Source organism: Vulpes lagopus, chromosome 23, assembly GCF_018345385.1.
Source record: "Vulpes lagopus strain Blue_001 chromosome 23, ASM1834538v1, whole genome shotgun sequence".
Taxonomy (NCBI): Eukaryota; Metazoa; Chordata; class Mammalia; order Carnivora; family Canidae; genus Vulpes; species Vulpes lagopus.
In genome coordinates, this window is record NC_054846.1 from 3,070,150 (window position 1) to 3,141,863 (window position 71,714).

The window sequence follows — 71,714 nt, forward strand, 5'->3', positions numbered from 1 at the left end:
GAAGCCCAACCAACTGAGCCACCCAAGCGCCCCACAGTGAACCCATTTCATATTGCTTTGCATTCAGTTTAAAATCCTCAACCAGGGATCCCTGGGTGGCGCAGCGGTTTAGCGCCTGTCTTTGGCCCAGGGCGCGATCCTGGAGACCCGGGATCGAATCCCACATCGGGCTCCCGGTGCATGGAGCCTGCTTCTCCCTCTGCCTGTGTCTCTGCCTCTCTCTCTCTCTCTCTCTCTCTGTGTGTGACTATCATAAATAAATAAATAAAAAAATAAAAAAAAAAAAAGTTTAAAATCCTCAACCAAAAAAAAAAAAAAATCCTCAACCATCTAAGATTTAGATAAAGGCAGCAGTGAAGAAAATGGTCTTAAAAAAAAAAAAAAGGAATCAGTGTGCGACATTGATTTCTAGACAACACAGCAACCTTATTATTACTTCCTAAAATGGCAATTTTAAAATAATTTCAGGAAACTGAAAACCTTGTCTCTCCTTGGAAACACCTGCCTTCCCTCTGGCGCCGCTGTGGGTGTCTGGGTAGCGTGTTTATCCTGAAAACCAAGACTTTGATGCTGCATATACTTTTTTTTATTGGTGTTCAATTTGCAACATACACCGTAACCCCCAGGGCTCATCCCATCAAGGGCCCCCCTCAGGGCCCATCACCCAGTCCCCCCCACCCCTGCCCTCCTCCCTTTCCATCACCCCTAGTTGGTTTCCCAGAGTTGGAGTCTCTCATGGTCTGTCCCCCTCCCTGATGTTTCCCACCCATTTTCTCTCCTTTCCCCTTTATTCCCTGTCACTATTATTTATATTCCCCAAATGATGAGGCCACCTAATGTGTGTCCTTCCCCCCCTGACCTACTTCACTCAGCACCATCCCTCCAGGTCCCTCCACGTGGAAGCACATGGTGGGTGCTCGTCGTTCCAGGGGCTGAGGGATGTCCCACCTCCCCGCCCATCACCTGCCCCTGGACCCCGCGGCTCCCCCCCCCCCCCCGGGGGCGGCTGCTGCGACATCGCTGCGTGAGCATCCTCGGGCGCGGGCCCCGGCGCCGCCCTGCCTCCGTGTCTTCGGGGTACCCCCCTCCCCCCCAGGACGCCGCAGACCCTGCACACCCCGGTGCAGCCGCGCGACTTGGGCGAGGCCCCGCTCACCTGGGCCTCGGTTTCCCTTCCCGTGAAGTGCGGGCACTTAGGGTTTAAGGAGACATTTGCAGAACAGCCACGTACAGCCTCTTCTGCAGGGGACATTTAACAGACGTGTCTCTCCTTTCTCCGCTTTCCTTCTTTTTTTATATAAGATTTTATTTGCTCAGATTTATTCATTCATTCGCCAGAAAGAGAGCGAGCCGGAGGCCCCAAGCCGGGCTCCATCCCGGCCCCGGCGCCGTCCCCACCAGGCGGAGGAGCGCGTTACCCACGGGCCAGCGCCGCCCAGCGGCCTGCGGGAGCACCGCGCCCCTAAGCGCAGGCGGGGAGAGCCGCGCCGTCGTCCGGCCGCGGCGGAGCCAGGCGGTTCCTGGAGTTTCTGGGGAGCAGCCCCGAGCCGCCCCGAGCAGACCCGAGGAGACCCGAGCCCCCGAGCAGCCCCGAGCAGCCCCGAGGAGCCCCGAGCAGCCCCGAGGAGACCCGAGCCCCGAGCAGCCCCGAGCAGCCCCGAGGAGACCCGAAGAGCCCCGAGGAGACCCGAGCCGCCCCGAGCCGCCCCGAGGAGACCCGAGCCCCGAGCAGCCCCGAGGAGACCCGAGCCCCGAGCAGCCCCGAGCACCCCGAGGAGCCCCGAGGAGCCCCGAGCCCCGAGGAGCCCCGAGGAGACCCGAGCAGCCCCGAGCGGTCCCGAGCAGCCCCGAGCCGCCCCGAGGAGCCCCGAGGAGCCCCGAGGAGACCCGAGCAGCCCCGAGCGGTCCCGAGCAGCCCCGAGCCGCCCCGAGGAGCCCCGAGCCGCCCCGAGGAGACCCGAGGAGACCCGAGCAGCCCCGAGCGGTCCCGAGCAGCCCCGAGCCTCCCCGAGGAGTCCCGAGCAGCCCCGAGCAGCCCCGAGCAGCCCCGAGCCCCGAGCAGCCCCGAACAGCCCCGAGCAGCCCCGAGCAGTCCCGAACAGCCCCGAGCAGCCCAGAGCAGCCCAGAGCCCCGAGCAGTCCCGAGCAGCCCCGAGCAGCCCCGAGCAGCCCCGAGGAGTCCCGAGCAGCCCAGAGCAGCCCCGAGCAGCCCCGAGCGGCCCCGAACAGCCCCGAGCAGCCCAGAGCAGTCCCGAGCAGCCCCGAGGAGTCCCGAGCAGCCCCGAGCAGCCCAGAGCAGCCCCGAGGAGTCCCGAGCAGCCCCGAACAGCCCAGAGCAGCCCCGAGCAGCCCCGAACAGCCCCGAGCAGCCCCGAGCAGCCCCGAGCAGCCCCGAGCAGCCCCGAGCAGCCCCGAGCAGCGTGGGGCGCTGGGCGGGCACCGCGCGGACACCGCTGGGGTTGGCGGCCCAGAGGCGGCCCGGCCGCGGCGCTAAGCTGGTCGGGGAGGGCCTGCGTGATGGGTGCGGGGCGGAGGGCCGGGCACCCACGTCCTGCTCGGCCCCAGCCACGAAGCTAAGCGGAAATGCACGACGCAAGACGCGGGCTTGTTGGTGCTCCTGCAGGAGGAGGCAGCGCGGAAGGGGCCGGGAGGACGGCTCAGCCCGACGCCCTCGCTCCCGCGCATCCTCGGCCTCCAGGGGGCTCCGTGGGCACCTGCCCCGAGGTGGGGCCCTGCGGACCCCGGGAGGCCAGAGGCCGGGGAGACCCCGGGGGCGCCGTCTTCCTTCTGGGAGCCGCACCTCTGACCCCAAGGGTGGGGGCGGTGACCGCGGCCGCCCCCGTGGGGGAGGGGGCCCTGGCAGGACGCCGGGACACCGCTGTGGGAACGCCGCCCCCCCCCCCCGCGACCTCGGTGCCTCGGGGCTCCCGCCAAGGTCACAGGGCCTCACCCGCCCTAACGCGGCGGGACGGACTCAGGGCGTGGGTGAGGCACTGCTTGCTGCGGCGCTGGGCTGGGTGCGCACCCCGGGGGGCATCTCAGGGGTTCCCGTGCGCCCGACCCCGGCACCTCGGGGCGTGAGATCCCCGGTCCTGGAGGCCGCAGGGGACCCGCCCCGCGCAAGGCCCCGCCGCCGCCGCCGCCCCTCCCCACCGCTTCTCCCCCTGCCTTCTCCCATCCCCCCTCTCTCCCACCCCCTCCCCCACTCACTACCCCCTTCCCCCACCCTCACCACCCCCCATTACCCTATGCCCCTCCCATTCCCCTCTCTCACCCCTCCCATCCCCCTCTCCCACCGCCTTCTCCCCCACCTCCCCACCCCCTCCCCCACCCCACCCCCACCCCCACCCCCCAGCGGGCCATTTAAGAGGTTCGGACCAGGCCCGAGGGGTTAAGGTTGCACCGCGCTGGTGACTGCCCGGGGCCGAGGTCGCACCCCGCGCCCCGCCCCGGCCGGGCGCCCCCCGGAGCCTGGCCCGCGATGTCCGAGCCGTGTTGGGGCGCATCCTGCTGGGCCTGCCGGGGGGGGGGGGGGGCCCCAACAGCCCACTGCGTGCTTCGCCCACGCGGGCGTCCAGATGTTCGCCTGAGCAGTGCAGAGCGCGGGGGACCCCGGCTGGGCCCCTCCCTGCAGCCCGTGCCTCCCCCTCCCTGCACCCCTGCACATCTTAGTCTTACCCCCCCCCCATGCCTGTTATCAGTCCCGCCTAGAGTCAGCCCCGACTGTGTGCGCGAGCAGGAGAAAGGGGGGGGCTTTCCTGAGCCCCCTAAGCTCTGAAGACCCGGCTGACCCTGCTCCATTTCTCACTCACTAAAGGATAGAGGTCCATTAAAAATGTGGAAAGAAGGAAAATGATTTTTTTCTTTTAAAAAATTCAGGGTTAGGGTTACCTGGGGGGCCCAGCGGTTGAGCGTCTCCCTTTGCTCAGGCCTTGACCCCGGGTCCTGGGATCGAGTCCCGCCCCCGGCCCCCTGCTCAGCAGGAACCTGCCTGTCCCTCCGCCTGTGGCTCTGCGTCTCTCATGGATAAATAAAATCTTTAAAAAAAATAAAATAAAATAAAAATTCAGAGTTATTATTTTCAAGTGGCTGGAGAAAGGTCGCATTAGGGAAAGAAGAGGGAGCGCCGTGTCCCCGCGTCTAGGGACTGTGATGAGTGGATGGGCGTCATGTCTGAGGAACAGGTGCAACCTGGAGGGAGCAGCCTCCCCGGTGGGGCCAGACCCGGACTCAGCCTCCCCTGGCCTGCAGTCCTGGGGCGCTCCTCCCCACATTTCTGTTCGCTTATTTCTTTCTTTCTCTTTCTTCTTCCTTCTTCCCTTCCCTCCCCTCCCCTCCCCTCCCCTCCCCTCCCTCCCCTCCCCTTCCCTTCCCTTCCCTTCCCCTTTTATATCCTTTATTTCTTCTGTTCCAATTCCCTGTTCCAATTCCCTATAATTCAAGGTGTGCCTGGGTGGCTCAGTCAGTTCGGCTCTCTGAGTTTGGGCTTCAGCTCAGGTCATGATCTCATGGGTCTCGAGACCCAGGCCCAGCCCCTTCACTGGGTCCCTGTGCTCAGCAGGGAGTCTGCCGGAAGATTCTCTGCCCCTGCCCCTCCCCCCACTGACATGCCCTGCACGCTCTCTCAAATAAATCAATCTTAAAATATATATATATAATTAAAAATATATATATTATATATATAAATATATATAATATATACAATTAAATATATATGAAATTAAAATATAAAATAAATTAAAATAAATTAAAATATTAAATATATATATAAAATTTAAAAACCAACACCGTTACATACAGCCTATGCAGGGTTTTTTTTTTTTTTAAATTTTTATTTATTTATGATAGTCACACAGAGAGAGAGAGAGAGAGAGAGAGGCAGAGACATAGGCAGAGGGAGAAGCAGGCTCCATGCACCAGGAGCCCGATGTGGGATTCGATCCCGGGTCTCCAGGATCGCGCCCTGGGTCAAAGGCAGGCGCCAAACCGCTGCGCCACCCAGGGATCCCTATGCAGGGGGTTTGTAAGTCATTTTTCTCCCATTTTATTTCTCTTGGCTATTTTCCAATGACACATAAAGATACACCTTCATCTTTTGAATATAAATTCTGTTTCTATTCCTGGATATTTTTGCCTAAAAGAATTTTTTTCTACTAATTTTCTGAAGCATGGTCCTTTTCTAAGCTATTTTTAATTGTAAAAATATCATACCGGTTTTAGAAAAATATTTCTACGTATGTACCAAGAGGCACAGGTATACTTAAAAAAAGAAGTAGAAGAATGTTCATTTACAGCATTGTTTGAAATAACAAATAACTAAAAGCAAACTAAATATCCACCATTTAAGGACTGGTTAATAGACTATGGTTTTTATAATGAAAACACTTCAGTGATTCCGGGATCCCTGGGTGGCGCAGCGGTTTGGCGCCTGCCTTTGGCCCAGGGCGCGATCCTGGAGACCCGGGATCGAATCCCACGTCGGGCTCCCGGTGCATGGAGCCTGCTTCTCCCTCTGCCTGTGTCTCTGCCTCTCTTTCTCTCTCTGACTATCATAAGTAAATAAAAAATTAAAAAAAAAAAAAAAGAAAACACTTCAGTGATTCTAAAAAATGAAATAGATCTGTATATGTTATAAAGACAATCACAACAACCCTGTTCTACAATGTAGGGAAAAAATAGTCAAAATACTATTTTATTCATGGAAAAATGTTTGTGGACTAGAAAAACCAAATGTGTTTTCTGTGAGTGTGTATGCGGTCTCATTATTGTTGTTGTTTTGTTTTAAGTAGGCTCCACGCCCAGCGTGGAGTCCAACACCAGGCTTGAATTCATAACCCTGAGATTAAGACTTGAGGTGAGATCAAGAGTCAGATGCTTAACCAACTAAGCCACCCAGGCGCCCCAAAAAACAAATGTTTTAATAAGCAAATATATGCTGTAAGAGTATACAGAAAAACATCTGGAGAAATACACACACAAAGATGCTCATGCGTAGTCATGAATGACCTGTTTAATTAAAGATTTAAAAATTAAGTTTTTAAAAGGTTGTATGGAGTAAACGTTTCAGAGCACAGACAAATTTAAAGTGGAAAAAACATTTCTCTACAACCTCCGTCCTCCTCAATAAAGGTAACCACGAATGATTCTTGTATATTCTTAAGGAACGTTTTCATTAGTATACAAAAGCAAATATATGAATAGCTATTTTGCCTCCAGTGGAAATATGTGTATATAATTGTAAATCGAATCTTTTTTACCTAGTATATCATTCTGCAGTATATATTTATGAATGCATACGGATCTACGCCTATGCTTTTTAATGTCGAGTTTCATCAGCACAGTGTTTTATTTAGTCCTCTATTGATGGATCTTTAGATTGTCAGTTTTTAATAGAGAATATTTCAGAAATAATGTTGCAACAAATGTCCATAAACAAATATCTTTCTTACTTTTTCTAGTGTGACTGCAGGAAAAGTTTAATTACAGTCAACGGATAAATGTTTATTTTAGTTTTAATCATTTCTAAGATAAATATTTAAACTTGGATAAATATTTAGAACTTGGGTAAGTGTTGATTTGGTTAGTTCAACAGACTTGGCCAAATTGTCCTCAAAATGTTGCAGTAATTCACACAGTTTCTAACAACAGTGTGCAAATGTTTCCCACATTGTCACCAATACTTTTCATCATTGTCGATCTGATAAATAAGGTGGCATTTTTGTTTTCTGTTGTTTTAATATGCATTTTTAAAATTATGAGTGGAGTTGGACATACTTTTGCTGTTTGCATTTTTTTAAAGATTTTATTTATTTATTCATGAGAGACAGAGAGAGAGGCAGAGACACAGGCAGAGGGAGAGGTAGGCTCCATGCAGGGAGCCCGAGGTGGGACTTGATCCCTGGTCTCCAGGATCACGCCCTGGGCTGAAGGTGGCGCTCAACCGCTGGGCCATCTGGGCTGCCCGCTGTTTGCATTTTCATTTCTGTGCACGTCTTGTTCTAATAATCATTTGTCATTTTTTTTAAACCTTTTTGTTTGACATAAACTTGAAGTGCTTTTTGTATGACAAAAAATTAGCTCTTTATCATGTGAGTTACAGTTAGGATCATGCACTGATTCGTAATCATACAGTAAGTAATTTTGTGTGTATCTTCTAGGCTTTTAAAAAACTATTATTTTTGTTGTGGTAAAATATTTATAAGATACCATATGCCATGTTAACCATTTTCAAGTGTACAATTCAGTGGCATTAATTACATTTATAATGTTATGGCGCCATCACCACTATTTCCAAAAATTTTCATCACCCCAAACAGAAATCTTTACCCATTACAGAACAATTCCCATTCCCTCCTTTCCCCAGCTCCTGGTAACCTCTAATCTACCTTCTGCTTCTTCTGCATATTTCATAGAAGTGGAATCATATAATATTTGTCCTTTGGGATCTCACTTATTTCACTTAGCATAATCTCTTCAAGGTTCACCCACATTGTAACAAGTATCAGAACTTCATTCCTCTTTATGGCTAGATAATATTTCATTGTGTGTATAATACTTCATTTTTGTTTATCCATTCATCTGTTGATGGACACTCAGGTTATTCCCACCTTCTGGCTATTGTGAACGATGCTGTAATGCACACTGATGTACAAGTACCTGTGGGAGTGCCTGCTTTCAATTTTTTTGGCTTTACACCTAGGACTGACATTCTTTTTTTGTTTTGTTTTTTAATTTATTTATTCATGACAGACACAGAGAGAGAGAGAGAGAGAGAGAGAGAGAGAGGCAGAGACACAGGCAGAGGGAGAAGCAGGCCCCATGCAGGGAGCCCGATGCCTGACTCAATCCCGGATCCTGGGATCACACCCTGAGCCAAAGGTAGACACTCAACCTCTGAGCCACCCAGGCATCCCAGGAGTGACATTCTTTTATGGTAACTTTATGGTTAGCATTTGAAGAACTGCCAAACTGTTTTGGCTGCATCACTTAATTCCCACCAGCAATGTCCAAGAGTTCCAATTTTTCTGCATCATTGCCGACGTTTGATATCTTCCATTTTTCTAAGTATAGTCACATTCTAGTAGGTATGAAGGATTATTTCACTGTAGTTTGATTTGCATTTCCCTAATAACCAAAGAGTTGAGATTCTTTTCATGTACTTATTGGCCATTTAGATATCTTACTTGGAAAAAGGCCTCTTCAAGCTCTTTGCTCATTTTTTACTTGGGTAGTTTGGTCTTTGTTATTATTATTGGTGGTACTTTTGTTGTTACTGTTTTTGAGTTGTAAGAGTTCTTTCTATATTTTGGATATTAAACCCTTCTCAGATATATGATTCCCAAATATTTTCTTATCCTGTGGATGGTCTTTTCACTTTCTTGATAGTATTTTTCAATACACAGAAGTTTTAAATTTCAATAGAGTGCAATTTATTTTAATTTTTGGTGTAATTTTTTTAAAAAATTGCCAAATCCAACTGAGGTCATGCAAAATTGCCTTTATATTTTAAAAGTTTTAGACTTTTAGGTCTTAAATTTATACCTTTAATCCATTTTGTATAATTTTTGTATATGGTGTGGATAATCAGTTTTTCCAGCACACTGTATTGAAGAGACCATTTTCTCCATGAATGATCTGGGCATCCTTGTTTAAAATCAATTGACCACATATGTATGGGTTTATTTATAGGATATCGGTTCTACTCCACTGGTCTAGGTATCTAACTTTATGCTAGTACCAGACTGTTTTGATTACTACAGCTCTGTAGGACATTTTGAAATCAGGAAGTATTAGTCTTCCAATTTCTCTTCTTTTTCAATATTATTTTGGTTATGCTGGGTCCCTTGAAATTCCATGTGATTTTTAAAAGGGATTCCATTTCTGAAAAAATATTGTTAAGACTTTCCTAGCAATTACATTGAATCCATATACCACCTTGGATAGTATTGTGATCTTAACAATATTAATTCTTGTAATCCACAAACACAGAATGTCTTTCCATTTATTTAGGTCTTTAATTTTTTTAGTAATATTTCTTAGTTTTCAGCGTACAAGTCTTGGACCTCCTTTGTTGAATTTATTCTTAAGTGCTTATTCTTTCTGATGTTATTATAAATGGATTTATTTTCTTGACTTCTTATTTTTGTAGTGTTTGTTGCTAGTGTATAGAAATGCAACTCATTTTTTTGAGTTGATTCTGTATCCTGAAAGTTTGGTGAATTTGCTTATTAATTCTAATACTATTTTTGTGGATTCTTTAAAGTTTTCAAGATATAACATCATGTCTTCTATGAATATAGTTTTAATTTTTTTCCAGTTTAAATGCCTTTTATTTCTTTTTCTTGCCTAATTTCTCTACGTCTATACGCTTTCATAGCATGTATTTGCATATCAAAATATTTATTTTTTTGCATTATATGTGTATACTTTTTTCATTAAAAAATAAAGATGGCATGACTATTATTTTGCAACCTACCTTTATGACACATTTCTAGAGCCTCTTTTGGCCAACATATATAGATCTATCTCATTTTAAAAATTGTTGGATAATATTCTAAGTATGGATACATAATTTTCTTAACTATTCCACAAGCAATAAATATTTGGGTTGTTTCCAATTACTTGGCTTTTAGCATTTATATATTAAGTTGTCTTCTTCTTTCCCATAGAGAAGTTTAAAACTTTTTATGTAGTCAAATTTATTGCACTCTTCCCTTTAGTGCTTCTGGATTTGGGGTCATGCATGAAAAGTCTTTCTTTTCTCTTAGACTATGTTACAATGTGTTTTTCTCTAGAACTTTTGTTAATTTATTTTATGCTTAAAGCTTTGAACTATTAGGAATTTATTTTGGCTTAAGAAATATGGGGGTGATCCAGCTTTATTTTCTTCCAAATGGCTAGCTGCCTTCTCCAATATCATTCACTAAATAATCCATCAACTGGGGAGTACTCATAAAAGAAGTATAAAGTTTGGGGCGCCTACATGGCTCAGTCAGTTAAGTGTCTGCCTTAGGCTCAGGTCATGATCCCAGGGTCCTGGGCTTGAGCACCAAGTCAGGCTCCTTGCTCATTGCGGAGTCTGCTTCTCCCTCTCTCTCTGCCTCCCATCCCCGGCTGTGGTCTCTCTCTCTCTCTCTCTCTCTCAAATAAATAAAATCTTAAAATTAAAAAAAAAAAAAGAAAAGAAATGTAAAGTTCAAGTTGAAAAAGGAGAAGGACTTTTTTACTCCCACGAAGGGTTATACAGGCAAAGACAGACACTGAGAGTAAGTCTCCTGAAAGAGTGAAGACTACTTATCTTTCAGAACTGAAGAAAAGCTAAATTAGGGAGCTCCCGCTCAGCTCAGTGTGCAGGATTATAGCTTCTAATCTGGGTTCTTTACTTATGCCCTTTAGCCCAAGTATCCCTCCTTTCCTATTTTTCTCTGTGAAACTCAATTCAGTTGCCACTTCATCTATAACGAAATTATTTCCTCATTCTCCAAAAGTTTGTTTTTACTCCTGCTCCACTTCAAACACACATCAGAATGTCCAAGTATCCTTTTCAACTATTGGCTCTAAGAATAGAAAGATGAAAATGGCAAAGTGTTGACAGGAGATACCAGAGAATGGGGCTGATGCTGGACCCCAGAACATAGTAATAGAGCATGATTAGGAGAAAGCTAAGGCCCGATGGGAGTTTGTGAGTGTAGTTTACTCAGTCCATGCAGAGGCTCATTCTAAAGACAAGAGTCTAGGCAAATCAGAGATCAGCATTTACAAAGACCAGCCAGGAAGCAAGGAACAGACAAAGGAAACATAGGACCTATTGATTTTTTTAGTTTCCTATGGGGCCTCCAATGTCTCATATTGGAGGACTTTAGTAAGTGTTTATTGATTGAACGAATAAATGAATATGGAACATACAATCAAACTCCAATTTTCTCTACTATTAACAAGTGACCCTGGGCAAGTCATTTAAATTCTTTTACCAATTTTCTCAACTGTAAAATGCAAGTAATAATATTACACAACTGCGTTCTGAGGACTGTTATAAGGATGAAAATAGTATGTTGTTTTCAAATGTAAATTTGAAAATTTTTGTAGGATTTTGTAAATTGTCACGCCCACATAAACACCGCACCTAGGATCCTTTTTAAAGAAAGGCAGGGTATACATACACCCATGTACAAATTTACATATTATTTGTTTTTGTCTTTTGTTTTGTCTCCTTTTTAACATTCTAAGTAACTTAATTTTCATTTACTTTAAAGAATAAATCCATGTCCTACGTTAACAAAAGTGATGTAAACAACAAATCGTTGCATCTCCTAGCTTATTTCACCTTGGTTCAAACAACTCAGAGACTTGGAAGTTATAAGGTTTTCTAAATATTGGAAAATCAATATAATTATTTTATAAGCTATTGGGGGACATTTTCAAATGTGCTTCAAATTTCAGCATGCAGAATTATGAATTGTATTTTAAAACAAAAATTTTACTTCTTACATGTCTAGAACATAATTAAATGAGACATCACTGCCAAAAGCTTAATGCTCCATCTTCTGATTATTTTGAAATAAGGAAATCCTCCTATGAAAACACTGAAAATGCATTTGGCTGGATTATAGAGCCTGGCACCTAGCATTAGAGTAGAATCAGAAGGGACCAGAGATCAAATGAGATTAGCTCTAGAATTACTAAGTAGTAGCCTTGATTTTCAAGAAGGTTACAAAACTCATTTTCATCCTAAGTTTCTATAAATGTTTTTCTAGAACCTTATTTTTTAAAAAGATTTTATTTATTTATTTATTTATTTATTTATTTATTTATTTATTTGAAAGATCAAAAGAGTGCATGTGGGAGAGAAGGGCAGAGGGAGGGGGAGAAGCAGACTCTCCGCTGAGCACGGAGCCCCACGTGGGGCTTGATCCCAAGATCCCGGGATCACGACCTGAGCCAAAGGCAGATGCTTAACTGACTAGCCACCTGGGTGCCCCTGTTTTCCTAGAACTTTAAAAGAAAACAATTTTTTTTTTTGGTCTAAACCTTCATATATTTGATATCTATCCGGAGATAAATTATTTTTGGAAGTTTTAGCAAATTTGTTCTCCCACTCCCGAATTAGTCAGTGAAACTAAAATAAATTTTTCTGCCTTCAGAAACAAATGTGTTTTTAAATGTCAGCACAAGAACTTTAGGAGAATACAAACCAATAATACGGGAGGAGGTGCTGGATAACAAGTCTGAAATTTCATAGGTTTTGAGGACCTCTAATACACTTTTTTCATCCAAATTTGCAGTGTTTGGTTACAATTGGATTCTATTTGTGGGACCTGGTGCTTTCAAAGGCCCAAATATTTATGGAAAAAATAAATGGAAACTGCAGAATATTTCCGATTGCTCACAATATCCTTAAATGTCTTTCTAGAAAAAGATTTCTAGAAGTATATAAGCCAAAAATAATTTGATACACTAAAATAACTGTTGACTGGGATCCCTGGGTGGCGCAGCGGTTTAGCGCCTGCCTTTGGCCCAGGGCGCGATCCTGGAGACCCAGGATCGAATCCCACGTCGGGCTCCCGGTGCATGGAGCCTGCTTCTCCCTCTGCCTATGTCTCTGCCTCTCTCTCTCTCTCTCTCTCTCTGTGTGACTATAATAAATAAATAAAAATTAAAAAAATAAAAAAATAAAAAAAATAAAATAAAATAACTGTTGACTTACTTTTCTGTGTGTTCATTGAAAGGGAAATTGTCAGCAGCATCTCTCTGGGTATCTAAGACAGACTTAGCTACAAAGCATTACTCAAAGCCAGGGTTTGGAATAAGGGCATTCCTGACAGGCACAGGGAAACTTAAGAGAATTGTAGAAAAGTCTAGCGAGGATTGACTCTATCTAAAATTTGGTTAATAAGCCAGGTTAAAATCAGTATTTGTAGCTAATGAGATCCTACTTCAAAATCAATAATAAATATTAATAAGAAACTATTGTTTACATGACACTATGGAGGATGAATAACAGAAGTTGTATTAGTAACATTATAAAGTGAATTAAGGATACATTTTATATCGATGTTTAAAAAATGAGTCATTATTAATACTTGAATATCTGTGATGACACTAAGCACTGTGCTCAAAATAATGTTGATGGTGACAACTTATAGGAAAGATGGAGCTTCAGACCCAAATCTAAAGGTGAACTGTTTGGCAGTAAAGCAGTATTCTTATTCCTCAAGGTAAACAAATGCAAGAATTTTCACTAAAAATGTTTCAATCATGGAACAATGGAAATCTCACATACCTTTATAAATATAATTTCTTTATAGGGTTTTGCTTGTTTAAATTGCTTTAATCAACACTAGAACATTATATGGACATAAGATTTTAATAATCTTTCCTGATGATGATGAAGTTTCAATTCCTTATACATATCATCTGTGCCTGAGTTCTATAAAAATTCCTTTCTGAATTTTTGGAGAGAGTTCCAAAGAACTGTATTCCTGCACCTAACCCATCATTTCTGTTTATAGTCCCTGATTATGAATATCGATGACTTTTAGTAGCAAGTACATATTTTTCTTTGCTTCTAATTTTTGACCTGGACATAGTAAATATAACTATGCTTACATGGCTAGGCCTAAAGAAAACGGTTAAATATAAATCTTCTTCTTCCTTCTAAATATTCACCCTTGCCTTTCCACAGAGCATCCTTTTCTCCCACTCTTTCTAATCCCTGGAAGTCACAGCCTCCTACTGCAGCACAGCTCCTAGCCTGACAACCTCACTCCTCCACCAACCTGCTCCTATAAAATCTTGCAAAATTCAGAATTCTATTTCCTAACACCATTGCTCCCTTCTGGTTTATACAGGGTAATCACAGATCATTCCTACCCTAAAGACTCTTAGCCTACCAAGTGCACCATCATCTTTTTTCCCCCCAAGTGTTTTTATTTTGAAAACTTTCAACCTCCAGAAAAAAAGACTTACTGAACTATTTGAATACTGTAACATCTTAATGTATTACTAAAACAGTGACCATATATGCTAATAATGCTTCCATAAACCTGACTTAGAAAAAAAAGCAACTAACATTTTGAGTGCTTAGAGACAACACTGCCAAGAGCATTACATACATTATTTCATTTAATAAAAAATTTCTCCAAAATTGGATCTAGTAACATTTCTATTTTTACAGGTGAGGAAACTGACTCCTAGAGAATTTAGCTAACGTGCCCAAGATCATACCCATAGTAAGACGCAGAATTCAAACCTTCATGACTAATTCCAGAGCCTTGGTCTTACTTAACCAGCATAATGTGCTTATGAGAGTACACCTCCTGACATAATAACTAAATTCAATGCGTGATCCTTGATTGGATTTTGGATGATGAAGAAAAAACAACTGAAAAAGATATTTTGAGGAGCACCTGGGTGGCTCAGTTGGTTGAGCTTCCCATTCTTGGTTTCAGGGGAAGATGTGATCTTGGCCTCCTAATTTTGAGCCACAGGAGGGGAGGCGAGGGGAATCTCCTTGAGATTCTCTCTCTCTCTCTCCCCCTCTCTTTCTGCCCCTCCTCCTACTGTACTCATGCATTCTCTAAAATAAATAAGTCTTTACAAAAGATTGAAAAGTTAGGGATGCCTGGGTGGCTCAGCAGTTGAGCATCTGCCTCCGGCTCAGGGTATGATCCCAGGGTGCTGGAACCTAGTCCTGCATCAGGCTCCCCACAGGGAGCCTGCTTCTCCCTCTGCCTATGTCTCTGACTCTATCACGAATAAATAAATAAAAGCTTTAACAAAAAGATTAAAAAATTAAAGTGGTAAAGTGGGAAATTTTGAAAAATTTTTGCCCTGGATTGGTTATTAGAAAACACAGAACTATTGGTTTTCTTAGTTGTGATAATGATACTGTGTTAAATAGAAAAATGTCCTTATTTTCAGTCAATGAAGTATTTGAAATGAAGTTTCATCACGTCCTGTACTTACTTTCAAATGGCTCACTTAAAAAAAAAGTGTGTGAACACTTGCGTGCACGTGCAGATGCACAGACAGCAAGTGCAGCATAATAGGAACAACTGATGAATCCATGTGGGAGACACATGGATGTTCACTGTACTAGTCTTTCATCTCCCTAGGTTTAAAAATTCTCAAAACAAAACACGAAAGGAAAATGAATGCCAAAAGAAGGCTCTCGAAAAATAATTAGGGACACCTGGGGGGGCTCAGCAGTTGAGCATCCGCCTTAGGCCCAGGGCATGATCCCAGGGCTCCCAGGATGGAGCCTGCTTCTCCCTCTGCCTGTGTCTCTGCCTCTCTCTGTGTCTCTCATGAATAAAAAAAATAAAATAATAAAATAAAATAAAATAAAATAAAATAAAATAAAATAAAATAAAATAAATAAAATAGTTCATAGACTCTCAGGAAACCTTATAATTTCCTGAGATTTTAAAGATCAGGTGTAGTCTTATATCATCTTTCCGTTGGCTGATATTTGAATAATTTTATTTCACCAGTGGCATAAACAGGATGACTCCGTACACAATGCACAGATAAGCTCTAGAAAGTGTGCAAGTGTGTGTAGCCTCCCTAGTGGGGTTACATCGGGGAAGTGATATTAGCAAAACATTTTTTACTTTCTTTACATTTTTACAACTAAAATAGATTTTCGGAAAAGTTGTTTTATTTACTTATTCTGGTGTTTTGTTTTTTTTAAGATTTATTTATTCCTAAGAGACGGAGAGAGGAGGAGGCCCCGGGCCGAGGGCAGCGCTAACGCACTGAGCCACTCGGGTGCCCCGCTTTAACTTATTCCTTTAAAAAAGAAACAAAAGCCCTAAAACCTCGGAACGGCCTCGTGTCGCGTTGGTGCGATCCAGGGTGAGCTGCGAGGGCAGCGGCGGGATTCCGCAGCGGGTTCTCCCTCGGCGGGGAGCCGTGCCCGCGGGCAGGAGCTAAGGAAGACGGAAGGAGTTAATGTTTTAAAGAGAAGCAAGTGGCGGCGAGAAGAGCTGACTTCTCGGATTCGGGGCGCGACCCTTCCCGCGCGAGCCTCGGCCGGGAGCGGGGCGGGGACTGCGGGAGCCCCGGGAGCCTGAGGTCGGCGCGGCCGCGGCCCCCGCGGGTGTTTCAAGGTGGGACACGCCCCCTGCATCTCGGCCAATCGGGGGCTGGGGGCGGGGCTCGGGCTGGGAGAGGGGCGGGGCTGGCGGGGAGGGGGCGGGGCTGGCGGGGAGGGGGTGGGGCTGGGGCTCGGGGCTGGACTGGGGGCTGGGAGGGCTCGGGACTGGACTGGGGGCGGGGCTGGAAGCGGGGGGCTGGAAGCGGGGCTGGGGGGCTGGGGGCTCTGGGCTGGACTGGGGGTGGGGCTGGAAGCGGGGCTGGGGGCGGGGCTGGACCGGGGGGCGGGGCGGGGCTGGAGTCGGGGTGGGGGCGGGGGGCTCGGGGTGGGGCTGGAGGGGGGCTCGGGACTGGACTGGGGGCGGGGCTAGGGGGGCGGGGACTGGACTGGGGGCGGGGCTGGGGGCGGGGCTGGAGGTGGGGGCTGGGGGGCTCGGGACTGGATTGGGGGCGGGGCTGGAAGCGGGGGGGCTGGAGGCGGGGCGAGGGGCAAGGGGCGGGGCTGGGGGCGGGGCTGGACTGGGGGCTCGGGGCGGGGCTGGGGGGCTCGGGACTGGACTGGGGGCGGGGCTGGAAGCGGGGGGCTGGAGGCGGGGCAAGGGGCGGGGCTGGGGGCGGGGCGGGGCTGGGGCGGGGCTGGGGCGGGGCTGGGGCGGGGCCCGGGCAGGAGCAGGCGGGGCGTGTCCGCAGCGAGGCGCGGAGGCCCGGGAGGTGGCGCTGTGCCCCGCGGAGGGCGCGCGCGCAGGTGGAGAGGCCAGGCCGGGCCCGGCTTGGGCCGCGGGCTTCGGGAATGGCTACGCGGGGCAGGATGGAGGACGTGAGTGCGCGGAAGTGGAGGGAGGCTGGCCCGGGCCCCCTTTCTTCCCCGGCTGGGTGCGCGGGGCGGGGACTGCGGGCGAAGCCGCGCTTGGAGGCGGCGCTTCCCACGCAGGGCGGGCCCGGGGCGCGGGGCCCTGCGACGGGTCGCCGGGGAGGCCGGTGGTGCACGGGGCGCGCAGCTCCCGGGCGGAGGCCGGTGGTGCACGGGGCGGGGGTGCGCGGACGTGGGTCCCCGGGGCGCCCAGCGCGGAGGCCGCGCGCCTTCGGCCCGGAACTGGGAGCCCCACGCTGCGGGCCCGGCCCTCCGCCCTCCGCCCTCCGGGGCGCTGCGGGGTGGGGGGGTCCTGCGGGGCCTCCGGCGCGCGTCCCGGCCTGCGGCCCCCCCCCCCCGCCCAGAAACCCGCGCTGGAGGCCACAGGGCGGTGACTTGAACGCCAGCGTGACAGGCGTGAGTGGAGTGTTAAGTCGCCCCACCTGGTGGGTCCAGCCGGAGCGCTGACAAAACCGAGGCCCGGTGTACAGTCTGCATAGTACGGAGCGAAATCTTGGCCCAAGTATATTAAGACATTTTTAGAGGAGACATGGCGTTGTACCCGGCATTAACTGGTTGCCTCATTGACAGGTAAGGTAATAAAACTGTTGCCCTTGAGAAACGCAAAGTTGACATTACCTTAAGGCACTGATTCGGGTTAATACATTAATAGGAATATTACTGTGATCCTGTCACTGATTTAGGGGTGTCAGGCAGGACACCTAACAGCTGCAGCCCTATAAGAGCTTAGATCCTCATGTAAATAGCGACCACAGTTCAAGTATCTTAACCAGGGGCGCCTGGGTGGCCCCGTGGGTTTGGCTCCTGCCTTAGCTCAGGTCATGATCCCAGGGTCTTGGGGGTCAAGACCCCCATGGGGCTCCCTGCTCAGCGGGGACCCTTCCTTTGCCCCTGCTCCTACTCTCCCCTTGCAGGGGCACGTGCTCTCTCTCTTAAATAGATAAATCTTTTTTAAAAAGTCTCTTAACTAGGAATCAAAACAATATTTTATTTTTTTATTTTTGTTTTTAAAAGATTCTATTTATCCTTTCATGAGACACAGAGAGAGAGAGAGAGAGGCACAGAAGCACAGGCAGAGGGAGAAGCAGGCTCCACCCAGGAGCCCGACGTGGGACTCCATCCCGGGTCTCCAGGATCACGCCCTGGGCTGCAGGCGGCACTAAACCGCTGAGCCACCCCCCAGGCTGCCCCAAACAATTTTTAATGATAAAACTAAAACTGAATTTTTCTTTTCAGTTGAGAAAATGGAAAACTAACTGTAAGACACGAAAGTACATTTGACATTCATCTATATTTAAAGAAAAAAAATCATTGTTTCTGAATTTTTAAGGGTGGGATTCATAAGCTGACAATGTATGGGAGAAAATCTGAGGAAAATGAGAGACCCTTAGAAAAATGTGTGCAGTAGATGGTTCTTGGTTGATGCTAAGTTACCCCAGGTCCTTGGATCTGTAGCTTTTAGCTGTAGGATGAGTACAATCCTAGAAATCTGTTTCACCAAACGGTTACACACCTAAATCACTGCAGATCCGAGCAGGTTGCCTGTTTTGGGAACTTTGTGGATATGATTCCTACCATTCAGTAAAAAGCTAAAACTATGGTGTGTGCGGTAGGCCTAGACCCTTAAAAGAGTTAACAGAGGCAAAGGCTTTTCAGTTAAGGTTCATTGTTTGTTTGCAAGCTGTGAAACCAACCCTGGCCACTTTAAAGAAGAAAGGAATTTCTTTGAAATGATCCAGGGGGGAATGAGCAGTGCTGACTCCAAACAGGGGTGGCTGCGGGATCTAAGACTCCTTCAGAATCTGCCATGGAATGAACCTGCCCCACCGTGCTCTCCCTTTGATACGTTGCTCACAGAAACAACGGATGGCCCAGCGCTCTTAGGTTCCACCAGGAGCCAGAGGCTCCACCTGGGCCGAGGAGGGTGAAAAGTAATGAAGGATGTTCCCACTGAGACTTAATGCAGAGGTAGACAGTGGATCCCCCGAGGAAATCGAGTTATGGTCACAAAAGAAGAGGAAAGAGATCCACGTGGGCAAAACAGATATTTTGTACAGCTCAAGATGTAGTTATTAAAAGTGTAAGTGAAGACATTATTTGGTTTCAGGAACTGTCTTCGCTTTACCTTCCACATGGAGATGGTGGGTTGCCGTCTGAGAGTGATGAGGTGTTTTTGGTCCGGTTACAACATTTCCTGTAGAATCCACAGAGTGTTGGGTATAGCCACCAAATACAGGGTGTTTACTGAACATCTAATAAGTGACATAGAGAAGAAACTATATCATAGTCTCCAACCTCCTCGGTGTAGGCCGGTGAGACAAAAGCTACATACGTTAAAAAGGATGTAATACAAGACAGCGTAAGAAACACTCCAAATTATTATTATGAGCAGTACATTTTATAACAGTTTTATAGTGGAAAGGAAACATTTGGCAGGACAGGTTGGTTTTGGTTTTGGTTTTGAGGGAGAGGAGAATCTTAAGCAGGCCCAGCACTCACACGGAGCCCAGCGTGGGGCTTGATCTCGACCTTGAGATCATGACCTGAGTGGAAACCAAGAGTCAGACGCTTAACCAGCTGAGTCACTGAGGCGCCCCAGCAGGACAGGTTTTATGGAGAAGTCTTGAAAGATGAGCTGGATTCTGAAAAAATAAGAGACGTTATTTGTGGGGTGCTCCAGAAAGCTCATTTATGCTAGGGGAGGAGGTGCGTGAAAGGGAGGGCAGTGGGAGATACGTGGGCGCTAGTCTAACCGTTAGTCTCCAGGCTAGCTGTGTGTAAGTTCTCAGGCCCCAAGGGTTCGAGAAGTTGGGCAGCCTCTCGTTGGCCGCACACACGTATTGAGCACCTACCGTGGTGGGTGCTAAAGGTACGGAGAATGTGCAGTACAGAGCCTCTGCCCTGGTGAAACACACTCTTCCAACAACTTTAATGCCTTGTAGTTGGTGGTGTAAGTGTGTGAGCGTGTGCAGGCGTGCAGCAGGGACTTCTGTTCCTAGGCGCCACACGGTAGCGGGGATTGGATTCATCCTTCTGCCTGAAATGACCAAAAAAACTATGTGGTATGTGAAACAACACTTTTCGAGATGGTGAGCGTCAGGCAGTGAGGGACAGTGCTGTCCGGGAGGAGGGCCCCAGCTGGCCACCGTGGGAGGGTGCAGGCCGGGAAGGGCGCGGGCGCCCGGCAGGGGTTGGCTGGCTCTCTGAGCTGTGGAGATGGGGCCGACAGTCTGGGGACACTGAGGCAGCCAGAGTTCACGTGGTGGTAGGAGAGAGGTGCACAGGGGGGAACTGAAATGCGTAGAGTCCCCCCCAGGGGGCCCGCAGAGGCCTGCTTGGTACGTGCCCGTGAGGATGCCCCTGTGGCCTGGAAAAGAGCCGCCGGGATGACTGGGGAGAGTGGCGCTTGGTGCCCACCCAGGGCCGGCATCGGGCGAGGCCTCGGTCAGACCGAAAGCCCGAGCGCTCGGGGCATCGGGGGCTCACGCGGGGCTCCCTCGCGGGCGGAGCCCTGGCAAAGGCCTCGCCTCATCACAAATCGTAAAAGCAAGACCGAGAACGTGTTTCCCAGTCACTGAGCTGCGCTCCAGGGGAGGGAAAGCTCGACCACTGAGAGGGACAAAGCGGCCCCCCCAGACCAGTCGGGGAGCCCCGCGTGCTCCTGGCGCCCTGGGCCGCAGGCAGCGCCTGACCGCTGAGCCTCCCAGGGATCCCCAGCGTCGACTCTGTTCCAGTCCAGTTGGAAAAAGTCGTCAAGCGTTGCAAAAGGCAGGGAAGTCTGACCTGGAGGTCCGTTGAAACTGATTGGGAAAGAACGTGCTAGAAGCAGCAAGCAGGAGCGTTAACACGCTCTTAGGACCCTTCCACCTGTTCAGAAGGGCAAAACCTGTGCGGCAGATCCGAGGTGGCCCAGTGCACCCTGGGGACGGGAAAGGCACCTGCTGGGCGAAACGGGCAGTAGGAAGCGCGGGGACGCGGGGAGAAGCGGGGGTTTTGCTAAGACGGACTGACGGGGGGCCAAGGAAGGCAGGCCCGGCCCTCGGGGGCCTGTGGGGCCTGGGAACCCAGGGGGGGAGATGGGGGGTGGGGTGGGAGGGGGTCCCGGCAGGAGCTGGGAAGGGCTGTGAGAGCCAGACTGGCAGTCCCCCTCGGGTCTGAGGGTGACCGGGAGGGACTCCGGTTTGGGGGAGAGAGACGTGAATGTTGGTTTTAGGAGACGTGAGCGCAGCTAGAGCTGGCTCGGGTCTGGAGGCTGGGGGGGGGCAAGGCCAGGGGGATGAAAGGCCTGGCCAGTGCGGGGGCCACGGGCCGGGGGCTGGGCAGCCTGCAGAGGCCTTACCGCCGGGCACACCATCTCCTGTCCTCTCCCTGCCAAAGTGGGGGTGCAGGTGCCCTTAGAGCTCTGTTTTCCGAGGGGGGAGACCCGCAGAGAGAGGTGAAGGGACCGGGCTCAGCGCGAGGAGAGGAGAAGCGGTAGGGCCTGGCGGTTAGAGCCCTGGGAGCAGTTAGAGCCCTGGGAGTGTGCCTTAAGCATGCACTTCCTGCCCGGGCCCTGGTCCCCCCCAGGCTCCCCAGAACTCCTCCTGCAGAGCCTCCCCACTGCGTCCCTAACTGGGTTCCTAACTGGGTCAGGAACGCGGTGCAGATGGGTTTGAAACAGTCTCTCCTCAGATGCTCCCTGGGTGCCAGCCCCCCTCGCCGTTGGGGGGTGACGAGGACAGGCCGGGGCTGTGGGTCTGGTGGCGTCGGCCGGGGCGGCAGGTGGGCAGGCAGCCGGCCGGGACAGCGTGGGGGGAGTGAGCGCGAGTGCGGGAGGACCCGAATGCGGCCACCCAGGAGCTCCCCGCCACCCAGGGCGCTGTGAGGTGGCCCGGGGCGCGAGGAGGAGGCCCAGACGTCAGCCGAGGGAGCCCGGTGCACGCAGGGCGCCTGCTGGCTGAGCAGGAGCTGGAGGCGGAGGCCTCTTGAAAAGAGCACAAATAATCCGAATCGTGCCGCAGGTGGGGCAGACCAAGCAGGAAGCTGTGTAGCCACGGAATGAAAAATACATTGCAGCGTTAGATGCCTGAGTTTGGACATGGAGACGCCCACCTCAGCCCTGAGTTAGGATCCGGATTATTTTTTTTAAGATTTTATTTATTTGAGAGAGAGAGAGTGAGAGCGAGTGCATGAGCCAGAGGAGGGGCAGAGGCAGAGGGAGGAGCAGACTCTCCCCTGAGCAGGGAGCCCGATGCGGGACTCGATCTCAGGACCCCGGGGTCATGACCTGAGCCCAAGGCAGCCGCTTAATGGACTGGGCCACCCAGGTGCCCCAGGCTCCAGATGATTATTTTCATCTTTGAACTGTGGTGTCCAGAAGCCAACCACAGAACGTGTGTCTCATTCTACCCTTTCCAAGGAGCCGTATCCTCTGTTTGCACATGCTCTTCTCAGGCTTCCCTTCTTCCGATGAAATCTCTATTTCCACCTTATTTCAGCCCAATTAGCTCACGTACATTATTTCATCCTGTATGCCTTTATCCGTAGCCTCCCCAATGAAAATGTAATCTTTTGGACAAGGATTCGGTTTTATATTATTTTTTTTATCTTATGGTACCTTATATATAATAGTTTTCAGCAAGGCTCTGAGATTAAGAGATTGTTATATGCACCAGAGACCTGTTAGTACTATTCTTGCCTGGACATTACCTTTAAATGAGACAAACTGAATTTTTGGGTTGCAGCTCAACCCATCAGCTACCTCCGTGACTTTGCAGCTAGTTGTTTTTTTTGTTTGTTTGTTTGTTTGTTTGTTTGTTTTTTGCAGCTAGTTGTTTTCATTGAGAATCTGCTATCTATAAACTGAAGGCTCCCAAGGATCTAGGAGGGCGATCTGTTTCCTTCTCTAAGGTATTTCTCTAGGGCGCCCGGGTGGCTCAGTCCGTGAGGCGTCTGCCTTCGGCTCAGGTCATGATCCCAGGATCCTGGGATTAGCCCCATGTTGGGCACCCTCCTCCAGGAGGAACCTGCTTCTCCCAACCCCTCTGCCTGCCACTCCGCCCGCTCATGTGACTCTCTTTCTCTCTCTCTTTCTCCATTAAATAACCAAATAAAATCTTTTCTAAAACTAAAATAAATAAAATATTTCTATCATAACTGAAAGTCCAATAAAGCCTCCACCAACTTTTCAAAATTTTGTGGAACATAAAGATGTAGTTTAAGAATTGCAACCACAGGTAATTGTTTCATCAATAATGTAAGTACTGTTGGATAAATCAACATCTAAGTTTTCAGGACTTAAAGAAAAATGGTTTGATCTCGTGACGTATTAGCTCATTTGAAGATATTGAAGTAAGATTTCCTCTACCCATTGGAATACTTGTTTTTACCAATTTACATTTAGTAGTTATCTATAAGTTTATGATATTTTTAAATTGGGCTTTAAATAGGGAGCATATTTTTCTTGCCTCTAACTTGTGTAATGGTTTTTAAAGCTTTATAGTTTAGTAGATTTGTCTTGGAAACGTAATCTAGAAAGTGGTGATTATATTTTGCTTCTGTTTTTCTGTACCGCAGGGTTCCTTGGATCTTACCCAGAGTATTGAAGATGACCCCCTTCTGGACACCCACCATCTCCCACATCTTTCATTACATGCTCATTTTAGACCCAGATTCCATCCTCTTCCTACGGTCATCATAGCAAATCTTCTCTTATTAATACATGTAAGTTGACTGGGATGAAGTAATCCATACAGAGGTGATGTTCTTAAATATATATGTATATACGCTCTTCAGAGGGCAGCTTGGCTACATCTGCAACATTTAAAGTGTGCATCCTTTTTTACTTATCTTTCTACTTCAAAGAATTTATAGATATATTTGCATATGTGTAAGAATATTTTAATCATGTTGTCTGTAATATCAAGATATTGCAACTATCACCATTCAGAGGACACTTTGTATGACCCATCCTTATGAAGGAGCGCTCTGCAACATTTGAAAAAGAAACAGGGTAGACGTGTATATGTTAATTAGACTAGCCTTCACACTTACATTGTTGAGTGTCTACAAACACAGATTTACGGCGGTATGCACAGAGCGTTCCTATTTGCACGTTTTAAAAGATAATTGAGAGGGCTGGTGTGCACGTATATTCCATATATAAACAGAAAATTTCTAGAACCATTTGCAAGATCCTTTTTTTTTTTTAACTTATTTTTATTTATTTATGATAGACATAGAGAGAGAGAGAGGCAGAGACACAGGTAGAGGAGAGGGAGAAGCAGGCTCCATGCCAGGAGCCCGACGCAGGACTCCATCCTGGGACTCCAGGATCGCGCCCTGGGCCAAAGGCAGGCGCGAAACCGCTGAGTCACCCAGGGATCCCCCGCAAGATCCTTTTAACACTAGTTGCTACTGAGGTGGAGGACTGAGGGCCTTGTAGAAGGCACCTGATATATTTTAGTATTTTCATTTTGTACTATTTGAAGGTTTTTTTTTTTTAACCATATGCATATATTACTTTTTCAGTTATTAAAAAAAGATGTAGATAAATCTATGTTGACACAGAAATTTATCAATTTATCTACACTTAGGAAATAATGTTAAGCAGGGATATCAGGTTGCAGCAGAACAATAAGTAGTGTTGCCCCATATTTTAAGCAGTGATAAAATTACAAATGTCTGAGGTTTTTGTTTTTGTTTTTTTCCTTGGGAAGAGAGCATGAATGGTGGGGAGGCAGGCAGCGAGAGAGGGAAAGAGAGACTCCTAAGCAGACTCCATGCTCAGCATGTAGCCCAAAACGGGGCTTGACCCCACAACCCTGAGACCATGACCTGAGCTGAAATCAAGAGTCGGATGCCCGAGTAAGCCACCCTGGTGCCCCAAATATCTGGGGATTTTTAAAAACACATGTATTGCAACTAGTAGGTAACTAGTAGGTAATCACATAGACACAAAAAGAAACCCCTAGAGAGTAAAACAAACAAAAAACCCTGTATGTGCAAATGGTCTTGTAGGCTTATTGATGGCTCTGCATCTAGTCTGTTAATTATCTCCATTTTGGTTGTTGAGATCTGAAGCACTAGAGGATGTGTTCTTTGCTACAATGTGAAAAATCAAGAGGGCAAATTCTTAGCAATCCCAAGTGTTTATGAGGAGAATGAATGTGGTTCATTGACTTGTTCAGATGCTGGTCCAGTGACACACACTGTGTAGACTTGTACTCAGAGCTGAATACCCCGAGGAGAGAGGTGCATCCTTCTTCCCTGTGCAGATCTATTAAGTGTGGTGTGCTTCTGCTATGGCTTCCTGATCCCCAGATTAGCAACTGAAGCACTTCCTTCCTGGTGCCACCACGTGCAGATGTGGCCTCCTGGTCCCTGGATTGTGGCCTGTTTTTCTTCTTCCTTTTTTTTATAACATACTCTTTAACTTGTGCAACACGCTCTTTGTATATATATTCCCCGAACATACACACACACAAACATACACACATATCACTTTGAAAAACCTTTTTATATTAAACTGTCTATGATACTATGGGATTAATTTTCCTAATTTTAGGACTAAGAAAATCTTGTGTTAAAAAAAAAAACCAAGAAAAATACCAGCATTACCCAGACACCAAAAGCAGATAAAGACACCACCAAAAAAGAGAGCTACAGGCCAATACCTCTGATGAACGTAGATGCAAAAATCCTCAAAAAAATACTAGCAAACCAAATCCAACAATACATTATATCATTCACCACAATTGAGGGATTTATTCCTGGGTTGCAAGGATGGTCCAATATTTGCAAATCATGATACATCACATTAATTTTTTTAAAAGGATGAGAACCACATAATCATTTCAATAGATACAGAAAAAAACATTGGACAAAGTACAACATCCATTCATGATAAAAATCCTCAACAAAATCAGTTTAGAAGGAACATACCTCAATATAGTAGAGTCCATCTATGAAAAACCCACAGCTAACATCCTAAATGGGGAAAAAAACTAAGCTTCTTTACAATCAAAAACAAGACAGGGATGTCCACTCTCACCACTTCTATTTAATGTAACACTAGCTAATACTAATGAAGTCTTAGCCTCAGCTGTCAGACAACAAAAAGAAAGAAGAGGCATCCAGATTGGCAAGGAAGAAGTCAAACTTTTATTATTTGCACACGACATGATACTATATATAGAAAACCTGAAAGACTCCACCAGAAAACTGCTAAAAGTGATAAACGAATTCAGTCGTCACAGGATACAAAATCAATGTGCAGAAATCTGTTGCATTTCTATACACCAATAGTGGAGCAGCAGAAAGAGAAATCAAGGAATCTATCCCCTTTACAATTGCACCACAAACCATAAGATACCCAGGAATAAACCTAACCAAAGGGATGAAAAACTTATACTCTGAAAACTATAAAACACTGATGAGAAATTGAAAATGACTTAGAGAAATGGAGAGACATTCCATGCTCATGGATTGGAAGAATAAATATTGTTAAAATGTCTGTACTACCCCAAACAATCTACATATTTGATGCAATCCCTATCAGAACACCAACAGCATTTTTCACAGAGCTATAACAAACAATCCTAAAATTTGTATGGAGCCACAAAAGACCCCCAAAGAGCCAGAGCAGCCTTGAAAAGGAAAAACAAAGTTGGAAGCATCACAACTCCAGACTTCAAGTTCTATTACAAAGCTGTAGTGACCAAAACAGTATGGTACTGGCACAAAAATAGGCACATAGATCAGTGGAACGGAATAGAGAGCCAAGAAATGAATTATATGATCAATTAATCTTTGACAAAACAGGAAAGAATATCCAATGGGGAAAAGACAGTCTCTTCAACACATGATGTTGGGAAAACTGGTCAGCTCTGCGCAAAAGAATGAAACTGGACCACTTTCTTACACCATACACAAAAATAGACTCAAAATGGATTAAAGACGGGATCCCTGGGTGGCGCAGCGGTTTGGCGCCTACCTTTGGCCCAGGGCGCGATCCTGGAGACCCGGGATCGAATCCCACGTCGGGCTCCCGGTGCATGGAGCCTGCTTCTCCCTCTGCCTATGTCTCTGCCTCTCTCTCTCTCTCACTGTGTGCCTATCATAAATAAATAAAATTTAAAAAAAAATTAAAAAAAAATGGATTAAAGACCTAAATGTGAGCCCAGAAACAATAGACCTCCTAGAAAAGAGCACAGACCATTTCTCTGACATCGACCATAGCAACACTTTTCTAGATATGTCTCCTGAGGCCAGAAACATAAAAGCAAAAACATATATATATTGAGACTACATCAAAATAAAAAGCTTCTGGGGACGCCTGGGTGGCTCAGTGGTTGAGCATCTGCCTTCAGCTCAGGGTGTGATCCAGGATCTTGGGTTCGAGTCCCACATCGGGCTCCCTGCAGGGAGCCTGCTTTTCCCTCTGCCTGTGTTTCTGCCTCTCTCTCTGTGTCTCTCATGAATAAATAAATAAAATCTTAAAAAAAACAAAAAAACCTTCTGCACAGCAAAGGAAACTAAAAGACAACCTATGGGATGGAAGAAGATGTTTGTAAATGTGACATACCCAATTAAGGGTTAGTATACAAAATATATAAAGAACTTGTACATCTCAAACACCCAAAGAACAAATAATCCAATCAAGAAATGGGCAGAGGACACAAACAGATATTTCTCCCAAGAAGACACACACACGGCCGGCCAACAGGCAGGTGAAAAGATGCTCAACATCACTGATCCGTCAGGGATATGCAGATCAAAACCACAATGAGATACCACCTCACACCTGTCAGATTGGCTAAAATCAACACAAGAAAACAGCAGGTGTTGGAGAGGATGCGGAGAAAGGGAACCCTCTTACAACATTGGTGGGAATGGGAACTGGTGCAGCTGCTCCAGAAAACTGGAGGTTCCTCAAGAAGTTAAAAATAGAGCTGCCCTATGACCCAGCAGTTGCACTGCTGGGGATTTACCCAAAGAATACAAAAACACTAATTCAAAGGGATACAAGCACCCCAATATTTATAGAAGCGTTATCTGTAACTGCCAAATTATGGAAACTGCCCCAAAAAACTTCCTTACTGTAACACGTAAAACATTACCAAAGCAAACAAAGATAAAATCCTATCTTCCCTTTTCGCTACTGTAGCCTTTCTCCCTGAGTTAATGAATGAATGTATCTTACTGCTTTTTTTTTTTAAATCATACAAATATATACCAAAAGACGGGCTGCCTGGGTGGCTCCATTGGTTAAGTGACCAACTCTTGATCGCAGCTCAGGTCTTGATCTCAGGGTCCTGTGTTCAGCCTCGTGTTGATGGGGCTCTGCGCTGGGCGTGGAGACTACTTAAAATACACACAGATTAGCACATATGTAAGGATTTCTCCCATTTCTTCCACCCATCCCCAGGTGGATAATACAGTATTTATTACTCTGCAGTGGGGTTTCCCAAACCTGAGCATGTGACAGATTCCCTGGCAGGCTTGTTAAACTAGATTGTTTGGCGGATGCTCCCAGAGATTTTGATTCTGCTGGTTGGGGTGGGATCTGAGAATTTGCATTTTTGACGAGTCCCCTGTGATGCCGATTGTGCTGGTCTGTGCACCACACCTTGAACTACTACTCGACAGCTTTTTTTTTTTTTAATCTCAACATACAGACATCCATCCAAATTAATACAGGGAAACTAGTCAATTCTTTCATAGCTGAAAAACATTCTGCTATAGGAGTAGATGTATCTTAATTTATGAAGCATCCTGCTGTGGATGAACATGCATCCTTGGGCACTTTGAAGGTTTTTGCAAATACAGAGAATATTGCAGTAAATATTTGTAGCCATAGAACCTTCTGTCCTGATGGTTTTACTTCTGATGGGTCGAGTCCTTAGGACAGGAGTATTGTGTCAAGCTGCTTCCAAATTCTTCTTCCACATCTATTCCCAGACCAGTCAGCAATATATGAGAAAGTCCATTTGCCTCTATTTTGACACCGATCTCAAATTTTTGTCAGACTAATTGGATAGCTATTTTTGTTCTCTTAAAACCGAAACTAGAAGTAAAGCTTTTTAAACCCTGATTTTAATTACCTTTGACGCACTAAATTAACTGTTTTTACTCTTTTCAATAAAAGAGAAGTGGGAAAGAAATTGTGCAACATGAACTGTTTGATGGGTTTGGGGGTAGCTTTTCTTTTTTTAAAGATTTTATTTATTCATGAGAAACAGAGAGAGAGAGGCAGAGACACAGGCAGAGGGAGAAGCAGGCTCCATGCAGGGAACCCGATGCAGTACTCGATCCCAGGTCTCTAGGATCATGCCCTGGGCTGAAGGTGGCGCTAAACCGCTGCGCCACTGGGGCTGCCCAGGGGAAGCTTTTCTTATTTATGATTTGTTTCCAAAATTTCTGCAAATTTTTCTCCAAATTTTGTTTAAAACGTTTGTAAAATGGTTTTAAGAAGAAGTTGTTTTAAAATTCATTTATAGGGCAGCCCGGGTGGCTCAGCGGTTTAGCGCTGCCTTTGGCCCAGGGCGTAATCCTGGAGACCTGGGATCGAGTCCCACATCAGGTTCCCTGCATGGAGCCTGCTTCTCCCTCTGCCTGTGTCTCTGCCTCTCTCTCTCTCTCTCTCTCTCTCTCTGAGTCTCTCATGAATAAATAAAATCTTTTTTTAAAAAATAAATAAAATTCATTTATAAAAATAGGATAGCAAAAGTCATAGATAGGAGTATGTGCTGGGATGGTGATAATCATTTCTTAATTCCAATTACTGAATTTTAATCCGACTGCTTTCCTTTCCACAGGTTGTATTTGTCATTTTAGCATTTTTAACAGGTATACTTTGTTCTTACCCTAATCCAATTGAGGACAAGTGCCCAGGAAACTATACCAACCCACTGAAAGTTCAGACAGTCATAATCCTTGGGAAGGTTATCTTGTGGATCCTGCATTTCCTTCTCGAGCGCTACATCCAGTATCACCACAACAAAGTGAGAAACCGGGGCTACACCATGATCTACCTGTCGACCAGGCACCTGAAAGGACTCGCGCTGCTGATCCACTCCACCGGTGAGTCTGTCTGTGGCTTGCTTGCGCGGCAGAAATTCCAGCAGAAAGCAAACGTGACGGTTGACTTTATAATCAAATATACGCTCTCAGTTTTGTGAGAATGATGTGTGTTGTGGCCACTAAAATTCGGATCACCTTAATGTCTTGAAGCTTTTTTAATAAATATATTTAGTCTTAATTTTCCGTTGACATCTGTGCTTGTGATCATAGGGGAGGGGAGGGAAAAGAATGTCCCTCTATCCTTCTAGGTAGATTTTTGGCTGATAATAAAAGACACTGTAATAAAAGACAGTATCACAAGAGGAAAACGACCAGGAGTTTACTAGCCTGCGCACCTCCTGTGTGCGTGGGAGAGAACCAAGAAGACTAAGCAACTCTCCAAAATGGGCCCAGTCACCACCTTAAACACCACCTCGGGTGGGGAGGTTGGAGGAGTTTTGCGAGGTTGCCAGGAAAAGCACTGTCCACAAGGGTAAGATTGTTGTGCAGATTTATTGCATTCTCAGTCGGTAATAGTTTCTAGAAATTTAAAGTCCTCCTTCTCTCCCCGGTACAGAGAGGGGGACATGCTTACAAAATGTAGTTTTCCCCCGTCAGTGTCTCTTACAAAAGAGATCTTTTCACTTCTACTCGGCTTTCAGAGCTTCACCTGCTTAAAATAATCAGCTTAAAATAATCCTTTTGCAGAAAAAGCATATTTTGGGTTAGCATTGTCTGCCACCTGCCCCCCATCATTATGAACACGGGGTCCGTGTGATGTAGGAAAGACATTAGGGTTCAAAGCGGATGGCTGAGAAAGAATTCTTGAGACATCTTTGGTGCAAAAAGGTGGTTTTATTAAAGTAGCGGGGGACAGGACCCATGGGCATTATGTACGTTCGCGTTGGAGGGGTTAGGGAGAGCGGAAGTCTCTCAGGAATCTTGAAAGTGGGGTTTCCAGGATCCTGAGGGGGCTGGCTATTGTTAGGAAAGGTCATTTATTGGACTCCTGGCTGGCTCAGCGGTTGAGCCTCTGCCTTCAGCTCAGGGCGTGACCCCGGGGTCCTGGGATCGAGTCCCGCATCGGGCTCCCTGCATGGAGCCTGCTTCTCCCTCTGCCTGTGTCTCTGCCTCTCTCTCTGGGTCTCTCATGAATAAATAAGTAATTTTTTTTTTAAAGGAAGAAAGGTCATTTATTGCTGTTTAGTAAAAACTCAGTCATGAGACCCTCAGATGCATATCGGCAGGCCACGTGCTTGGGGGACGGTTGCCAGCATCTGTCTTGGAGGCCAGAGCCTAAGGGAGTCTCCTAAGGAACCTTCCTGTTAAAGTCGCTTACAGGCCCCTGGGCGTCGGGCTAAGACTACCCGTCGCCGCCAGCAAAGTGTTAACATCGAGGCAGCTGCGTCCCTAGAGGGAGGTCACTCTGCCTGTGTCAAGGACTTGTCAATGGGCTGTAAGTAGTAAGGAAATTTAATCATTTTTCTTCCGTTTTGGTCCCCACATCCCGCGTATCTCCGTGTCTAACGCAGACTCCGTGCCCTTTCCACGGGAGCAGCCTGCTTCATCTCGAGAAGCTGCAGAGCTGCTGCTCTTTGGTACTTGTAGGGTAAGAGGACGGCTTTGCTTCACTTTCATGAGGTGCAGTATTTTTCTTGCAGTGACAGAGCCTGTTAGAAAATAAGGTGCATTATGCAAAATGGAAAACTTGAAAAACTTTATGAAGGCGAGATCAGAAAGTCCATATGGGACTTAGCTGCATTCGTGCCTCTTTTGTTTATCTTTGCAAATGTTTCCTTTATTTTTACTTTTGAAGATTTTATTTATTCATTTGAGAGATAGTGAGTGAGAAAGAAGAGCTAGAGCAGGGGCACCGGGAGGGGGAGAAGCAGAGTCCCCTGCTGAGCAGGGGGCCGCATGCAGGGCTGCGACCCAGGACCCCGGGATCCTGAGCTGAGCCCGCGGCAGGCAGACATATAACTGACCGAGCCCCCCAAGGTGTCCCTGTTGTCACAGACATTTTACAGGCTGGATGGAGTTACATTGAGCTTCTTCGGGTATTTTTGCCGTGGTGCTAGAAATCTCTTTAAAAGACCCTCTTTTTTGGTTTGAGTCCAGAATAAACACTTAGACGTTTTGAAACCAGATTGGAAATCAAAATTAATTCCCCACCCCGCCCCCGAGAAAAACGGCTCTACGGAATTTAAGGTTTATTTTTCCTCTGTGCGCTGTTAATACATCTGCTCGGGGCAGGCTCTCGAGGCCGGGCGCTGTCAGTGGGGGCCGCGGGCCGGCTGCAGCAGAGGAGGGAGCATCTTGGGGCCTGGCTCCCCTTCCCCGCCCCGGGAGCTCGACTAGGCCGCGGCCAGCAGGCGCCGCTGGAACCTTTCCTCCCACAAAGGGCACAGCAGAAACGCCTTTTTACCTTAAAGGCCTCGATGCCTTGTGAGCGGGGAAGCTGGGTGTAAGCTGGGTGTCGGGCCGCCCTGGAGCTGGGATCCCCGACGCCCGAGGTCTAGCTCCCGGGACCCCTCGTGTCACCGAGCAACTGGACCCCGGCTTCAGCCCCAGATGGCATCACGTTCATGTCGCTCAGACCAGGACCCGGGGAATCAGGGACCTGGGGCCATGCGCCCTGAGCTTCCACTCGCCCGGGGTCTGGGCCTCGCATCTGAGAGTCGCGGGGCCCGGGCGCCTGGCACTGTCATGGCTGCAGCCTGGGGTGGTGTCCCGGGGTGACCAGCCCCATCCTGATGCCCACCCGCTGTGGGGGGGTCGTGCTGTGTCCACACCCGTGGTGGCCGCCAGCAGCTGGCTGTGGCCCGGTTTTGCCGTGGGGCTGTCGTGGATGCCGCCTCCTCCAGGTGGCCCCCCGGGCCCTTGCAGCCATGGCCCGGTTCCAGGCAGCCCCCCAGGCCCTCGCAGCTGTGACCCAGTTCACTGTTGGCCCGTCGTGGACCCGCCTCCTCCAGGCAGTCCCCCGGGCCCTCGCAGCTGTGACCCAGTTCACTGTTGGCCCGTCGTGGACGCCGCCTCCCCCAGGCAGTCCCCCAGGCCCTCGCAGCTGTGACCCAGTTCACTGTTGGCTGGTTGTGGACCTGCCTCCTCCAGGCAGCCCCCCGGGCCCTCGCAGCTGTGACCCAGTTCACTGTTGGCCCGTCGTGGACCCGCCTCCTCCAGGCAGTCCCCGGGGCCCTCGCAGCCACAGCCCCGCCAGCCGCCCCGCTCGGGCCCTTCCTTTCCTCCTGCGCCGCTGCCCCCAAGTCCGGGGATGGAGGCCAAGGGTCCTCGGAAGCCGCGGGGCCCTCGGGGGCGGGGGCGGGGGGCGGTGGCGGGAGCCCGCGGGGCAGACCCGAGCCAGGCCGCCCGGTGTCGCCCGGTGACGCCGCCCTGCGGACCCGAGGTTGGGCGCAGGCGGGCCCAGGGTGCGGGGGTGCCGGGGGGGGGTGGGGCGGGGGGGTACCGGGGTTCCCAGGGACACCGCACCCGACACTGTGCGCCGGGGCCGCGGTCCCTGCCCCCCAGCGCCCGCCGCGCCCTGCCCGCCAGGCCGTCGTCAATTATTTTATAAAGCAGAAAATAGTAATAATCATTTCTTTAAGAAAATCCGGCGTCTTTTGTGATTGTCTCGTGGGGCGTCGTCAGCTGCGGGCCGTGTGGGCTTCGTCCTCAAGGAGCGGCCTTGGCCGACTGCGCTGGGGGGGCTCGGCACGTGGAGGGGGGCGTGCACCTGCCGCGGGCTCCGCGGGGGCGGGGGGGGGGGGAGCGTGCACCTGCCGCGGGCTCACGTGGGCGGGGCGTGCACCTGCCGCGGGCTGGGGGGGGAGCGTGCACCTGCCGAAGGCTCACGTGGGGGGGGGGGGCGTGCACCTGCCGCGGGCTCACGTGGGTGGGGGGCGTGCACCTGCTGAAGGCTCACGTGGGGGAGTGTGCAGCTGCCACGGGCTCACGTGGGGGGGGGGGGCGTGCACCTGCCGCGGGCTCACGTGGGGGGGCATGCACCTGCCGCGGGCTCACGTGGGGGGGGGCGTGCACCTGCTGCGGGCTCACATGGGTGGGGGGCGTGCACCTGCCGCGGGCTCACGTGGGGGGGCATGCACCTGCCGCGGGCTCACGTGGGGGGGGCGTGCACCTGCTGCGGGCTCATGTGGGGGGGGCGTGCACCTGCCGCGGGCTCACGTGGGTGGGGTGCGTGCACCTGCCGCGGGCTCACGTGGGGGGGGGCGTGCACCTGCCGTGGGCTCACGTGGGGGGGCATGCACCTGCCGCGGGCTCCGCGGGGGGGGGGGGCGGGGGAGGGGAGCGTGCACCTGCTGCGGGCTCACGTGGGGGGGCGTGCACCTGCTGCGGGCTCACGTGGGGGGCGTGCACCTGCTGTGGGCTCGGTGGGGGGGGCGTGCACCTGCCGTGGGCTCCGTGGGGGGGGGGTGCACCTGCCGCGGGCTCGGTATGGGTGGGGTGCGTGCACCTGCCGTGGGCTCTGCAGGGTGGGGGGAGCGTGCACCTGCCTGGGTTCTGCCAGGGGGCGGGTGGGGGCGTGCACCTGCCATGGGCTCCACTGGGCGGGGGGGGGGGGGGGGGGGGGGGGGCGGTGTGCACCTGCCGGCCGCCGCTGACCTCGCCTCTCTCTCGTCCGCAGGCAGCACGGCTCTCCTCCTGGTGCTGAGCGTGCAGCACTCCTTCCCCGCGCCCGCCCGGCTGTATCTTTACCTCGTCCTGGCCATCCTGGCCCTGGAACTGCTCTGTTCCCTGACCTGTCTGCTCATCTACACAGGTGAGAATCACAAAATACCAGTGAGTCCTGTTTCTGAATTTGTGTCAACAAATTTTTGTCAAGTGACGCCTTGTATCCGAAAAATAAACACAACAAAAAAAAGATCCACAAACGTTTGGTTTATCAAAGGCAACTGAGATGTAAGCCTGGCACTTAAATTCGAAATGACGAAATACAGATTAAGTAAATAAAGAATGCATGCAAACTGCATTTAGCCCAGACTTGCTCTAAGACAAACCATTTAGGAACTTATTTTCTAAATTTAGGGCTGTCTGAGGGCCGGTCTGTTTGTCTCTCTCTGTCTCTGTCTCAGAACTCTCAGTGATAAATTTTTTTTTTAAGATTTTTTTTTTTTTTTTTTAATTCACGAGAGACACAGAGGGGGCTGGAGGGGCAGAGACTCAGGCAGAGGGAGAAGCAGGCTCCATACAGGGAGCCTGACATGGGACTCAATCCCGGGTTTCCAGGATCACTCCCTGGCCTGAAGGCAGTGCTAAGCCGCTGAGCCACCCGGGCTGCCCCATAAAAATTTTTTTAAGGTTTATTTATTTATTTGAGAGAGAGAATGGGAGGGGCAGAAGGAGAAGCAGACCCCCTGCTGAGCCCAGAGCCCGGTGTGGGCCTATCCCAGGGCCCTGGGGTCATCACCTGAGCCACCCAGGCACCCCAGTGGTAAGATTCTAGTAAGCTTTACCGGGGCGCCGGAGTGGCTCAGTTGGTTAAGTGGCCAGCTTTTCATTTCAGCTCAGGTTCTGATCTCAGGGTCCTGGATGAGCCCTATCGGGGTCCATGCTCAGCTCAGCAGGGAGTGGGCTTGAAGATTCTTTCTCTCTTTCTCCCTCTGCCCTTCCCCCTGCACACATTCTCTAAGATAAATAATCTTTCAAAAAAAATAAAGTAAGCTTTAGATATATAAACATGAAAAATAGATGGAGGGATACTTTTGACAGAAAAGAATTCAAGCCCTGGAAAAATCTAGATTTCATTCCTGCTGCAATATTGGCATATAGTCAATCTGTCCAAAATACTAGCTTATTTTTTGCTGCTGCATAACAGTTATTTTGTGACAATAAAACTATTTCCTTTATGCATTTTGAAAGAGAGTCATTAAAAAAATAATAATAAAGAAATAAAATAAAATAAAAAAAGAAAGTCATTTCTCTAGTTATGAAAGACAAAGTCCTGTGGATCTCATGTTTCATTTTACTGATTTTTTTTTTTTTTTGGTGCATCTCCTGAGGCCTATAGAAGAGCATTTAGAATATGAATGGGGTAACTAGTTTATAAATGTGAATGTCACATTATTGATTGACCTTTATAAACTTTTCTGTAGTTATTACCTAACAATGAGCCAAATTATGGAGAAGATTGCATTCTGCACCTCACTTAAAAAAAAATGTATATCACCCACTAAACTTCCTAGAAAAGAATGAGACTTTGGGTTTTTTTTTTAAGATTTATTTATTTTTAAGATTTTATTTATTTATTCATGAGAGACACAGAGAGAGAGAGAGAGGCAGAGACACAGGCAGAGGGAGAAGCAGGCTCCATGCAGGGAGCCCGACGTGGGCCTCGATCCTGGGTCTCCAGGATCACGTCCTGGGCCGAAGGCGGTGCTAAACCGCTGAGCCACCTGGGCTGCCCAAGACTTTAGTTTTAAAGGTTAATTTTTCTGCATATAAGAAATAGCTTGCTACCATGTGACAAACGAATATTAAATTACTTTGTTGATTGAGGTCAGTTCCATTCTACAACACTTCTGTCAAATGCTGTAAATGAAGAGATAGTTTAGCTCTGAATATAGCATTCACTTACCATGTTATTTTACGGTAGCTCTACTACTTTTATTTATTTATTTATTTATTTATTTATTTATTTATTTAAAGATTATTTATTTATGATAGATTTTTTTATTCATGATAGACATAGAGGCAGAGAAATAGGAGGAGGGAGAAGCAGGCTCCATGCCAGGAGCTCGACGTGGGACTCGATCCCGGGACTCCAGGATCGCACCCTGGGCCAAAGGCAGGCGCTAAACCGCAGAGCCACCCAGGGATCCCCCTTCATTCCCTTTTAGCAGATGGTTCCCCACCTCTTTATTACCGGTGGGTTCCTGTGTCCCCTCGTCCTTTCTCATTTTGCTACTAAAAATGACCATCTGCACCCTCATGGGCAGCCCCCAGGTGAGCAGAGCCACCCTAAGCTTTATGTTCACCTGCTAAGTGATACTTTCCAAGTGTTCCAGGCCACAGCAAGACAGAAGTGACTGGAACACCTTTCTCTTCTTCCAAACGTTCCACCATCCTGTCCGTCCTCCCCATCTCAGCCAGCTGTGCCAGCCCCACCTCTTGCTAACTCAGAGATCTTTTTGTCGTCCTGGGCTCTTCCTTCCACCCTACATGTCCCATCAGTTAGCCTGCCTCCCCATCCATCTCCTCTCCTCTGTCCCTGCCACGGCCACGCTCATCACATCCCGCGGGGATGAGTCCAGTAGGCACGCTCGCCTCCCTTCATCTTCTTAGTCTGCATTCCTTCTCTTCCCAGTGTAATTGGATTCATAGGTAACTCTGTTCGTGAACAACTTACCCGTTCAGAGTTTTCTAAATGTCTAGGGAGGAAAAATCTGAAACAAAAGGCTCTCCATGAGCTGGCCCTACTCATCCCTGCCCTTGGTGGTGAGGGGTGGTGAGCTCCTTTCAGTGACTCCCATTTACTCTCGGGACATAATCTCAGTGCTTCGGCCTGGCACCAGCCCCTCAGGTCTTCCCTGCCTACCTTTCCACCCTACACACACACACACCTTCTCGAGGTCCTAAGTATTTGCTCAGGCTCTTCTCACACTAAAAGCATCCTTCCTCTCTACCTCCCTAGTCTGTGCAGTTAGTTCTCACGTTTCCCTCAAGGCTGGACTCAAGCCCTACCATCCTCCTCCTCCATGACCTGCCCTCCCTTCCCACTCCTGCTGAGTTAAGGGGCTGCTTTCCAAGATGTCACAGCTCCTTGTGCAAGCTTTGATTTTGGTTCTTTTCATACTGTCTTGAATTGTAGACGTATCATCTGTATTTTATCCTGGACTAGTCGCTCTTTTTATAGCGTAGTGTCAACATTGGAGGCTTCAAAGTCCTGATTCCTGGATTAGAATCTTGGCTACTGGGACGCCTGGGTGTCCCAGATTCAGCAGCTGCATCTGCCTTCGGCTCAGGGCATGACCCTGGGGTCCGGGGTCGAGTTCCATATTGGGCTCCTTGCAGGGAGCCTGTTTCTCCCTCTGCCTGCGTCTCTCATGGATGAGTAAATAAAATCTTACAAATAAAATCTTACAAAGAAAGAGAGAGAGAGAGAGAAGAAAGAAAGAAAGAAAGAAAGAAAGAAAGAAAGAAAGAAAGAAAGAAAGAAAGAAGAAAGGAAAGGAAAGGGAAAGGGGAAAGGGGAAAGGGGAAAAGAGAAAAGAGAAAAGAGAAAAGAGAAAGAAATGTGGCTACTTACTTACCTTTCCTTTCCTGGGCTTCATTGTATTTTATAAAGCCGGAGCGACAAGGGCATCCACCTCAGGGGGTAGTTCTGAGAACTGAATGAGGCAATCCATGCACAATAGTTCACCTGTGCCTTCTGTGTTTTAAATTCACCACAAAAAAAAATCATAGCTGTTATTATTATTAACAATAATGATACTGTCTGTATTCCCAGTGTTTAGTACAGGCCTGGCACATGGACTTTCAAAGGTTTGAGTACATCCATAAACAAACCTGTGTATTCACCTTATGAAGCATTTTTGTCCATATTAACTTACTTGAAAAGCATGGCCAATTAATGTAATTTGAATAAACGGAAGCAAAAAATGTTTTTCGTGATTAGATAACCTGACAATGATGACTTTATTATTTTAGTGAAAATTCGAAAATTTAATAAAGCCAAACCACAGCCGGATGTACTTGAAGAGGAAAAAATCTATGCTTACCCCAGCAATATCACCTCGGAGACTGGATTCAGGTAAGCTTTGAGTGGGGAATGAAAGACTAGAAAAAAGGAATTGTAGGGCTCCCCACCCCGCCCCCGGAAATCTAGAAAACATTCCACTGCTAGTTTATAGTTGCGCAGATGTGCCTTTCGAATTCAGTTTGACCTGCTTACTCCCATTCAGCTGTGATAAAGTCTAATGAAAGGATCTCATTTTGGAGTATTACCCTTGGCTTATGACGTCAAGGAGAAGGTCCCAAATACAGCACCGTGCTCTGCAAGCTGGGAGGGACCCCTTTGTGGAGACTACTGAGCACTGGTTAGCAGGTGCCACCCGTCACCGTGTTGATTCTGTGCAGGACCGGCTCAAGCCTGGAAGACATCGTCGAAAAGCAGGGAGACGTCATCGCGCACCTGAAGCGACACAACGCCCTGCTGAGTAAGCGGTTGCTGACGTTCACTTCCTCCGGGGACTCTCCGCCCAGTAGAGCGTGAGGGCCTGGCCAGGCCAGCGGCTGCAGAGGGAGTGGGGCCCACTGACCACCTGACAAGCCGGCCCAGCGGGTGGCAGTTTGGGCTGGATGCCACTGGATGCCACTGACGGTTCTTATTTGAAACCTGAATTGTGTTCTCCCTGTGGGGCTGTTGAGCAGGTGGGACTCGTGGGTCACCTGAAAGGTGCTTCACAGAGCCTGGATGCTCCGATGCTCCCGGAGGACGTCTCTTTTTGCACATTTTGAAGTCCTTTGCCGTCTGGCTCATCCGAGGATCAGAGGTATGATTAAGCCTGGTCTCGCGCAGCGCTGCATCCGCAGGCCATAGAACCCTGGAATGACTTGGCTGCTTATATGGAGGAGATTGATGGGATCATCTGTTTTAAACAAGGGTTTGATCAAATAAGTTCTTTCCACTCTTAAACTGATGGGAGGAGTCATTATTTTTTGTGGTTAATTAATGTTTTCTTTGCCCTGCGGAGCCTCACCATGTACCCGACCTGCTTGTGTGCTGTGGGATTACAGCTTGGCCCTGTAGCTTTTATGAAGAATTTCCTCCCCGTAGGGCCCGTCTCACTAGGTGATTTACTATGCAAACTCCTACAGCTTTTCATTCTCCACAAATAAGAGAATCAAGATCGCTCGGACCAGGGTCAGACTGACCAATGCTGCTCGTTCTATCAGCAGCACCTTCCATTGGCAACAGAAATACCCGAGAGAAAACCTGAGAACTTTCCCTTTATTTTAATCCTTCTTCAAGGAGTTGCCATGTGCTTCAGTATTGACTATCCCTTGATTAGATCAAGAAAGGTAGGTTCAGTGGCTCTAAGCGGGTCTAAAGAGGAAAAATTATACTTCTTTAAGTTTTATTTATTTAAGTAATCTCTATGCCCAATGTGGGGCTCAAACTTGACCCAGGGATCAAGAGTCACGTGCCCTTCTAGCCGAGCCAGCCACCTGCCCCCGGAGTATACTTTCAAATTATGAAAATAAATTGTCATATAAACTTACATAGAGATATTAATTATATCTAATTCTCCAGGTGGAATGAAGCATTTTTGTAAGTAAAGGGCATCATTTCCTCAGTTTTCCCAGTCTGCCCCTTTATCCATTTGCGTTAGCACCTCTGTTACTGCCCTAGGAAGCTTCATAGGAGGGGAGGGGACATTTTGATTATGTATGTGGGTCATTAGCTGAATAATCAAGATCTCATCTGAAAACCCTAGGTATACACAGGTATTTCTCAGGGGATGCAGTCATTCGGTCCCATCCGGGTCCTTAGGAGGGTGAACACCAGTTACCTTCAGATCTAGCCATTGCTGGGACCTTCTACAAGTTGTCTTCTAAGGTAAAAGTAATGGCGCGTCCTCCGCAGACAATCCCCTTGAGGCCCCAAAATGACGACACTCACAACTAAACGCAAAATTGTATTTTTAAAATTCAGATTGTATTCAAGTTTCCTGACTTATCCTCCCTCCCTTCTTTTTTTTTTTTTTTTTCTCCCCTCACCTTCCTTTTTACTAAGTATTATCTCAAAACTATTGCCTTCTCTGGAAATCTGTCTCTGTGTTGTGGAAGAGGCTATAAACTGCATCTGCGGCCTCTGCAGGAGCTTCCTGGGCGTCATCTCAAACTGGCCCCTGTACCTGGAGGGCTGGGGCAGACCCAAGAAAGGCTCCCCAGGCCTGTAGGCCGCAGGCCTAATACACATGGGAACCTCGAGCCAGGGCCTGTGTGGGGTGGCTGCGGGCGGGCAGATCTCTAGAGGCCTGCACTGGGTTCCGTCACGTGTGCGGTCCAGAGCCCCCAGGGCACATCGCTCTCCCAACTACCTTTCCTCAGCTCCCCGGTGACCGTAGGGAGCAGAACACAGCCTCCAAGGACAGGGAAGGGGGACCAGCCTCTGAGGGCCCAGTCCTCCAAATAGCCTTCAGCTATGTTCCTTTTCAAAAGGAAAACACCAGTGGTAGATGATTCTTACTTAGTTTTAAATTCAGTTGAGAAAAAAAAAAAAAAAATTCAGTTGAGGGACACTTGGGGGGCTCAGTGGTTGAACATCTGCCTTGGGCTCAGGGCATGACCCGGAGTCCCGGATGGGGTCCTGCATCGGGCTCCCTGCGGGGAGCCTGCTTCTCCCTCTGCCTGTCTCTCTCCCTCTCTCTCTGTGTCTCTCATGAATAAATAAAATCTTTTAAAAAATAAACTCAGGATCTATAGTCAATTTCTAAGGTTTATAGGATGAACTTTGGTTTACAGAAAGAGTTTATAAAGTTAGGATACTCAGATTCTGATGTACCGCGTCTGTATGACCACAGACTTTCCCAAAGTCAATAATGCACATATCAAACAGTAAGAAAAGTGAAACAAAGTATCAGAACTAGGAAGACCGGGTCATGAGCAAAGCACTTTAAATGTCAAGTGTTCTATCCACCAGGCTCTCGGTGAGCAAGCACAGCAGGTACGAAAACTAAGGAGACCCTGGTGTGGAAGGAGGAAGAGCACTAGGATGGCTAAGCTCCGCGCCGGGTGAAATAAGGGCTGGAAGCCCGGGGCCTTAGGCACTCTGGGTCAGGGTGCCCCCCCCAGGAAGGGGCTGCGGGGGTTCCAGGCAGACTAAGGAGTACAGAAGGCAGGGACAAAGGCCATGAGCAGCACTGGGTAGTAAAGTTTGAACCCAAAGTGTGAGGGAGGACATGGGGACAGAAGACCGTCCGGTCGGGGAGGGGCCCCATGCGGTCTCGCTGAGGGGCCTGCCCTGGAACATGGTCCACCGGCGAGTGCCAAGCAAGGAAGTGACAGGGTCAGTGTTATTTTCAAGAGGATCAGATTATAGTACAATGTGGAGGAAGGCTCAGTGGCAGAAAGATTTGGCCCTGAACTAGGAGGTATAGCTACATTTTTTTTGAGAGTATGTTTGTGGGGGGCGCCTGGGGGGCTCAGTCGGCTAAGTGTCTGCCTTCAGCTCAGGTCATGATCCCGCGGTCCTAGGATGGAGTCCCGCAGCCGGCTCTCTGCTCAGTGGGGAGCCTGCTTCTCCCTCTGCCCCTGCCCTATCTCTCTCTCTAATAGATAAATAAAATCCTTTTTTTTAAAAGAGTATATATGTATATACATGGAATACATATATTTCTATAATTTGGGGATTTTGTTTCAGATGACAATAGATCGTGACTTATAAGCTAAAAGCTCACTTTTTAAAAAGAGCAATATTGAAAAACATAAGGAGAAAAATAATTTGAAATCCTGCTACCAAGGACTTGTACCAACAGTGCTTATCGTCCCCCTACTCTCACCCGTTGTGGCTGTTATCAGTCTGTTCAAGTCTAGCCCATCTGATAGATTAAAAAATACATCATTGTTGCACACTGCATTTCCTTAAATATTAATGAAGTTGAGCATTTTCCTCCATATTCCTTGGCCTTTTATCTGTCTTTTGTGATATATATAGATCAGGTCTTTTTCTTATTATTCTACTGGGATATTCTTTTTCTTAAATATAATATCCCTTTCGATATAAGGATAGTCCTCAGTTTATGTTTCTTGGAAGTCTTTCATTGCTTTGAGTTCACAGAACTGAATCTCTAAAAGCCACGCCTGATGCATTCTTGTGTGAGAGCCAGCAGTGTCGTGAGTGAATTTTAATATACCCAGGCTTCTGCTGCAGGCCCTGCTCTTCTTCCAGGGACTCAAACCCAAGTCATAAATGAATCAAGCAACTTCTTTTTCCTCTAAGGCAGCATTCCCCAACCTCGGCACTATGGACATTTCAGGTTGGATTATCTTTGCTGTGAGGAGCTGTCCTGTGAATTTTAGGAAGTTTAATTGGTATTTCTGGCTCTTGGATGCCCCTGCGCACCCCCAGCTGTTACAGCTAAATGTCTCCATACCATGTGTTTCATTTCATTGAACATTTAGCATTTCATTGAGAACTGACCATGTGCCAGAGCGTATTCTAGGTCCTGGGAGTTCAGGAATCAATAAGACAGAGAGGGTTCCTGTTCTTGTGGAGTCTACATTCTAATGATAGTGTGGGAGGTGGGAGTAGAGAAGAAGATCAAAGTGAACACAGACAAGGAAACCGACCATTGGGTTTGATAAGTTTGATTATTCTGTAAATTAGACCTCATGGAGCATTCTTACATTAATATGACTTACGGAGAAAATTTAACTTCTGTGTACTGCACCATCCAGAAAACCAAATGGCAAATGAAATGAACTTTATATGTTCTTTCCCCATCCTTTTTACAGAAAAGACTTACTTTAGGGACTTCACAACTTGATCAGAGATGGTTTCATAGGTCTTACATTTTTAAGGAAACAGACATTAAATAAATGACAATCACAAATCACAAAAATCTCTAAACACGCCCTAGGTTTCCAAAGGAAAATAGTTTCATTTGTAAACCAAGGAAGGCTGTCTCTAATTCTCTCTGCATTTTTAATCCAGTCTCACTTTTCACCCTATTACCACACTGAAACTGTTCTCAAGGTTACCAAGAACACCCTTCTGTGTGGCTTGAGCTAGGAATGGATGCATAGGTCTCCTCTTCCTAAGCCTGTCAGCAGGTGCTAGTAGACTCAGCTGAGCACTCTTCCAGGATTCATCTTCATTTTGGCTTTCAAGACACAGCAAACTCGTACTTGTTTTCCGAACTCATTGGCTTCTTGTTCTGTGTCCTTTGCAGGTTCCTTTTCTTATTGTACACCACAGCTCAATCCCTGGGTCTCTTTCTTCTCCATCAGTACTCACTCTCTTGGTAATCTTGTGGCTTTAGTACAGTCTACAAGCTGGCAACTCCCAAATGTGTACCTTCTTGAACTCTAGACTCATATACCTAGCTGCCTCATCTAGAGCTCTAATTAATGTCCAAGACATCTCACAAACATAACATATCCAAAGCTGGGATGTCCTTCACAGCCTTCTCTGTCTCCACAGTGATGGTTCCTCTACCCCTCACATCCCACAGTCTCTCAGCAAATCCTGCTGGCTTTTCCTTTAAAACAGATCCAGAATCCATCATCTTTACATGGATTTTTGTAATAGTCTCTTAAGTGGTGTTTTAGCTTCTAATCGCCACAATCCCCTCCCCCCACACTCCCAAAACATCAGTATTTAATACAGTAGCAAAGAGATTCTTCTAAAATATCCATCAGATCATGTTACTCTAATGGTTTAATGGTTCCCTATCTCAGTAAAACCAAAGCCTAACGGTGACTTCCAGGGCTCTAGAAAATCTGCTCCTCCTCCCACCCTTAACTCATCTCTTCCTACTCTTCCTTTATGTACTCTGTTTCAGTTATATTGTGGTTTTTCTATTGTGAAGTCCATCCCCACCTCAAACCCTCGCAGTTACTGTTCTGTCTACTTGGAATGATTAATTCCCATATACCCTTCATCCTTCAAGTCTTTGTTAGTGTTACTTTCTCAGTGAGGCCTGCTCTGGCCCACTATTTAAAATTACAGCCTTTCCCACACTCAGCACTTTCTAGCCCCTTACCTTTATAGGGGTTTATACTCTTTTACCCCAAAGTATGCCACTTTGGCTTATTGAATATTTTGAAATAAAGATTCTTGAGAAACAAACAGCAAATGCAAGAACACTCTGACACTTCTGTCCCTCTGAAAGGAGATTATAAATCTCCCACGTGAAAGGTGTCCTCCCTGTACTAGGAGGTTAGAAGACATCCGTATGACCAGAGATGGGACTTAGGGCTAGAGACTATATAAACAAACCTTTTTTACTTCTTTACCTATTCACTACCCCCAAGCTCAAACCCCTTTGTCTTGTCAATTTTTTATAAATGTATTGTTTCTTTGTCTAAAAGGTTTAAAGGCTTCCTGCTTTGGTCACTTCTTTGAGTCACCCTTTTAATGCAGCTCTTGTATGTATGAAATTAAATTAGTTTTTCTCTTGTCAATATGTCTTAGGTCTATTTTATTATTAGACCAACCAAGGAATCCAGAAGGGAAGAGGGAAATTTTTTCTTCCCCTGCACCCTGTTTGAGTTGTTTCCCAGTGTACTTACCACCTAAAATATTACATAATTTACTCATTCACTTTGTTTCTCTCTCCTGACTAGAATGTCATCCTATCAATTTCAGATATAGCAAATATTTAAAATAAAAGATAAAATAATTATCCTACATAAGATTTTCATTTGAAAAGAATGCAACAGAAAACAAAGCAGGAAATAGATGTGTGGAGTAACATCAGAAATAAGACAAGAACATCCACACTTCTTATTCTGGAGGTTCTAACAAAATATGTATGTAAGAAAAAGAATACATAGAACTATAAAATTTGAAAAGGAAGTGATAAAATTACCATTATTTGCAGATGATATGATTGAAGATACAGAAAACTCCAAAGGACCTATTGGGAAAGCTATTACAAAATATACAGAAATAAAAGAATTCAATAAGGTGGCTGGCAGCGAAATTAATATGTAAAAGTCTATTGCTTTTTATAAGCAACTACTAACTAGGAGATGTAATTCAAAAAAAGGCCCCATTTATAATAATAACCACAAAAAAAAGATTAAATATCCAGATTTTTTTTTTTGAAGAAAACTTGAAAACATAACTAAAAGATATAAGACATGAAAAGGCATGATATGGGCACACCTGGGTGGCTCAGTTGGTTAAGCATCTCCTTCAGGTCAGGTTGTGATCTCAAGGTTGTGAAATTAAGCCTCCTCCCTACCCTATTGATCCACCCTCCTTGTCGAGCCCCCCCACTTTCAGCTCCACATTCAGCAGGGAGCCTGCTTCTCCCTCTCCCACCCACCCCACCCCCACCCCCACCCCCCACTGCCACTTATGCTGTCTCTCTCTCTCTCTCTCTCTCTCTCTCTCTCTCTCATAAATAAAATCTTAAATAAAAAAAAAAAAGGCTTGACACATCCTCAGAGACTTGACATTGTAAACATGACAGTTCTCCCTTGTTAAGCTATCTATGAGGACTAGTGCTAAGATATCAGAGATATTATAACAGTATAATTAAAACAGTGAGATACTGTCTGCAAATAATCACTGTGTCAAAAAAAGAAATGTAGAAATAGACCAAAGTGTAGATGGGAGTTTAGGATATAAAGGTGACACTATAATCACCACCAAAAAGTTAGCTCATTCAGTAAATAGTGTTGAAACAACTAGGAAAATCAATAAGGGAAAAAACAGGTCTGTGGAAGGATTTCCATCTAAAATGAAACTGGAAGACATGAAATAGAGAACCTCACGTGAACTGAGACTGGTTTTCCATAAATGCCTGATTTACAGAGGATAGACTTAGCTCCTGAGCAATGAACATCCACCAAGAATCTCTCCCCATCCTTATGCCAATGAACTTAGTTTGAACTCTAGCTGGACGCACACCCCCACTCCTTGCCCATGAATACAGCCCGCCCCAAATCCTTAACAAATTCACCTGTAGCTTGCTAGAGCATGCATTTCCTTTTTTTTTTTAATAAGATTTTTATTTATTTATTTATTCATGAGAGACAGAGAGAGGCAGAGACACAGGCAGGGAGAGAAAGCAGGCTCCATGCGGGGAGCCCGATGTGGGACTCTATCCTGGGACTCCAGGATCACGCCCTGGGTCAAAGGCAGGTGCTAAACCACTGAGCCACCCAGGGATCCCCTAGAGCATGCATTTCCTGAATTGCAACTCCTCTGCTATTCCCAGAGACACTCAATTTCTGATAACTTGAGCTTGCTTCAGTTTACCTCTTTCTTTACGTTAACAGATTATTATATCTCCACCTTAAAATTCATATCTAATAAATTCTAGCTGATTCAAAGATTTCACTGTTTAAATAAAACTATAAAAGTTCTATAAATAATGGGAGAGGTTTTTATTTATTTTATTTATTTTTTTTGGGGGGGGGAGAGGTTTTTAAAATCATTTCAGAATAAAGTAACTTTTTCTAAGACTGGTGCAGAAGCCACAAAGGAAAAACCTGATATATTTAACTACATAAAAATTTAAATTTCCCCTTGGCAAAAATGGTTATGAGATGCATATACCAAAAGTTAAAAGACAAATAGAAAACTGGGTTAAAAAATATTTACAATTAACGTCACTGTCTGCAATCTGTGATTTATAAAAGGAAGTATTTATTTGGCATAGAGCTTCTAAAAGCCTTGAAATTTCCTAAGAGCACTAGGAACATCTTCTGTTGGTCTTTCAGTGGGTTTCTGAATAGTTGGAGAGCTGCAAAAGTGAAAGGAGTGTCTTGTTCATAACAAGCCCCTTTCAGCGATACTTGAGTTTGTTATTGAGGTGACTTTTGGAAATCCCCTAAAGAGAGGAGCCGGTTGCCTGCAAGACCAGCCATGTGACTTAATAGAGTTGGAACTCACAGTCCACCTCTGCCAACCTGTGGTGGGTGAAACTGGGCAACTAGGAGATGAGTGGGAGTGAGATTTCATTGTACAATCCCTTTTTACCTTTTGAATTTTGAAACTTGGCTTTTATACCTATTCAGGTATTACATTTAGGAGCGCCTGGGTGGCTCAGCAGTTGAGCATCTGCCTTCAGCCCAGGGTGTGATCCCAGGATCTGGGATCGAGTCCCTCATCAGGCTCCCTGCATGGAGCTTGCCTCTCCCTCTGCCTGTGTCTCTGCCTCTGTCTCTCTCTGTGTCTCTCATGAATAAATAAAAAAATATTTTTAAAACAAATATTATATTTAAGATTTTTAAATTATTTATTTATTTGAGAATGGGGGAAGGAGCAGAGGGAGAGGGACAAGCAGACTCCACACTGAGTGTAGAGCCCAAAGTGGGGGGCCTCGATGAGGGGGGGAGGCTTGATCTAACGACCCTGAGATTAGGACCTGAACCAAAACCAAGGATAGGTCGCTTGACTGAACTGAGCCACCCAGGTGCCCCTACATTTAAGATTTTAAAAGGCAAAGCAAAGAACACGCAGCTCACAGATGAAGCATAGTGCCCAAAAAACATGTGAAAAAACAGTCCACCGATCAGGGAAATAGGAGACAAACCACCGTAAGAGACTCTTAACCAGAGGAAACAGACTGAGGGTCACTGGAGGGGAGCCAGTGGGGGATGGGGTAACTGGGTGATGGGCATTAAGGCGGGCGCGTGATGTAAGGAGCCCTGGGTGTTATATAAGACTCATGAATCACTGACCTCCACCTCTGAAACTGATAATACATTATATGTTAATTTAAATTTAAAAAATAAACGGTATATTTGCAAGCCAGAGTAACAAGAATAGAGATTGTTTATATCCAATCTTGGCAGGGCAGGAGTGTGCACAAATGGATATACCAATAATGGGCAAATACGGGGAAAAGCATTCTTAGTGGTAACTTGACCCAATAATCTTGACCCCGATCATCTTTCCTACAAAAATATTCATATGTGAAAAGTTACACGAGGGAAGGTTTACTTCATTTGCTTTTTTTAAAAGATTGTATTTATTTGCGAGAGATTGAACTTGGGGGGGGGGGCGTGGAGCAGAGGGACAGAAGCAGACTCTGCACTGAGCAGAGAGCTGGAGGGACATGAGGCTCCACCCCAGGACCCCAGGGTCACCCCGAGCAGAAGGCAGATGCTCAACCCCTGAGCCCCCCAGGCGTCCAGGTTGTTAGCTTAAACCCCGCGTGTTTTCCTGATCTCCTACAGGACCAGTAACTCTCCGGTAATGGTTCAAGGACTGGCTACTTGAGTGGCACTGGTCTTTGTTAACTGTCTTTATTTCTTCAGTTCTCTCTTGAAACCACACACCTCTCTGGCTTTTGCTTCCACTGCTCCCCAGAAACTCCTGCTGTCAGGTAGTTGACTGGAGGCTTCCGTGTTGCTCAGCACGCACCCCTCCCCATCCTGGATCTCGACAGTCACATCCGAGTCATGCCCTCCCTAACGCACTTTCTTTACCTGGCTTCCAGGGCACCACGAACGTTTGGCTCCTTCTCACCTTCCTTGTAATTTCTTCTCAGTCTCCTCTGCTGGTTCCCCGTTTTCAAGACCCAGTTTTAGCATTTATATACAGCCAAATTCACTGTTGGTGTGAAGCTCTGTGACTTTTGAAAAAAGTGCAGCGAGAGTTGTATGACCAATACCACAAGAGTAACAGGTTGACAGGGGAGGCTGAGATGAGGGGAAGGTGGGGGGTGCTAGCCACAAATGTGTGAGTGATTTGTTACAGCAGCAATAGGAAGGCATGACAATAATCAAGATAAATAACTTCATCAGCCCTTGCCCCCAAAATATCAAATTCTATGGTCCTTTGGAATTAAACCCTTCCCTGATTAATAACCACTGACAAAGACTGACCTGTTTGTCATCTGCCTAGTCTTGTCTTTTCCAGAATGTCGTGTAAATGGAACCACAGAGTGCATGGCCCTTAGGTCCGTCTGCTTTCACTTAGTGTAATGCATCTGGGATCCATGTATGTTATGATTATCAGTAGTTCGTTCCTTTTTCTTGCCGAGTGGTGTTCCCAGGGCATACCACAGTTTATCCGTTGTGTTTGGGTTGCTCCCCGTTTGAAGCTCCCTATGAATAAATCTGCTGGAAACATTTGCATTAACGTTTTTGTGTGAACTTCATTTAACTGATGTTTTCATTTCATTTGGGTAAATACCTGTGGGAGAGATTGCTGAGTGATATAGTAGGTATACCTTTAGCTTTATAAGAAATTGCCAAACTATTTTCCAAAATAAATGGACCATTTTGCATTCCTACCAGCAGTACAATAAAAATTCCAGTTTCTCTGCATACTTGCCAGTCCTTGAATTATCACTTTTGAAAAATTTTAGCTCTTCTTACTAGGTGTATAGTAGTAACTTACTGTGTTCTTTATTTTCATGTAACCAGTGGCGAACGTACGATCTTGAGCATCTTTTCGTGTGCTTATTTGCCATCTGTTTGTGTTCTTTGATAAAATGCCTGTTCTAATAATTTATCCCTTTTTTACCAGGTTGCCTGCTTTTTTAGTGCTGGTTTTTAAGAGTTCTTTTTATATTTATCTGCCCCTTGTGTGAGCCACTCAGGAGTCCTCTGGGACTTCCTAGGGGTTTACGCCATAGTCCCATTTCTCAAAGCATTTGCTTTGCTTCTTTGGGTTGTTCCCTTATGCTCAGCTCTGTAGGGTGAGGCTGGAAATAGTCACAGAAAGGGAATTTCCTTCTCCAGTTGTCTCCTTTCCTCCCCACTCTGACTCCCTTTTCCAATTACCTGTGGCCAGATAGCTGGGGTTTTCTAGCAAATTTAACCTCCTGTGTAATTGTGCCATTCTGAACAAATGGGCCTACACTATGGACAAAGCAGCAAGGGAGAAAATAACAGGGAGATCCTCCACCACACCTTGCAAGGAACGGTACCTTTTCCTGGTTCCCACTGCCTGGGAGTGCAGATCTCCAATTAGAATTAGGTCTGGCTTCTGGGCAGAACTGGGAGAGAAGGAAAAAGAAAAAGAAATCACATTCTCTGGGGTCTTTTTCTTGGTCCTCTCACAAGATGGATTGCTCTCCGAGTTTCTACTGTCTTTGATTCATTATCTCACTCACATTACCGCTGGGAGATAAAAAGGGAAAAGTCCCAGGAAAGTCACTACCACCTTACCAGTCGCTCTTCAGGTATAACTTCCCCACCCAGCCTGTCTGCCAGTATTTACTTTTTGGAGGACTCAGATAATTGCATTTGTATTTTGTCCAGGTTTTTAGTTGAAATCTGGAGAGATAAGCTATGGCTGGCATTCTGGTTGAAACCCAGTTTCTAACTTCCTTAATTTTCAAGGTTCAGAGAGCCTTGGGGTTCAGTCCTGGGCCCTCTTCTCATCTGTTTGCACACCTTTCTGATTCCATCCAGCATCATTGCCTAAATAATTCCCTAATACTATATTGCCAGACTTTCTCCTCAACTCCGGAACTGCTGGTCCAATTGTATGGCTGACACTTGGATAGCTTACAGACAGTTCAAAATTAATATGTTCAGAACTGAACTCCTGATCTTCCCTACCCCAAGGCTGCTCCACCCATCTTCCCCATTTCAGTAAATGGCAAGACCATACTTGCCTGTGTTCAGGGCAAAAAATTCATGTCCTCCTTGGTGTTTGAGAGACACAGAGAATCAGTTTGAATGTGCACTAACAAGTAGTAATAAATAATACAGAGAACACTAAGCTCAAGGGAGGAAGATTAACTTGAGAAAAAGTAACGTGAGTAGAAAAGGAAAAGCGATCAGAGAAAAAAAAAGTCACCAGAACATTCACTCTCATAACTTAAACTGAATATTCAGTTAACAAAAAACAAAGTAAAACTAAATGGGAGGTTTGGAGAAAAAAGACGGCACTTGTGTCGTTGGGATGGAGAGGTAGAGGTTGGTAGACAGTGGGTAAACCTGAGAAAACAAGTAGTAATAGAAGAACGTTATTAAGAAATATGGAGATAAATACCAAAAGATGCTCTGAAGAGCTGGAAGTAGTTATCTGTGAGAAGAGAGGAGTCAAGAAGGCTAGAGAATGCAGTTTTTTATAAGTTGTGTAGAACTTTTTGGCTTTGAAGTATACGCATGTGTAACTTTTATATAATAAAAACAGTGGAGGATACATGCCAATTCTGTTAGATGATTACAGGGGTTCTTTTGTGGACTTAGTCTTTTTTTTTTCTTTTTAAAATTTTATTTATTAATGAGAGATGCAGAGAGAAAGAAAGGCAGAGACACAGGCAGAGGGAGAGGCAGGCTCCATGCAGGGAGCCCGCCGTGAGACTCGACCCCGGGGTCATGACCTCAGCCAAAGGCAGAGGCTCAACCGCTGAGCCACCCAGGTGCCCCAGTCTTTCATCTTCTAAATTATATATTCCTATAATATTTGAATTTTCTTAAGGAGCATATATTTATGATAGTGTGCTACTTTAGATCTACTTTAGATCTAACATATTATAGATCTATTAGGGAACAGAAGATATCTATCTTTGTCCCTCTGAAGATCCCTGACTAATATACTTTATACTTTTAAAAACAGAACAGTATATATTATCAATATATATTATCTATAGAGAGAGAAAGGAGATACCTATATATAAATACAGAAGCCACACATATTATGAGGAACTGGCTGGTGATCATGGCAGCTGAGATGTCTGGTGATCAGCTGTTTACAAACAGAAATCTAAGAAAGCCAGTGGTGAATCCAAAGGTAAATGAGAGATATAGTTCAAGTGGGCAGGAAAAAAAAAAAAAGTGAATTCCTTTGTTCTCTGCCTTTTTTATTCTATTCAAGCTCTCAACAGGTGGGATGAAGGCCACCCACATAAGGGAGGGCAATCCTCTTGTATCCACTGATTCAAATGCTAATCTCCCCTAGAAACACCCTCACAGTCACACCCAGAAACGTTTAATCTGGGCACCCCATGTCCAATCAGGTTGACATATAACCTTAACCTTAATATAAAAATGTTAAGAAAATATCAGAGGGGCACCTGGGTGGCTCAGTCAGTTAAGTGGCTGCTTTCAGCTCAGGTCATGATCTCTCAGGGTCCTGGGAGTCTGGCTCCCTGCTCAGCAGAAGTCTGCTTCTCCCTCTCCTCCCTCTGCCCCAACACTGCTCGTGCTCTCTCTCAAAAAAATACATAAATTTCTTTTAAATTGACTACTATTTTTATAATCTTGGCACATCCATGACTAAGCATGACTTGAAACGCAGAACCCATAAAATTTTAAATGTCTTACAGTAATTATATCAAGAAAAACATTGTAGTGAATATGTAGATAAAAATGTAACTATGTAGTTTAAAATATAGTCTATCAGATAGGAAATCCCTCAACCTCTCACAAGTTTAGAAGCCCCAAATCTCATCCCATCTGTAGAGGCCACTTGTGGGCAAATAGGCTTGAGGGGTGGCATGCAGAAAGGGCCCATGGGCCCCCCCTTGGCCGAATACTGACAGGCCCATCAGATGACCCACCTCAAAAGATCCATAAGCTGGGGATTTCTGGGTGGCTCAGCGGTTTAGTGCCTGCCTTTGGCCCAGGGCCCAATCCTGGAGTCCCGGGACCGAGTCCCACATCCTGCTCCCTGCGGGAGCCTGCTTCTCCCTCCTCCTGTGTCTCTGCCTCTCTCTCTCTCTCTCTCTCTCTCTCTCACTGTCTATCATAAATCAATCAATCTTAAAAAAAAAAAATCCATAAGCCTAACTGAGCAATGGGCTTACTTACAATGGGCTTACTTACTGTTTGGGCAGTCACCAAAAACTGGAAGATTCCCTGGGTCGCCATGCTTCCTCATCCTCCCCTTTACATACAGCCCCCACCCACGGGCTTGTTGCATTCGGCCTCTCCTCTGGGGTCCTGCTCACCGCTCCCCTGTGGTGTATTTAAGAAAGTTCTCTCTCCTTCATTCTGCCTCTGGTGAACTTTCACCTCCCACCACCCAATCGATGGATGGAGAGGCACCCGCTAGACACCACACCATGCATCCTCTTTACCTTCTTTTTAAGTTAAGGAATCACCTGTCTAGGTCAAAGACCAAATATTCCTCTTGTGGTCTGTACTCCATTCTCTTTCCTTCTAAGCTTTAAGACAGTGGTTCTCAATTTTGCATTTCCGGACCCCTCCACACTTGTAGGGGAGGAAAAATAGTCTCCATCCTCCTTCCTAGCTAGTCCCTGCTCCTCAGTCTTCTGGCAGCTTCTCAGCCAGCCCTATGAATTTTGTGATTTTTCACTCAATATTCTTCTCTAAGTTTTCTTATCTACCCCCAGTGCTTCAGGTTCCTTTTTTTTTTTTTTTTTTTTTTTTTTAAATTTATGATAGTCACAGAGAGAGAGAGAGAGAGAGGCAGAGACACAGGCAGAGGGAGAAGCAGGCTCCATGCACTGGGAGCCCGACGTGGGATTCGATCCCGGGACCCCAGGACCGCGCCCTGGGCCAAAGGCAGGCGCCAAACCGCTGCGCCACCCAGGGATCCCCAGCTTATGGGTCTTTTGAGGTGGGTCACCTGATGGGCAAGGGGGGCCCATGGGCCCTTTCTGCAGGGCAAATGGTAGGTTCGTGATTCATGTACCTCAAACCAGGTAACGGGCAGGAGGGGAAGCGTCTTTTATTCCATATTGCGGTGAAGCGTGTGACGCCAGCACAGAGCCCGCCTGGGAACTGCTCGGGGACACGCCTGCGCTCAGCGCCTAAAACGAGCCAACGGCGCCGCCTTCGGCCCAGGGCGTGACCCCGGGCCCGGCGTCGAGTCCGCGGCGGCTCCCGCGTGGGGCCTGGGTCTCTGCCTCCCTCGGTGTGTGTGTCTCGTGAATAAATAAATAAAATATTTTAAAAATTAAAAATAAACGAAAGCAAAAGCCAACCAACAGCTTGAGGACGGCCCGGGGGTCTTCGTTCGCCGCGACGTGGGAATGAGGCCGAAGGGGCGGGCGAGGGTGCGGGTGAGGGTGCGCGCGAGGGTGCGGGTGAGGGTGCGGGTGAGGGTGCGGGTGAGGGTGCGGGTGAGGGTGCGGGTGAGGGTGCGCGCGAGGGTGCGGGTGAGGGTGCGCGCGAGGGTGCGGGTGAGGGTGCGCGCGAGGGTGCGGGTGAGGGTGCGCGCGAGGGTGCGGGCGAGGGTGCGCGCGAGGGTGCGCGCGAGGGTGCGGGTGAGGGTGCGGGTGAGGGTGCGCGCGAGGGTGCGGGTGAGGGTGCGGGTGAGGGTGCGCGCGAGGGTGCGGGTGAGGGTGCGGGTGAGGGTGCGCGCGCAGCCCGGGGCGGGCGGTGCGGGCGGACGCCGAGGCCGGAGCCCCCGCCTGTGCTGGGAGGCGGCCGCCCCGGTGCCCGGGCGCGGAGCAGCCGGAGGGGGAGCGCCCGGGCCCCCACCCCGCCGCCGTCACCCCCCCGGCCGCGGGCGGACACCGCGGGGAAGCCGCCGCCAGACCGCCCAGGACTCCGTCCACACACGCGGCGGTGACGGGGCCTCCGAGCCCGGACGGCGCTGCTGACGCCAACACGGGGCCGGGGCGGGCGGCCGCGGGCCCCTCCTCAGGAGCGCCCCCCGGGGAGGACAGGCCGCCCACAGCCGCGGGCCTCACGGAGCCTCGGGCCTCACGGCGCTTCAGGCTGTGGGACCCAGGAAATTCGACAAAGTCCCCTCCCCCTGGACGAGCGGAGCAGGACGGACTCCACTTGGTGCCGCCCGGCTTCGGGCACGGCCCGCCCTAGCCAAGCCGGGGCCCACCCTCATCGGAAATCGGCTCAGCCACAGGCCAGCCCACGTGGATGCCACAGGGTAAGGTGGGCGGACCCACAGGGCGGCAGCCTCCTGCGTGTGTTACGGTCCAGGGGCCGCTGGCCGCTCTGAAGCTGCTGCGCCTCGGAGTCTCGGGGCCCAAGTCCCTGCCCCGCCGTGTCGGTGCACTTGGACCCCGGCTCGAGCTTGGGAATAAACCCTCGTGCGCTTGCATCGGTGTCGGCTCCTCGGTGGTTTCTGGGATTCATGATCTTGGGCACAACAGGGCCGGGCGGTACCTCGGGCCTCCGGGAGCCTCGGGCCTCACGGAGCCTCCTCAGGCCTCACGGAGCCTCGGGCCTCACGGAGCCTCCTCAGGCCTCACGGAGCCTCCTCGGGCCTCACGGAGCCTCCTCGGGCCTCACGGAGCCTCCTCAGGCCTCACGGAGCCTCGGGCCTCACGGAGCCTCCTCAGGCCTCACGGAGCCTCCTCGGGCCTCACGGAGCCTCCTCGGGCCTCACGGAGCCTCCTCAGGCCTCACGGAGCCTCGGGCCTCATGGAGCCTCGGGCCTCACGGAGCCTCCTCAGGCCTCACGGAGCCTCCTCAGGCCTCACGGAGCCTCGGGCCTCACGGAGCCTCCTCGGGCCTCACGGAGCCTCCTCAGGCCTCACGGAGCCTCCTCGGGCCTCACGGAGCCTCCTCAGGCCTCACGGAGCCGCGGGCATGCAGTCCCCGCAGCCCCAGGCCTGACAGTACCTGCCAGGGACCCGCCTCCGTGGAGAAGGCGCCGGTCGGCAGCGGCGGGACCGTCTCCAGCCCGTGGGAGCCGAGCGCCGGGCCGGCCAAGCTCCGTCCAGCACGTTGGAGGGCAGCGCTACCCCCAGCGCAGAGCCGCCCGCCCGCGAGCCGCCCCCTGCGGCCCATCTGACCCCAGGCCCTCAGCGGCCCGCCCGCCCTGCCGCCCACCCACGGCGCCGCCTGCACCACCCCGCCGGGCCCACGGCCTGGTCACCAGCCCCGCGACTCGGAGGGACTCGGAGCCTGACCCCGGGGAGGGACGCTGGGGGTCTCAGGGCGTGACCCCGGGGTCCCGGGATCGAGGCCCGCGCTGCGCTTCTCCCTCGGCCTGTGTCTCTCAGGAATAAATAGAATCTAAAAAAAAAAAAAAAAAAAAAAAAAAAAAAAAAAGCCACATGCCACCCAAAAATATGCCACTGGTATGTGACTTCCTGTGAGATGAAGGCAGTGGAGACTCGGCAGTCAGGAAAAGCCTGACTTTTAGGCCTCCCCGTCCTAAGGGTCTCCACGAGCCCCGTCGCTCACAGCATAGTGGGGCCCGGAGAGCTACCAGCAGAGGGAACGTGTCCCCCTGACAAGGCTTCTCCGCCCAACAGGGCGACCTTGTTGGCCAGGTTTTTCCCACTCACCTTCCCAGGACCTGCCTCTCCCAGCGGGGAAGCCCCGGGCTCCTGCCCTTTTGAGGTGGGGATGCTGTGGAAGTCGCAGTCGGCTGGTGGCCCTTGAGTCTATCTCTGTGACACTCTGGGTCACAAATATGGAACCAGATCTTTTCCCTGTTATTCCACCTCAATTTAATTCTTAGACTAGTCACTGAGCCTAAAAGGACAGAAGGAACATTTTTCCTCCCCTCCAATCCCAAATTCTTAGCGTCAGGTAAATAAGGACTATAACATCCATGTAGACCTTTGTCTACCACAGAACGTAAGGAAACCTCAATTTTGAAGCTTGAACCATGGTGTTCCTGATGGCTCAGAGTTCACATACACCCAATGCGGTCTGCTTTTTTCATCCTGGGTCCTAAGGTATAGATAGGGGAGGAAATTTTCCCTCCGTCCTCCTAGTTCTTGGCTGAGACTCCCCTATAATAAAAAAGCATTAACAGAGAAAAACAAATGTTTTACGGTATGTGTACATCTGTCTACAAGGAGATAGGACTCAGGGAAACTGAGGGACTCCCCCACGGGTTGGGGCGCAAACCACCACCTTAAATACCATCTCCTGCAGCTGAAGACAAAAGGAAGATGGTGGGGGTGGGGTGGGGAGGTTTAGCAGGGAAAGCACAGGAAACAAAGGCTGGGTTGTTGTGCAGATTTGTGTCCCGGCCTTCTTCAAAGATCACGGTTTCTAGAAATTTAGCCATGCCCTTCTTCGGGGAACAGACAGCAAGAAACCCTAACAAATGCATATTTCTCTGAGGACTGTAAATTTCCCTCACAAAAGGACAACTTCCATTTCTATTATCAAAGATTCTCCTGCATTTGCTGCCTTTCACAAATAATTAGCTCGAAATAATCCTTAGGCTGCGGAAGAGCTTATTTTGGGATGGCAAATTCCCAATGGATGGCTCCTCTTTAGCTTGTCGAGCAGTGGGATCCCAGTCAGTAACATCAGGACATGCAAATTTAAACAACAACAAACGCAGAAAAATATTTTCAATATGCTACCTCTAAACAAAGACTACCTACAAAATAAGTTAAAAAACCTGAACTCCCAGTGGAGAAAAAGAAGCATAAAAATGGCAGTTAATGGAAACACAGAAACTTAATCATTTAAAGAATTATAAATTGAAAAATAAGTTCTCCCCCCTTTAAGTGCTTACTTTATTGGTAAGATTTTTGAAAAATACCATTTTGGCTTTAGGAGGTAGAGATTCCAATACTGTAGACAAGTGAAGTAGAAATACTTTATTTTTAGCAATGCTGAAATATCAAAATTTTTTTAAACTTTCCCTTATTAATGCCACCTATCCTAATTCCAAAGTCACATGTTAAAAATGAGAAAATAAAAAAAAATAAAAATAAAAAAATAAAAGAAAAATGAGAAAATAGGCTCCAAATGGTGTAAGGCCCAGTCACCAAGACTTAACTAGTTCTGGCTTCAGGAATGGAGTCTGTCCATCAGGAATCACCCAGTTAATCTACCTGAGGGTCCCTCGCTACCCCCTAAAGGAAAGTAAGCTTGTGATGACCAACCCACTTGTTGGCCGGTAGAATTTCCTGGTTCCCGCTCCCTTCTGCCTATAACCCTTTCACTTTGTACAGCGCCTGAGAGCTCTTTTCTGTTAGACTGGAGTAGGTCATTAAAATGTATTCATCTGAGGGGCACCTGGGAGGCTCAGTCTGTTGAGCATCGACTCTTGGTTTTGGCTCAGGTCACGATCTCAGGGTGCCTCATCGGGCCCAGCACGCAGCACAGTCACTTGAGATTCCCCACCCCGCCCCCCCTCACCCCCGCCTTCCTCTGCCCCTCGCCCTGGCTTGTGGTGTTTCATAAATAAATAAATAAATTTTAAAATAAAATTTACTCATTTGAGTCTTTCTTAAAACACACATATTTTTTTTTAGATTATTTATTTATTTATTAGAGACACAGAGAGAGAGACAAGCAGAGGGAGAAGTGGGCTCCATGCTGGGAGCACGACTTGGGACTTGATCCCGGATCTCCAGGATCACACCCTGGGCCGAAGGTGGCACTAAACCACTGAGCCACTGGGGCTGCCCCACACACATATAATTTGAACAAATATTCAAATATATACAAAGCTATTCTCTTCAGCATTGGTTTGAACTTCAAGTAGAAACATTAGAAATCTCAGTACGGGTTGAATCGACGATGTCACATATGCGTTATGCACATTCTTTATAAGAGAATAACAAGCAGATTTTAAAGAAAGATGTACTTTCTTTCTTTAAAAAGATGTGCTCGTCAGTACTCAACGTAGGGACGAGAAAGATGCAAACAATACATTGTAGAATGAAAAAGGTAACTTCTCACTCTCACCACTCTAGTCCCAGGAATTCTCTCTTCCCCGCTCCCCGACCACTGGACTAGTATACTCAGAATTTTGTATTCTAGAAAAAGAATATGGTACATACATCACGTACTGGGTCAACATCCCCAGAAGAGTCGGAGAAAACACTTCCTCATCAAACACAGTGATGTTTATGGAGAACGCCGAGGTTTCCAAACCAAGTAAGATAATTAAAACTATCCTTTATGGCTTATCCTTTATGGCTTATAAACAACTTCCTGCCCGGTGAAGTTTTGCCAAATACCTTTTGCACCAAATTTATCACAAACTTGTTTTACAGCTGTTTGAGTTTCAGACCCGTGGGCGCTTCAGGATGACCACATGACCTGGAGCCTGAGTCGACCAGGGCCGGCCATTCCTGCCTCTGTTTACACAGATGCAGGATTTGCAAAGTGCTCAGTTGCCCCAAATCCTTCACTGGGCCCACAGGACCCCTCGAGGTCTGACCCTGTATCTACTGCCCCACCTCTGCCCCACCTCCCCCAAGCTGGCCTCAGTCCCAGTTCTTCCTTCACTTGCTCCAGAATGATGAACTTTGGCCCCAGCACGTTGGCATACTGCCCACCTGGAGTCGGGCAAGCTCTGGCCCACCCATCAGTCTCCTTCCTTAGTTCCTCTTCTTCCCTCTGATCTCACACATCCCCTCTGGCCTCAGTATCCTAGTTCAAGGCTCAGGATCAGACACCAGACACTCCCCTCCGTGAACCTGAATCACTGTTGTGGTTTTCTTTGAGATCAAGCTGTTTTCCACACTAACCATCAAGACAGTATCCTTATTTTTCCTAATTGATCCTTAAGCAACCAGGTCAGGAACTCATTAAATATTTGTTGAATTAGTTCCCCGGTGCTCCCTTACAAGCTCTGGGACCTTGGGTAAACTACTTAACCTCTCTGAGACTTAATCTGCCCTCTGTAAGAAAGCTGATTGGTTAAATTAAGGAAGCCCAAGGCCATGCAGGGCCTGAGGGTCAGGGGTACAGGGGCCCCTGGCTCTCTGCCCTCCCCTCTCCCCACCACAAACCACTTCTCACTGAGACATCCTCTGAGGAGATTCCACGTCAATGTCAGACCCACCCTCTGGGGGCTTCATCACACAGATATTAATTCCCCTTTAGGGCCGGTGGGACCTAGGTATCTGTAGCAAACATTTCAGGTGACCGTGAGCAAGGTTGTTTGAGGGCCAGGGAACCATGACATGAGAGACGTGTTGTGAAATAAGCCAAAGCCCAGCTTGTAGGTCCTGATGAGGCGGGCTCTGCAGGCCGGGTCTCTCCAGGGCCCTGAGTACTGAACTCAGGGGGCCACGGGCCTCACCACCCCAGCCTCCCGAATCTGCACCCCCCATCCCCCATCCCGGGGCTTACCTGAAGAGCAGCCTCTGCTAGGGCTCCTTTAGCAGCCAGAGAGGCTCACACAGCGAAAGCCGCACAGACAGAGGAGGGAGCAGCTGACAGGCCTCCACCCAGCACACAGGGTCCCTCCTATAGTGGGAGGGGCATGGGCCAGGGAAGGGTGGAAAGGAAGGGTGGGGGGGGGTCCTGTAATTAGAGTGAGCACTCAACTGTCTTTGGCCTAAGAGCCATAGAGTCTTCCTCATAATAACCATGTGGGGCAGTTTCATTCATTCGTTCATTCATTCATTTTTATGTATTTATGTCTGTCTGTCTGTCTGTATGTATTTATTTAGAGAGGGGAGGGGAGGGGCAGAGGGAGAGGGAATCTCTCATGCAGACTCCCTGCTCCTGCTGGAACCAGAGAGCCACAGGGCTCCATTGCAGAACCCTGAGATCATGACCTGAGCAAAGAGTCTCAGGCTTAACCGAACCACCCAAGCACCCCACTCATCGTGTTTATTTATTTATTTCTGAGACAGTGAACAAGAGAGAGAGAACAGGAGGGGGTGGGGTAGAGGGAAAAGCAGACTCCCTGCTGAGCAGGGAGCTCAATGAGGAGTTCCATCCAGCGACTCCAGGATCCTTGTGACCTGAGCCAAAGCCAGACCCTTAACTGACTAGCCACCCAGGTGCCCCCTCTATTCATTCATTTTTAAAAGTAAGGTCTTCTTCATATAAAGAACCAACACACACATGAAAAATGCTCAACATCACTGGCATCAGGGAAATACAAACCAAAACCACAATGAGATACCACCTCACTGGGATCCCTGGGTGGCTCAGCGGTTTAGCACCTGCCTTTGGCCCACGGCACAATCCTGGAGTCCTGGGATTGAGTCCCACGTCGGGCTCCCTGCATGGAGCCTGCTTCTCCCTCCTCCTGTGTCTCTGCCTCTCTCTCTCTCTTTCTCTCTATGTCTATCATGAATAAATAAATAAATAAATCTTAAAAAAAAAAAAAGAGATTCCCACCTCACACCAGTCAGAAGGGCTAAAATACCACCTCACACCAGTCAGGAAAAAACAAATATTGATGAGGATATAGAGGAAAGGGAGCCCTCTTACACCATTGGTGGGAATGTGAACTGGTACAGCCACTCGGGAAAACAGTGTGGAGGTTCCTCAAAGAGTTAAAAAATAGAGCTGCCATACAACCCAGCTATTGCACTACTAGGTATTTACCTCAAAGGATACAAACATCGTGATTTGAAGGGGCACCTGCCCTGCAATGTCTATAGCAGCAATGTCCACAATAGCCAAACCATGGAGAGAGCCCAGATGTGCAGGGACAGATGAACGGATAAAGAAGACGTGGTATGTGTCTATGTATACATATGTACATACACACACGCACACGTGTACACACGTATGTATAATGGAATACTATTCAGCCATCAGGAAATGAAATTTTGCCATTTGCAATGACGTGAATGGAACTAGAAGGTATTATGCTAGGCAAAATAAGTCAACCAGAGAAAGTCAATTATATGATCTCATTCATATGTGGAATTTAAGAAACAAAACAGAGGATCATAAGGGAAGGAAGAGAAAAATAAATAAGACAAAATCAGAGAGGAAGACAAATCCTAAGAGACTCTTAATTATAGGAAAACTGAGGGTTGCTGGAGAGGAGGTGGGTGGGGAGAGGTAACTGGGTGATGGGCATTAGGGAGGGCACATGATGTAGTGAGCACTGGGTGTTATGTACAACTGATAAATCACTGAACTCTACCTCTGAAACGAATCATTCACTATATGTTAATTAATTGAATTTAAATAAATTTTTTTAAAAGGTCTTCCCCCAATGTGGGGCTTGAACTCAACCCCAAGATCAAGAGTCATGAGTCATGAGCCAGGCACCCAGGGCAGTTTCTATTATTTGCATTTTTTAGTTGAGCAAACCAGGAGAGGTTGAGAAAGAATAAAAGAGATTTCAACCCAGAGCCTGCCAGTTGGGTTACCCGTTGAAAAGGATCCTCCTTACAGAAGATTAACACTGAGGGCGCCTGTGTGGCTCAGGGTGTGATCCCGGGGCCCTGCGGGGAGCCTGCTTCTCCCTCTGCCTCTGTCTCTGCCTGTCTCTGTGTGTCTCTCATGAGTAAATAAATAAAATCTTAAAAACAAACAAAACAACAACCATTGAGGGTGCCAATATGAAACAAGCACTAGTTCACAGGTACACACTGATTTTTTTTTAATATTTTATTTATTTATTCATGAGAGACACACAGACAGAGAGGCAGAGACCCAGGCAGAGGGAGAGGCAGGCTCCATGCGGGGAGCCCGGGGCTTGATCCCTGGTCTCCAGGATCACACCCCGGACTGAAGGCGGCGGTGCTAAACCGCTGAGCCACCTAGGCTGCCCACACAAACTGATTTTATGAGAAAATTACTGAGAAATAATCTAAGTCCTTTTTATCTGATATATATATATATATATATATATATATAACATAAATATATAGACAAGATACAAAATAATTAAATTACTTATTTATTTAATATATAACTATATATTTTTATATAATATATAACTATATATTTTTATATAGTTATATATAAATAAATAAAACATGATTCTGACATGATTCTTATAACACTGATAATAACTTTGGGGGCAGTCCGGGTGGCTCAGCGGTTTAGCGCCACTTTCACCCCAGGGCCTGATCCTGGAGACCTGGGATGAGTCCTGTATCGGGCTCCCTGCATGGAGCCTACTTCTCCCTCTGCCTGGGCCTCTGCCTCTGTGTGAGTGTGTCTCTCATGAATAAATAAATAAAATCTTAAAAAGAAAAAGATAATAACTTTGGGGATGGTTGCATGGAGGTTCGTTTCTTATTCTCTTTGTATAGTTTCAAATTTTTATAGCAATTTTTAAAAAAGATTTTACTAAGGATAAAAAGGTTTTACAGCTGAAAACATTTTTTTGTATTCATGTGAATCTGGTATAATGTATAATGGAACCCTGTAGGAAATAATACTCTACGCATATGATATTCTTCAGCTAACCTGATAAAAAATAAATCAGTTTAAAAAAACTATTATTATTGGTGAACAGTGAAAGATTGCAGGCAAGAATACAATATTAATACCATTCATGAGTGGCACTGTAAAAGCAAATACCAATGCTGTTTTTAAGTGAATACCAGAACTAAAAAGCAAAGCCCAACATGATTTAAATGAGTTCATATACAGTGTATACAGATCAAATGAACATAGCGGTAAATTAAGGCTAAATTATACGGACTTAGGCACACAAAGCAATACTTTATATCTTACAAGAATATGTCCAGTCTTAAAGACAAATGAATCACCTTCAAGTAGGTGCTCAATGGAGGAAGAGAGAACAGGAGTGGGAATCAATGAGAGGGGATATTTTAAAAAAACAAACGTGTGGTCTTGCATAAAATGATGATCATATGGTCTGACTGAAGACAGTTCCTCCCACCTGGGACTCCCTCAGAGCGGGAGTGCGTTTCTCCCTCTGCCCTCCACCTGCACCTGCGCTTGTGCCGCTCCCCCCCCCATGCATGCGTCTTCTCTCTCAAATAAATAAATAAAATATTTTAAAATATTAATAAATCCAGTTTCTCAAAAAGAGAGAAAAAATGAATTCTCTCTGTAGCAACACTATATGCACACAAAATGATATATTTGAACAACTCTTACTTATAAAATTGAAATATGCCATTTTAAAAAAGCAAGTTTATTTCATCCTCTTACTATGCCTCAGTTGTTTTTAAAGTGTAAAGACAAAGTCTGTATCTATTAACAGACGCATCTGTTACACCAATAGTACATCATTCCCCTCACTATCCTTGTCAACTGGTTATTAAGGGTCATTTTAACTTTTGTTAATCTAATGGGGAAAATATATTTCAATTTAATGCTCTTTTCTCTGATTACTAGTGAATTTGAGAATTTGTTAATTTGGGGCCCCTGGGTAGCTCAATTGATGAAGTGGCCAACTCTTGATTTTGGCTCAGGTCATGATCTCAGGGTCATGAGATCAAGCTCCATGCTCAATGGGTAGTCTCCTTGAGGTTGTTTCCCTCTGTCCCTCCACTCTGCTTTCTCTCTCTCTTAAATAAATAAATCCTTTAAAAAAGAGAGAATTTGTTAATTTGTTTTACTTTTAGGAATTCTCTGTAGGATCTTCTTTCTCTTTAATTTTTCTTAGCACTATCTAAGACTCCTTTATGCTAAGGGCTCAAAATTTTCCTCCAGCTGGCATCTTTCTAGACCAGCATCTTCCGAATGCAACCGTCCAATGGAATCATTCACTTGGATTTCTCACTTGCATCTCCAGATTCATGGGTTCAAAATAGAAATCTTGATTTCTCTCCAACCATCACTGCCCAGAACCTGCCCCCACCAGGACTCTCCATCTCAAATCTAGGGAACTTCTGTTCTCCTAATAGCAGAGGCAGACACCTAGCAGGCATCTGATTTCTCCCATTCCTTTATTCCCACCCAACCCATCAGCAATTCCTGTTGTCCTCCCTTGGGAATATATCTCTAAATTTTGTACATGCCCCTGGGGAACACCAGGGTGCTCCTGCCCCAACCTGACTGTTACCTTATATCCCCACATTCTTCAGAACTGCCGTGTGGTCACAAGGGGATGTGACTTTGGGGATTTGGGCTTTCTGTGGGTCCCGTGAAGGAAGAAAAGTGGAGACCACCAGCCAGGAGCAGAACCTTAGGAAACAAGTTCTAAAAGCTGGCAGAGGAAGAGCTGTTTGCCAAGCAGATGGAGAAACAGTCAGCACTGTCCTGTGTCTGAGGGATCAAGACACCAAAGGCCCTGAGAAAGTATTCAGTGGACTGGGAAGCCAGGTCACTCATGGATTGGTGGGAGCAATTTCAGTAGAAGAGGGGAAGGGGGAACCTAGAGAGATGTAAAAGAGAAATGTGGATTATAATCCTGAATGATAATTAGCCTAGAGCAGAAAAACAAAATGTAAAGATAGATTTGGGGTGGGGGGTGCACCTGAGTGGCTCAGTTGGTTAAACATCTGCCTTTGGCTCAGGTCATGATCCTGAGGTCCTGGGATGGAGCCCCATGTCATCACTCAGTGGGGAGCCTGCTTCTCCCTCTCCCTCTGCTGCTCCCCATGCTTGTGCTCTCTCTCTCTGTCGAATCAATCAATAAATAAAATCTTAAAAAAAAAGTAGATTTGTGGGATTAATTGGCACCTCTGATGGAAGTTAATTGTATCCCAATACTGCCCCATCCTGTTGGATTACCGACCTGTTGGCTAATTCCATTTAGTTTTTGGCCCAACCTGTAGATAGAGGAAAATGGTAAGGCGAGGCTTCCGATTTTAAGAAACAACCCGAATGTCTTCAATTCTATGAACTCTAATAAAGATACAATATAATAGATGTGGGGATTCTAATAAAGTATGGCATATTCAATATTTAATATTTTCTGGAGGAGAAACAAATAAGTGGAGAGAAATGGCAAGTGATGAGCATCAAAGAATATAGAGTCTATTTGGTCATCTTTTGAGGTCACGGTCCTACTGCCTCCAGGGACTTACAGTCCTCTGGGTTCAACATCCCTTAAACCATGTTTCATTACAGGTAGCTAATTTTTTCTGATTCTATATGATTCCAATCATGTCTTGTGAAATATTAACACATAAGGTATGGAAAAGTTTCTTACAACCTCCTTCAATCTTGTTCTTCTTATCTGTCTTATGAAAATATGCATCTATATTTGATCACAGTTCTCCCTAGAATTACTTATGAGTATTAAGTAAAGAATACATTAATGAATAGATCTTGTTTGGACCCTGTATTGAACAAACCAACTGTAAAAATTAAAAGCTATGAGACACCATGGGAAATCTGAACATAGAGGGATATTTGCTGATCTTAGAATTACAGTTAATTTTTTAAGAGTGGAGGTGCCTGGCTGGCTCAGCCCATAGAGCATGTGACTCTTGATTTTTGGGTCATGAGTTTAAGCCCAATCTTGGGCATAGAAATTACTTTAAAAATAAATAAATAAACTTTTTAAAGGGTGAATGTGGCATTATTATTTTTAAAAAGATTCCTCGGGATGCCTGGGTGGCTCAGTGGTTGAGCGCCTGTCTTCAGCTCGGGGCTTGATCCCGGGGTTCTGGGATGGAGTCCCACATCGGGCTCCCTAGCCTGCTTCTCCCTCTGCCTGTGTCTCTGCCTCTCTCTGTGTTTCTCATGAATAAATAAATAAAATCTTCAAAAAAAAATCCTCTTCTTAAAAAAAATGTTTTATAGTAATCTCTACACCCTATGTGAGGGTCAAACCTACAGTCCTGAGATCAAGAGTTGTACTGTCCATTGACTGAGCCAGCCAGGCACCCCAGGACTCTTCATCTTTTAGAGATAGATATTAAAGTTCATTCAGATGAAGTGATATCATGTCTTCAAATGATATATTATTTTAAAATAATCTAAGTGAAGAGGGGAGAGGTGGGACGAGAGTCGGCAGATAAAATAAGATTGGCCACATGTGGGTGACTATTGAGAATGAGGGATTTATGGGATTTTATTATCCCATTTTCTTTGCTTATGTGTATATATGAAATTTCTTATAGTTAAAAAATTAAGTAAGCATGGGAAAAATAAGGATATATGTAAGGAGCTTCATAAATAAAAAGAAATTATTTGGAACATTGTTATTGCTACAATGGTTTAAAAATACCTAAACACAGACATACAGAATGAAACAATAATTTCCATTATCCAGAAATAATCATGTTCTGAAATATGTATATCCAGACATTTTTTTCTGTATGGTGAGAAATACAGAAACTATCAGCACCAGGTACCTGGGTGGCTTAGTGGTTCAGCAGCGTCTGCCATTGGCTCAGGTCGTGATCCTGGGGTCCTGGGATCGAGTCCCACATCCAGCTCCCTGCAGGGAGCCTGCTTCTCCCTCTGCCTGTGTCTCTGCTTCTCTCTCTGCATCTCTCGTGAATAAATAAATAAAGTCTTAGAAAGAAAGAAAGAAAGAAAGAAAGAAAGAAAGAAAGAAAGAAAGAAGAAAGAAGAAAGAAAGGAAGAGAAAGAAAGAGAAAGAAAGAAAGAAAGAAAGAAGAAGAAGAAGAAGAAGAAGAAGAAGAAGAAGAAGAAAGAAAGAAAGAAAGAAAGAAAGAAAGAAAGAAAGAAAGAAAGAAAGAAAGAAAGAAAGAAAGAAAAAACAAAAAAAAGAAATTACTGGCATGGATACTCTGTTCCAAAAACTGCACTCAGAGACTTGGCCAAACTTTGACTTGACTTCTAGCAGCTTCTGATCCTATACTAGAGATGGCCCAGACCCCCTTTGAGTGTCTGTCCAAAAAAGTTCAAGGCTGTCAAAATCCTCCTCAACCCAAGGGTTACTTTAGAATATTTGGTTGTGGGCAGCCCCGGTGGTGCAGCAGTTTAGTGCTGCCTGCAGCCCGGGGTGTGATCCTGGAGACCTGGGATCGAGTCCCATGTCAGGTTCCCTGCATGGAGCCTGCTTCTCCCTCTGCCTGTGTCTCTGCCTCTCTCTCTCTCTCTCTCTGAATAAATAAATTTAAAAAATCTTAAAAAAAAAAAAAGAATATTTGGTTGTATTTTCTTTGTATCGATACATAGATCCTTTTTAAAAAATAGATCTTTCTACATTCTTCCTTTGGCTTCCAGACAAGAGTTTTATGCAGTGTCCCTGAATCCTTGTCAGTCAGAAGAGCTACATCATTTACCCCAACCAGCTCACACAGCTTGAAGTAAGGGGTAAGAATGGACTCCCATCTGTGTGACATCTATTTGAATCCAAACGGTTGCTTTTTCTACAACCCCAGTCGGCCTAAGTCCAGTGATTTCGGGTGCCCAGGGTGTGGGGAGGAAAGAGAGAACAGAGACTGGAAGGATATGTGGCCACAGCGTAGGAAGGATAAAAGTGCAGCTAATTAGATAAAGAGAGTGAGGCAGGAGCCTAGAATGTCTTCTCACCCAAAGAAATAAAGCAGCGTGGGCTGGGCTGGGGAGCTTGTCAGAGTAGGTTCACACTTTAGTTACCTGAGGACATCTTCAGATTCCCTCTACCTGTTGAGTCTGCAATTTTCCCTCCCAGGGGTCAAAGGTCTTCTAAAAGGTAATTATTTTCTGGGTTCCTTCTTGTGGCCTCATTTCATGGGTTCCCTCTCCCAACAATTACTGCGCAAGATGCTATGCTAGGGCTCTGGTCAAACCAAGTCCCTGCTTTAGTGGAGTTTCTAGTTCGCAGAGGGGTTTGTAATCTAGTCCCAGGATAGGTACTAGCTGAGCCATTTCGCCGGGGATGCTGAGTGTCAGATGCCATAGAACAGTAGACTGGGTCGCGGTGACAGGCTTACCAACTCTCCCCCCCCCACCCCCCCTACCCCCGGCCCCCCAGCATGCAGGTGACATTGAAGGTCTCCCTGGGGAGGTGACTAAGGTCAAGTGGAGTCCAGTCTCAGCAGCGATTATCTGGGCAAATAAGACAGGACAGTCCACTCCAGGCCAAGTGAAGCGCTTAAGGGAGTCCTGGTGCAGAAAGGAACCTGGAAAGGCAAGAAGGCTAGTCTGTGTGCAGCACCACTAGGAGGGCGGGGCACGGGGGAAATGGGTTAGGCACGGCAGGGGGCCAACTGAAGGTCAGATGCTTGGAGTCTTTTAGGCTAGGGAGGTTGGGCCAGAGCCAGACAAGCCAGAGAAGGGGTTCCCAGGTGTCCCCAGGAGGGTGCACCAGAATCCAAGCACGGAGTGCAGCAGCAGGACGGCAGGATGTGCTGATAGACAGGCCGGGGGAGTTAGGAAGGAGAGAAGCAGAGGTGCCACCAGAATTTTGCTCTAGCTGTGAAGAGAAAGGAGTTTCCATCAAGTGAGAAGGAGAAGACTGGGGGAGGAGCAGGTTCCCAAGAGAGGCTGGGAAGGGTGGGGAGACTTGACATTCTGCGCATGCCTGCTGCTTAGTGCACACGTTCACAGCTGGGTAAAGGGCCTTCCCAGCTTCCTGTCCCTGCCTCCATCTGGGTGTTTCCTGAGGAGTGGGTTGAGGCTCAGGGAGAGGAAGGAGCATTCCCGAGGCACCCGGGTATAAAGTGGAGTCCGGATTTATTTATTGGCAAAGATTTACTGGGAGTCTACTGTGAGCCTGTAACTAAGCCAAGGGCTTGTGGATGCAATTATTAAATTTCTCTTCCAAATTTTTGTTCTGAAAATTTTGAAGCATGGAGAAAAGTTGAAAGGATAAATAATGAGCACCCTTCCACATAGATTTAAGAATTCAACAGTTAAAAAAAATGAATTCAACAGTTATTTGCCATATTTTCTTTATATCCGTGTGTGTATGTATGTATGCATATACCTGGGTTTTGGTGGGGGGGGGTTGGTTTTGTTGTTTGTTTTTATACTTAGAGTTTATATCTTATTTTATTTTTTAAAGATTTTATTCATTTATTTGTGAGAGAAACAGAGAGAGGCAGAGACATAGGCAGAGGGAGAAGCAGGCTCCCTACAGGGAGCCCAATGTGGGACTTGATCCCAGGACTCAGGATCACACCCTGAGCCAAAGGCAGATGCGCATCTGCTGAGCCACCCAGGCGTCCCTAGACTTTATATTTTAGAGCAGCTTTAGTTTCACAGAAAACTGAGAGGAAGGTACAGATATTTCCCATATTTTCACTGCCCCCACATATACACAGCCTCCCCTATTAACATCTCCCACCACGGTGGTACATTTGTGACAACTGATGAACCTATGTTGACTTAACCATAATCCCCCAAGGTCCATAGTTTACGTTAGAGTCCACTCTTGGTGGTGTACATTGTATGCATTTGGACAAATGTATACTCATATGTATGTACCAGCATCAGAGCATCCAGAGCATTTCACTGCCCTAAAAACTCTGTGCTCTATTCTTCCCACCACAACACCAACCCTGGCAAATGTTGCTGTCTCCATGGTTTTGCCTTTTCCAGAGTGTTCTATAGTTGGAATCATACAGCATGAAGCCTTTTCAGATTGGCTTCGTTCACTCAGTAATGGGAATTTTAGGTTCCTTCATGTCTTTTCTTGGCTTTTTTTTTCTTTTTTCCTTTTTTTTTTTCTTTTTTCTTTTTCTTGGCTTTAATGAAGGATAGTCAGAAGAATGGTCTGCAAGGCCAAGCCCCCTCCCCCACCACCACCCTAAGAGGAAACCACCCTTAAAAGGATTTTACACCACCCTGGGACCTCTACCCTTTCTCACGTGAGAGGTGGGTGACAAAAACCTGATTGGGCGACAGATGCAGGGAAGTTAACCAGATTAAAACAGCCCACCAATACGCCCATAAAAACCCCTGGATCTAATCACCAAATTCTCAACCCTCTCGGGTCCCCTCCTTCCTTGGGAGCTTTGTACTATCACTCAATAATCTTTGCTAGCGCTCAGTAAACTTCCTTTGCTGCCCCACCTGTTATCTCATCTACCTCTTCATTCTTTGACCCGCCTGACCCAGAACCTTGGACACTAAAGGAAAAGAAGTGCTGTAACAGTTTGATAATTTATTTCCTTTTAACACTGCATAATACTCCTTTTTCTGGATGCATCACAGTTGATTTATCCACTCACCTACTGAAGAATATCTTAGTTGTTTGCAAGTTCATTTATTTATTTAGAGAAAGAGTACTTGCATTCAGGGGGAGGGCAGAGGGAAGGAATCTTCAAGCAGACACTCCCTGCGGAGTGTGGAGCTGGCTGGGACTCTGGGCTCAACCCCAAGGCCTATGAGATCACACCAAAACCAAGAGTCATAAGCTTTTAACCAACTGAGCCACCCAGGAACCCCCAATTATATTGCTTTTAAAAGAGTATTCCATTTAAAATAAAAGGCGATGAGTGCTGTTCCCATACAAATCCAAGTTCCTATGGATCCTCCTCTCCACCCACATAATTGTCCTCCCTAACTCACCTTCAAAGACTGAGGCTGGAAACTGTTTTGAGAGTCATTTTCCTACTTGAAGCTACAAACATGAACCTAGTACTATTACTCTCCCTTTTACTCCATCCCATCAATTCCTTAATTCTAAGTTTTTCAAACTCAAATATAACACTTG

The 71,714-nt window shown here is 47.0% G+C and overlaps 1 protein-coding gene across 1 annotated transcript; it reads left to right on the top strand.

Moving 5' to 3' along the window:
• Positions 1 to 16,762: 16,762 nt before the first annotated feature.
• Positions 16,763 to 39,656, top strand: TMEM192 (transmembrane protein 192). The gene is made up of 6 exons (XM_041738681.1): positions 16,763 to 16,912; positions 23,522 to 23,668; positions 29,764 to 30,028; positions 34,647 to 34,781; positions 38,669 to 38,771; positions 39,098 to 39,656. Exons 1-6 carry the CDS (start codon positions 16,886 to 16,888, stop codon positions 39,231 to 39,233), a joined length of 813 nt encoding a protein of 270 aa, XP_041594615.1. The 5' UTR covers positions 16,763 to 16,885; the 3' UTR covers positions 39,234 to 39,656.
• The last annotated feature ends 32,058 nt before the right edge of the window (positions 39,657 to 71,714 follow it).

Coding starts and splice junctions, on each gene's coding strand:
- TMEM192 (XM_041738681.1), top strand. CDS start 16,886: ATGGCTACGCGGGGCAGGATGGAGGAC. Junction 16,913..23,521: donor CGCGGGGCAGGATGGAGGAC/GTGAGTGCGCGG, acceptor TCTGTACCGCAG/GGTTCCTTGGATCTTACCCA. Junction 34,782..38,668: donor CTGTCTGCTCATCTACACAG/GTGAGAATCACA, acceptor TTATTATTTTAG/TGAAAATTCGAAAATTTAAT.